The sequence below is a fragment of the Vulpes vulpes genome, unplaced genomic scaffold, assembly GCF_048418805.1.
Source record: "Vulpes vulpes isolate BD-2025 unplaced genomic scaffold, VulVul3 u000000693, whole genome shotgun sequence".
NCBI lineage: Eukaryota > Metazoa > Chordata > Mammalia > Carnivora > Canidae > Vulpes > Vulpes vulpes.
The window spans coordinates 163,416-235,504 of NW_027325823.1; the positions used below are offsets into that span (position 1 = coordinate 163,416).

Consider the following 72,089-nt stretch of genomic DNA (forward strand, 5'->3'; position numbering starts at 1 on the left):
CCACTACCTATGAGATTCATTTAAGGCATTCCCAGAAATGGTGTGCACCCAGTAATACAACCAAGATGCTAGTGATTGGTACAATCAAATTGAAAACACTCTAACCTCGAGCCAATACCAACCCTATGGGATTACAGAGATAAAATTATAGTTCTTACTAATTCCCAGATGATGATTAAATGTAAACCCTGCCAACAATATATGCCCTTACAACCATTGGCCTCCTTTCCCATTGGTGATAATGATCTCTCTCTCTCTCTCTCTCTCTCTCTCTCTCTCTCTCAGGCACACATCCCATTTATTAAGGCAAAAAGAAACTGCACTAACCAAGTGGCCAAGGGTACCTTACCACAAACCTCTTTCCTGGATGCTAATGAACATGTACAAGAAAGGCAATATATATTATATAATATTATCTAGGCCAAGTCATGTCTAAAAAACCAGGGACTACACCGGTTTGGGAATTCTCCTGAACCTAATCTTATCACAGTACCACTCAATGGGAACAGATTGTACAACAATTGTAATGCTGGCTCTTCACAGTGAACAATCATAGCTCTTGGGTGACAATTCTTATGAAAAATATATTTGATCCCATGGAGAAATCCAATTGCTCACTACATGGGACTTTCCCCACTCAAATTGACAACTACTGGCTTACAGCTATTACAAGATATCCTGGGTTTACCAAGGCCACCATTAATAAAGACACGGGAAATATTTAAAGGTAATTGCTACCCAGTGTTACTCTTCTGGATCCTAAAAATATATACCTCCACTTACAGGAGATAGAAGCCTGAAAGCAAAGCTAACCTGGTGGAAATGTATTGATGTAGCCACATCAGTGTCTCCCAAGGGGCCACCTATGAGGCTATCAAAGCTATATAAAAGGATGCCCCAGAAAAGTTTCCCCTAGAACTGAAGTGATGGAGCAGGTAGTCCCCCCACTGAAATACAACAAAGTCATGATAAACACAGAAATGGGCAAGTGTGTTTTGATGTCTGTATTTTAAAAATAACTTGGTCAATCTGTGAGGATCCCTTATGTGAATGCACCATAGTTCAGGATCTAATTTGCTGCACAGCTAAATAAACAACTTTTTTCAAGCCACTGAAAGCACCTGTGAAGCTTATCCTATGCCCATTGAAATACACAAATGTATTTAGCAAGCATCAGGAAACTGAGCCACAATACACACCCTTTGGAACAAGAAGGGAAATACAATTACCCACCAACCCAAACCTGCATGTAGCCTTAGCTACAACAATATATAAGATGACATATTTAACTGCATACTGGGCTTGCTTTAACCAACCTGATTTTAGTACACATAACATAATAACCTCTCCCTTGGCCAAGTTCCCCCATAAACCTCATTTAAGAAAATAAACCTATTCTCCTGTATATTAACATCCAACAACAATATCCAGAAGCTAATCTCACACTAATATGTATGACATGGTAGGCTGAGCCCATAACCAATTTAGTTGACCAAGGCACCAAATGCAAGGTAAATAACATGAAAGCTTGTTTAACTATAACATTGCATGCTTTTATTAATACCCCCTAGAATTGTACTAAGCCACACAAACTTATATTCATAAGAACACAGAGAATACAGGCAGCAGAAGGAGCCTGGTTAAGTCTGTAAGGGAATCAAGCTTCTAAGGGAATCTCACAAGCTGTTTTTCATTTGACCCTGAATAATATTTCCTTCACTTGAGGTTTCCTCAAAATTCCCATAGATTTTAACTCAACAGTAAATCCCTCAAGATTTTCCCTCACAAACTACACTAGCCACAACTCTCCAGTGCCACAAACAAGCTTTCCCAATAGTCTTCTGGTACTAACTATGTTAGGATCACTAATTTTGTGAGCAGTAGAAATAGCACATGTGTGAGACACCACACAACAATTAAGCATAGATAGTCATGTATAAGGACTTATCCACACAAATTAAATAAATGGTCTAAGGACTGGAACTCTTGGTCAAATTTTGCCATCCTTTGGGGACCTTGGTATTAGATAACCCCATAGACATAGGTTATTTATTGGCTGCCGAGTAAGGAATCTGTGGACTTCTCTTTTTTTTTTTTTTTTAAAGATTTTGTTTATTCATTCATGAAAGACAGAAGGAGGCAGAGACACAGGCAGAGGGGGAAGCAGGCTCCATGCAGGGAGCCCGATGCGGAACTCCATCCTGGGCCTCCAGGATCACGCCCTGGGCCAAAGGCAGCGCTAAACCGCTGAGCCACCGCGGCTGCCCAGAATCTGTGGACTTCTTAACACATCTTGTTGCATGTGCACAGATAATATGCACCAAGTTTTACAGATAACCAGAAAGATTCACCAAAGGGACCATAATATTCGTCTACTAACAGATCAATTGAACAAATAAAAAACTTCTTTTGTGATCTATTCTCTATGCCTTCCCCCCTAAATGGGAAGACTGGCTGTGAATGGGCTTTGAAATCCTAGTTTTTGCCCTATAGGATTCTGGGTCTTCAAAATGCTTTATCTCTGGCTCCAAACTCAGGCATTAGAAGATAACATACAACTTAGATTATAAAAGAACATATAAACAGGGAATGGATTGTTATACAAACAGGTTAAAGATGGCTCCTGTATATTCGCCTCTGGGTTGTTTACTTATTTGCCCATATTAATTCAAAAGCCGCTGGCTCTAAACTCAAAAATCAGTTACTTTAAGCATAGCCCAAATAAGCAGATATTTAGCCATTCAGAGCCTCTTTTGCATATCCTACAAAACTGTGCCTAACATTTGTTAGCCAGAGATTAGATAAACCCTGTAGCTATAAAGTACCCTAAGCTACTGCTAGCTTCAGAACCCTCTGATGCAGGATCCCTTTGTCAGGTTGCTAATTTTTGTGACGTAGATATGTAAGCTCCCTCTCACGGTTTTCTCTTCCCTAGGAGTTTCCTTGCTGTCAGGGAATCCCCTCCAAGCAAATTTCTTGCCGAAATGAAGTTTATTGCATGCTACTGCCGCCTCGTGGTCATGTCTATTTCCTGGCTCATTCCCCAAATCCCTAAAATTCACTACAATAAACACTTGAAGTAGATAGTAATAAAGATGTACTTCATAAAAAAAAAAAAAACTAAAAAAAAAAAAAACTAAACAACCACTGAAAAACAAAAACTTCTGGCTAATAAGCCAAGAAAAAAAAGGGATAAAACACAATGGTAAAAAAGAATTCAATTAATGCAAAAGTAGTTAGAAAAAGAGGAAAAGGAACAAAGTATGGGCCAAATAGAAATTAAATAACAAATTAATAGACTTAAACATACTTTAATAATTGAATTAATTTTTTTTTAGTTTCAAAGAGTTAAGTATATTGCACTTTCCATATGCTTTCACATATTAATTTGGAAACACGTCTTTTTTGTTAATGTTTCAAGTTTTTATTTAAATTTTAGTTAGTGGGGCACCTGGGTGGCTTAGTCAGTTAAGTGTCAGACACTTGATTTCAGCTCAGGTCATGATCTCAGCATCAATAATTTTCCCAATCAATGGTTTTAGGGAAGTGTTTTTCTATAGTGTATCCCCTATCAGTCTCTCTGTCTCTCTGTCTTTCTCCTCTTTCTGTAATCAGAGCCCCCTCCCATCCACAGCACCCATGATTCTTTTCTCCCCCAAACCACATTTCCACACCTTCTACCTTCCACAATATGGCCTCTTTTCTCCTTCTAGTTATGCAGTTTGTTCTCTCAGTCCTCAGATCCATTTCTTGGGTCTTCAAAACGATTTGCTATTTATCCAGCTGTGTTCAAGAGACAGGAAGCATAGGGTCCTTCCCCCTACAACTCTTCATCTTAACTCCTCCTCTGGACAATAAGTGAATTCAATTTAAATAGTCTGAAAATCTAAACTAAACTAAACTAAACTAAAGGCTAAGATTGTAAGATTGAATGTAAAAATCAAGACGCAACTATATACTGTTTACAATAAATACTCTTCAATTGTAAACACACAAAAAACTAAAGTATGGAAAAAGACGTATTATGAAAGCAATAAAAATAACAGAGCTTTAATGGCTACACTAATATCAGACAAAGTAGATTTCAGAACAAATAATATTACCAAAGGATAAAGAAAATCCATTATAATAATAAAGGGATAAATTAATCAAAAGACATAACAATACTAAATGTTCATGCTCTTTTTTTTTTCAGTTCATGCTCTTCATAACAGACTAAAAATGTATGAAACAAAAACTGATAGAACTACAAGGGGAAATACATAAATCCATGGTAGATTTCAATACCACCTCCTTAATAATTTATAGTTCTAGTACAAAAATTTCATAATGATGAGAATTATTAAGATCTACTCTCTAGACTCCTAACTCTGGGAAACAAACAAGGTGTGGTAGAAAGGGAGGTGGGCGGGGGATGGGGGTGACTGGGTGACGGGCACTGAGGGGGGCACTTGATGGGATGAGCGCTGGGTGTTATTCTATATGTTGGCAAATTGAACACCAATAAAAAATAAATTTAAAAAGATCTACTCTCTAAGCATTTTTCAAATACACATTACAGTATTGTCTGCTATAGTCATCATGTTGTACATTACATCCTCAGAATTTATTCCTCTTATAATTGGAGCATTGTATCTTTTGACCATCTTCATCCAATTCTCCTGCTTCCCCCTCTGCTGCCCCTGGCAACCAGAAATTTGATATCTGTTTTTTTTCTTTTTTTAAAGATTATTTATTTATTTATTCATGAGAAGCACAGAGAGAGAGGCAGAGACATAGGCAGAGGGAGAAGCAGGCTCCCTGTAGGGAGTCTGATACAGGACTCAATCCCAGGATCACAGGATCACGACCTGAACCAAAGGAAGAGGCTCAACCACTGAGCCACCCAAGCATCCCTGATCTCTGTTTCTATGACTTTGGATTTTTTTGATTCCCTGTATAAGTGAAATTATGCAGTATTTGTCCTTCTCTGACTTATTTCACTTAGCATAATGCCCTCAAGGTCCATCCATGTTGTTGCAAATGGCAGGATTTTCTTATTTTTTATGACAGAATAGTAATATATATTCTAAACTAAGATAATAAAAGCAAATTAAGAGATGCCTGGGTGGCTCAGCGGTTTAGCGCTGCCTTCAGCCCAGGGCGTGATCCTGGAGACCTGGGATTGAGTCCCATGTCAGGCTCCCTGCGTGGAGACTGCTTCTCCCTCTGCCTGTGTCTCTGCCTCCTCTCTCTCTCTCTCTCTCTCTCTCTCTCTCTGTATCTTTCATGAATAAATAAATAAAATCTTTTTTAAAAAAGAAAAGCAAATTAAATCAAAGTAAATAAAAGAAAAAATAAAGATCAAAGCAGAAATCAATGAAATGTTTCATCAAATGAAAACAATAAAAAAATCAATAAAACCAAAATCAGATTTAACTCAGTAAACTGATAAATCTCTAGGTAGACTGATCAGGAAAGAAGACAGAATATACAAGTTTCAATATCAGGAGTAAGAGAGGGATATCATTAATATATGTACAGATACCAGAAGAATAATACAGAAATATGATTACCAACCTTATGCCCATAATTTTGACCATTTAGATTAAGTTCTTAAAAAGTTGCTAGAAAAATAAAACTACTAAAGCCTACTCAAGAAGAAATAGATAACTTGCAATAGCTCACTATGTATGAAAGAAATTGAAATCATGTTAAAATATTTCCAAAAGAACACTTCAAGTTCAGATGTCTTTGTTATCTATGAAACATTTAAGGAAGAAGGAATACCAATTCTACATAAACTCTTCCAGAAGAATTAAAAAGCAGTGAATAGTTCCAAATTCATTTCATGAAGACAAAATTATTCTGAAATCAATACCAGAAAAAAAGACATTTCTTGTAAAAAGAGAGACCCATATCCCTCCTGGGCAGAGATGCGAAAATTACTAACAAAATTTTAGCAAATGCAATCCAAAAATATATAGAAAGGATAACATATCATGATCAAGGGGGATTTAACTCAGAAATGCACAGTGGTTACTTCACATTTTAAAATCAACCAGTATAATTTACACTATTGGGAAACATTTAAAAAAAACATATAATCATCTCAATAAATGCTGAAAAATTAGTTTAAAAAATCCAACATCCACCCCTAATTTTAAAAAATTCTCATCAAACATCCAATATAAGTAAATTTCTTCAATTTTATAAAGGTTACCTATGAAAAACAACAACTACATAATTCTTTTTTTAAAGATTTGTTTGTTTATTTATTTAATTGAGAGAAAGAAAGGGAATGCATGCATGTGTGTACATGAGTGGGAGGAGTTGCAGAGGGAAAGAATTTTCAAGCAGACCCCTGTTGAGTGCAGAGCCAGGTGCCCCACACTTGATTCCATGACCCATGAGATCCTGACATGAACCAAAACCAAGAGCTGGAGGTTCCGCCAAGTGAGCCATTCAGGCTCTCCAACTACATAATTCTTAAGGCAAAAAGGTTGAATGTTTCACTCTAAGATCAAATATAAAGGCAAGGTTGTTTTTTCTCCCCATGTCTCTTCAATATTTTAATAGAGTTTCTATCCAAAGCAGTAGGAAATAAAAAGAAATAAAAAGCACTCAGATATGAAAAGAAGTTAAACTGTAAAATTCACAGATGACATGGTCTTCTACATAAAAGATCATATTAAATTTGCAAAAAACCTCTAAAACGAATAAGTGAATTGCAGGGCACAAGATCCATATACAAAAATTAATTGTATTTCTATACACTAGCACTAAACAATGAATTGAATTTTTATTTTTATTATCTTTTAAATATTTATTTATTTTAGAGAAAGAAAGACAGAGAGCATGAGCAGGGGAAGGGGCAGTGGGAAAAGAAGAGAGAATCCTCGAGCAGATTCCCTGCTGTGCATGTAGCCCAACACAGGGCTTGATCCCAGGATCCTGAGATCATGACCTGAGCCAAAATCAAGAGCCAGCTGCTTTATTGACTGAGCCATCCAGGAGCCCCTATTTTTTTCTACTGAATTCTCTTATTCTATTTCTCAATGGAGGTTGTCAATATTAGATTGCAATATGTTGGCTATATCTATGTCTATATAATTTCATATTACCAGAAATAGATTTTATTGCACTTCATAGCTATTTTTTAGATGTGATGACTTGTTAATTTGGGGTGCCACTTTTTAAAAATAAAAATATCATAAAATTTACAATATAAGAAAGCAGAAAATATTTTGTTTTTTTCGATAATATTAACTCCAATATTTTCAAGAGACAAGCTAATAGTATAAAGTAAATATTTACTCATCACAATGAAAACAAAAAGCCAAAATGGCAATAGTAACAGCTAATATATAATGGGTTGGAAAATAAGCCCAGAGACACACATGCACATTTGAAAATAAAAGAAACCAAAAAATTTTAACATGAGTTTGATATTAAATACATTTTAGAATAATAGACAATAAGTATGATAAGATAGAGAAGAATTTTATTGTTGCAAGCCATATACTTAAAAAGCAATCATACTTTACTGGAAAGAGAAGTGCCAACTAAAGATGTGGCTAGAAATATAGTCTCTAAGATGCAACATCAAAAATTATAATCTTTCAGATTTGCATTCAATTTATCAAAATGATTTTAAGGAATAAATTGTTCCTTTCTTGTTATCTGGGCCCTAACATGGGAAAAAATCAGTTTCTGCAACTGCCTATTGTAAAAACAACCCAATACACATCTTCCATATATGTTTGTATGCTTTTATTCTGTGTTATATATATGACATGTCAAATTTTCATGGAATATCTTACTCCCTAGTGTTGACAAGAAATTATTAGGCAAAATAATTTCCCAAATTTGTCAGACTCTAAAAAGCAGAAATAAGGCAAAGATGGTTTCTAGTAGCTTAACAAACCACTCTAAAGTTTCCTTGCTTTGAGAGTTTTTGAAACCAATGTAAAGGGATGAGAATATTTGGGAATTTCTTTTATTCTATCTTTGTATTGACTACTAGTGTGTGTTATTTTTTTCTCCAAGGAGTTCAGAAGCCTAGCATGTTGTGGCAAACTGTAGTGAAATCACAGGAGCAATACCCCAAGGCTTAATGAGATTATGAACTCCGTGGTCTTAGTTAGGGAATTAGAGATAAGCCTGTTGAGAAAGCAGAATTTAAGGGAAGCTGAAATAACCTTTCATGTGCTCAAGGAATGTATTTCAGTACATGACTTTACCCCTAAGTGCTACCTTCTAATACTATTATGAACCCTAAATACAAATATCCGCATCTAAATATTTTTTGAGTTCCTTCTGTGATTATTTTTAGCTACACATATGAATAAAAATCTTAATGATAAGTAAGTATCTAATACTGTTTCAGCAGATTGTAGGAAGTGTTGGTATTATTGTAATGATTATTATTATCACTTAGAAATAGATACAAATAGAATTTGTATAAATTCTTCATTGCTCAAATTTATTTCATTTTGCATACATAGTTCTACAAAAGGCTTAAGTACTGTTTTCAGTATATGGTTGAAATGTTCAAAAATTTTTATGATTCAATTTTAACAAAAGAGAGTCTGAGAATACATTTCTAAAATATTTTCTAAACTCTATTTTATAAAATTTTAAATAATTTTAGGACAGGTAAATGATTAAAAGATCCCCTGTGTGGAGGGGATCCCTGGGTGACTCAGCGGTTTGGTGCCTGCCTTTGGTCCCAGGATCAAGTCCGTGTCGGGCTCCTGGCATGGAGCCTGCTTCTCCTTCCTCCTGTGTCTCTGCCTCTCTCTGCCTCTCTCTCTCTCTCTCTCTCTATGTCTATTATAAATAAATAAATCTTTAAAAAAAAGATACCTGTGTGGATATATAGATATAAATATGGTGATGTGAATTTTTTAATTCTCATCTACCAGTAGCAACAATGGCAAAGAATGTGAACTTCCCAAGGAAGGACCTGACAAAAGAAGTGTAAGATATACATACTGAAAACAACAAAACATCACTGAAAGGAATTGAAGAAGACCTAAATAAAATACAAAGGTTTACTATGTTCATGAGTCAGAAGATGCAATCTATTAAAGAGATAAATTCTTCCCAAATTCATCGATAAATTCAGTGAAATCTCTATTAAAATCTCTAAAAATTGGGACGCCTAGATGGATCAACATTTGAGAATCTACCTTTGGCTCAGAGTGAGATCCTGAAGTCCTGGGATGGAGTCTCTGGATTCAGTCCAACATCGGGCTCCCTGCAAGGAGTCTACTACTTCTACCTCTGCCTGTGTCTCAACCTCTATAAGTGACTCTCAGGAATAAATAAATAAAATCTTATAAAAAATCAAATCCCTGTAAATGTATCGTAAAAATGCACATGCTAATTCAAAAATCCATAAGGACTGCAAAGGACGTACAATAGGAAAACAATTTCAAAAAAGTAGAATAATATGGAGGACCAATCTTACTTGATTTCAAAACTCCACTAATCAAAACTTTGCTGTACTAGCATCATAATAGATAAATCAATAGAGACCAGAATAGACCCAAAGATATATGGTAAACTGATTTTTGACAAAGGTGCAAAGGCAAAGGAGTGGAGAAAGTAGTTTTTTGAACAAGTTGCTATACAATAGTTGGATATCCATACACCAAAAAAACCCCTTTGATTTATACCTTGCACTATATTTAAATAGATATACAGATGTAGATATAGATACACAGAACTCAAAGTGGATCACGAATCTAAGTGTAGAACACAAAACTATTAAAAGAAAAGAAAACATAGGAGAAAATCTTTGTAATATGTGCTACTGGTAACATGACAAAGTGAAAAGTTCCTGTTGTTTAAATCACCTGAGTCAATTTTTCTATTTTTAAGACAGGTTACTGGATTTCTTTTCTTTCCTTTTTGGACACTATAGGTAGTGTTTTCTGCCATAAATGACCCTGGCTTCACAAAATATGTAAGCTAAAAAATGAAAAGACCAACAATGACATTTACTAAGTCATTTCGTATGGCACATTACTTTGACAATTGTAATTAACAGTTAAATCCCCTACTGTGGCCTTTATCACATGATTTTCCATCCCTTATTGACCCCCCATAGCCTTCACATATGATATTATTCACAGATTTACATTTGGAACAAAGATGCAAAGTATGTAAAAACATTTTTTTAATAATGTTCAACAAATAAAAGTGAAACAAGGCAGAGGAAAGGTTTTAATTTCTTCCCTAATCAGTTTGTGATATATTTCAAAAGTTCTATTTTGTCCAAGGTAAGAGATCATGTCTAAAAATTCTCAATTCCCCTGCAGGGACAGGTTGCTAAATCCAACCCCTTCCCATATCTGGCTCAAGCACTCCTGAATCACAACACATGCTGTCAGATGCCAAATATCCACAGACATCTCCTTCTCCTGTGGGTCCACAGAATTACTTAAAATGCTCAATCCACAGAAACCCATGAAACTTAACTAACCACATGCGGCTTCCATATAAGCTGCTTTTTACAAGCCCAGCTTGCTTTAACAATTTTCTAAGACCTAATCCCGTGTGGCTCTATGTATCAGCCTTTTCTCTTTTAAGATTTAAGTAATAAAGAATTCTGTCTTTCCTTTATCTAGGTATCCTTTCATTGTGCATTGCCATCATCACAGCCTGAAGAATATTGGAACACTGTTGGAAAGGGGATAACAACAATTTTAATTAAATCGGTGGAAGAGAAAACAAAAATTAAATTTGAAGATTTGTGTGGAATTAGAAAAGACCCCGAATAGCCAGGGGAATTTTAAAAAAGAAAACCATATCTGGGGGCATAACAATGCCATATTTCAGGTTGTATTACAAAGCTGCGGTCATCCAGACAGTGTGCTACTGGCACAAAAACAGACACATAGATCAATGGAACAGAATAGAGAACCCAGAAGTGGACCCAGAACTGTATGGTCAACTAATATTCGATAAAGGAGGAAAGACTATCCATTGGAAGAAAGACAGTCTCTTCAATAAATGGTGCTGGGAAAATTGGACATCCACATGCAGAAGAATGAAACTAGACCACTCTCTTTCACCATACACAAAGATAAACTCAAAATGGATGAAAGATCTAAATGTGAGACAAGATTCCATCAAAATCCTAGAGGAGAACACAGGCAACACCCTTTTTGAACTCGGCCACAGTAACTTCTTGCAAGATACATCCACAAAGGCAAAAGAAACAAAAGCAAAAATGAACTATTGGGACTTCATCAAGATAAGAAGCTTTTGGACAGCAAAGGATATAGTCAACAAAACTAAAAGACAACCTACGGAATGGGAGAAGATATTTGCAGATGACATATCAGATAAAGGGCTAGTTTCCAAGATCTATAAAGAACTTCTTAAACTCAACAGCAAAGAAACAAACAATCCAATCATGAAATGGGCAAAAGACATGAAGAGAAATCTCACAGAGGAAGACATGGACATGGCCAACATGCAGATGAGAAAATGCTCTGCATCACTTGCCATCAGGGAAATACAAATCAAAACCACAATGAGATACCACCTCACACCACTGAGAATGGGGAAAATTAACAAGGCAGGAAACCACAAATGTCGGAGAGGATGCAGAGAAAAGGGAACCCTCTTACACTGTTGGTGGGAATGTGAACTGGTGCAGCCACTCTGGAAAACTGTGTGGAGGTTCCTCAAAGAGCTAAAAATAGACCTGCCCTACCACCCAGCAATTGCACTGTTGGGGATTTACCCCAAAGATTCAGATGCAATGAAACGCCGGGACACCTGCACCCCGATGTTTCTAGCAGCCATGTCCACAATAGCCAAACTGTGGAAGGAGCCTCGGTGTCCATGGAAAGATGAATGGATAAAGAAGATGTGGTTTATGTATACAATGGAATATTACTCAGCAATTAGAAACGACAAATACCCACCATTTGCTTCAAAGTGGATGGAACTGGAGGGTATTATGCTGAGTGAAGTAAGTCAATAGGAGAAGGACAAACAGTGTATGTTCTCATTCATTTGGGGAATATAAATAATAATGAAAGGGAATATAAGGGAAGGGAGAAGAAATGTGTGGGAAATATCAGAAAGGGAGACAGAACATAAAGACTCCTAACTCTGGGAAATGAACTAGGGGTGGGGGAAGGGGAGGAGGGCGGGGGTGGGGGTGAATGGGTGACGGGCACTGAGGGGGACACTTGACGGGATGAGCACTGGGTGTTGTTCTGTATGTTGGTAAATTGAACACCAATAAAAAATTAATTTATTAAAAAAAATCAGAGATGATAGTGTATTGAGGAGTATGACAGGCAGTGAAAGAAAAACCAAGTGCAGAATAAGTATTTGTACCAGGCGGGATATATCCCAAACTCTATGAAGATGTAAGGAGTCAAATATAATCAGCTGACTGACATACTATGTTAAATTTAGAACCTCTTTTAAAGACACTCATATTGATAATATTCTCCTGATTTCATTTATGTTTTCCCTCTTTGGTAAAAACTCTTCAGAGAGCCAGTCAGAATTACAAATCTTTTTTGAGTAAAAGGTAAATTTCTCAAGTTCTGCCTACCATCTCTGAAATCCAGGTGTCTTTCAGAATCCTTTGTTTAAAGTTGCCAGTACATGCACAATTTATGAATCAGGCTAGTTTCTGTTTTTCTCCAGCTACTTTCTACTTTTTATCATAATAAGATTTCCCCTACTGAGAGGACATTTGCAAAACCAAGTATTAGAACTAAGCTGGTTATTAACATGAGAAACAAAGCCAATCATAAGAAGCTTTAAATTTATATGATAGAAAGAAAAATGATAGTAAATGATTATTAGAAAATGTAAGATTTGCAATGAAAATTGTCTCTACATCCAGATGCCAGTTCTCTTTCCCTTAACATGGACATAAAAAAGCTAATGAGGCTGTGAATTCAACTCACCATTCTAAGTTGGGAACCTACCGTTAAAAACTTACAACTTGTTGTTCAACTACCTGAGTCCTATAACTGAAAGAGAAACTTTGAGCATGATTATGGAAGTTTCAAGGTGGATCTTTTTAAAAAAAAAAAAAGATTTTATTTATTTATTCATGAGTGACATAGAGAGGCAAAGACACAGGCAGAAAGAGAAACAGGCTGTCTGCGGGGACCCTGATATGGAACTCGATCCCAGGACCCCGGGATCACAATCTGAACCACTGAACGTTCAACTGAACCAGGACCCCGGGATCCCGGGATCACAATCTGAACCAGGACCCCGGGATCCCAGGACCCCGGGATCCCAGGACCCCGGGATCACAATCTGAACCACTGAACGTTCAACTGAACCAGGCGGACGTTCAACCACTGAGCCACCCAGGTGCCCCTCAAAGTGGATCTTGAGCTGATTGCTTACAGACTTAAAATGGTTATTTCTCATTACACTGTCTATACTTCAGTCCTTCAAATTTTCAGGCCCTTCCTACTACTGTTCCCCAGCAGCAACAACTTAGTCCCCCTTTCCCTACCTTCAAAGGGAACCTCATTCCAGGACTACTGACTTTTTTCTACAATTAGCTAACTTCTTGTCATTTTTGCTTAGAGTCTTTTTAGAAGAAATGGATCTTTTGGTTTAAAAGTCCCTATTAACTGCATCCCCAGGTGCATTACTTACCTCATCCCTTCTCTTCCCAGAGGTAATATGACTGTCATGAGTTTGGTATATTTTATAAGGTGATTATTTAATAAACTATTGAAACAGTGCCCTTGCAGGCTGAAAGATTCTCATCCCTGAATACTAACTGGAATTTTACTGTTTCAATCCCAATTAGGGCAGGTAATCAAGCCCAGATTCCCCACTGCACCTACCCCATATCTGTAGATGTCACTTACCTACTTCTCACACATATGCTAAAGCCCAGAGCAGTTCAGGTCCTTGGTTGCAACCAAGGTTAGCTTGCAGAAAACAAATTGATTGGAAGAAAAATTCAGTAGCTCCCAGAATCTACATAAAATTTAGAGAACCAGAGTCAGAAAATGGGTAGGAACCAAGGGAAGTCAGTCAGTCAGAACCCCATCTGGAATCACACCACAGGGACAGTCTTGGGTGGGTGCTGCTGGTGTCTCTACTCAACATTGAACAATATAAATGGCACCGTCACTGGATATCTAATGAAGTACATAATAGCATAATAAAGGGACAGGAAAAAAGAGAATGGATCCAGGCACCATCAGACAAGTACAGAAGCACACCCATGAACACATCCCACTGCTGTAGAAAGAGACAATAGGAAAGTGGGCTTTGACAGAGATAATGAATCAAATCCCCAACACTCATCACTCTTCTCAGAAGCTCAGGATTCCACAAGAGAGTTTGCTTAGGGTCAAATGCCTACAGTAAAGCTGCACATACTCAAACTACACTAACCATTTCCAGCATTATATCGAAAGCTACTGAAAACTGTGAACTTAGACTGAGCAGGTCCCAACCCATCATCCTCATGCAAGAAATGGCCTCTAGGTATTTGTCTGATACCCTCTAAAGTACTGACCTTTAAAATTTGTATCACAATGCATGAAAAATATGCATATTGACATAATTCACTAGCCATACAAATGTGTGGGGGGTGTCCATGGGTATATTGTACATGCAGGCCACTCTGGTATTTTCTGTTTTATTTTACCTCATTTCTTTAAAATGCTGCTTATGATCCACAACATTAAACTCATGCCCCACTATGAATTACAAATCACAGTATGGAAAACACTAATTTTTTTACCATAAAATTCCCGGTAACCAATAAATGCTGCTATAGAAGTACATGCCAATATATGTGAGAACCCTCATTTTGTCTTCACGAAATTCAGTGTTTTCAAGCACCAAAGACATCTTTGATATGAGCCACAGGGCTACAAAAATGTATAGTTGATGAAATATAAGTTCCATCTGCAAAGTTTCACATTAAAATTCAGACACACGAAAAAAATTCAGATACACAGTTTAAAGATTACACTTGTCATGAAGAGCAGCGGGTGATGTATGAAATTGTTGAATCACTATATTGTACACCTGAAACTAAAATAACACTGTGTGTTAACTAATTGGGATTGAAATAAAACTTTAAAACAATTCAGATAACAGTGTCTGTTTTACATAAGTCAGAAGTCACTTGGCACCGATGGGAACTCACCAGCGAAAGAGTAATCAGCTGCATATGACTTCTTGGATAGTTGGCATCTTGTGGAGAGCTGTGCTTGGGCTGGACTGCAGCTGAATGCCATACATTGTTGGATTGTAGCTAAGGGACCCCATTTCCCTACTGTATTCCCATTTTATGAGGCAAGTGTGAGGTTTGCATTGCACATGGTGGGGAATAAATTTGACCTTAAGCACCAAGCAGGTTAAACTTAGATGTCAGCATGTTAGGGGCCTCTGGGAAATGCCACTGCCCTGAATCTGCATATTGTCCCTCAGTCCCATAGGGATTTAAGTTTGTTCTTAGATTCTCTTGGTTGGATGAAAGGAAGCATCTGGTCTTGTGGGAAGTTGCAGCCCTGCTGCAGAAAGAGGGGCTGCTGTGAGTCCTAGCTGTAGCTCCTTGTTTAGCAGCCAGAGAGTTTCTGGGTCACCTATCGGGCAATTTTTCTGATCTATACAATGTCTTTTATACTTTCTGTGACATCAAGAGCTACCCCACAACCTGTTTCTATCCACATGCAAATACGGGCCTATGAATTCTTTCAGTGGGCCAGCCCTTAAAGTCCACAAGAGCAATTCAGAAAGTTAAATACTGGCATCAGGTTGAAGCCTGCCCCCTGAAGTTGGAGCAGAGCAATTCAGAAATCAACAAAGCCCAGGTTCTCATGACCTATAAACTATCCATGCATGGGATGACATGAATTTTGCCATCTGCTAGCTAGGTGTTAAGAGGAGAAGTCACAATCTCTCACTTTATTGTTTGTTACTTCCTGAGTGCACAGCACTAAAAATAGAGATAAGGAGGGTGGGAAAGTAAAATTTGGTAATGATAGTGTCTTTGTTTGAAAAAAAGTATGTGTGTGTGTCTGTTTGTGTGTGTGTGTGTGTGTGTGATAGACTAAATAAAAAATTAGGGATTAAGACTGCTCTCATTTTAAAAAGAAGAACCACAAGTGCTTTTCAAACAATTTTCAACAAACACACACCCACACACTCACAGACATGCACACGTACACACAAACACATACCTTTCCCAATACAAGGTATTTCTTTAAGTTAGGCCCAGTTGGATAAAATATATGAGTCAGCTTAAAAATATATTCTAATTTAATTTTCAAAAGCTACTTGCTTCTCAGGATCCTCTTCCTCTCTGTCATTTCCATATACTACTTCAAACACTCCACTGATAAGTTATATAGAAGCAAACAATAAGGAAATCACACACACAACTTCCTAGATACATTTAAGAGTGTATGATTCTATGGTCTTCATCAACATAATTTTGCTATCACAAGAATCTCTTGCCAAGAAAGAAAAAAGTTGAAAATAACTTTATTGCCTATTTCAGGAACTACCTTAAGGATCCATCAGCTCTACAATAAAAAGTACCAAATGACATTTTTCAACCACAGAATTTTGAAAATTTGTCTTAATGTTCTTGCATGGCTGTATCCACTAAACCTAAACCATTCTATCACTCTTATTTTTTTAGATCTTATCTATTTATTCATGAGAGACACAGACAAAGGCAGGGACATAGGCAGAGGCAGAAGCAGATGCACAGAAGGGAGCCCAACGTGAGACTCGATCACAGGACATGGGATCATGCCTGAGGAGAGGGCAGACCCTCAACCACAGAGCCACCGAGGCGGCCCTCTATAAGTAATATTACCCAATTTTAATCACACATTCCCTCAACACTGAATGACCTTCTCTACACCAACTTCTACATCAGCCCTGCCACTGTCAAGGCTACTACGGTTCTTGGCAGATAGGGCTTTCCCTGACACTTATTCAAAAAACTCAAGTATGCTTACGCAGTGTTTGCCTGATAAGTAGGAAGTACAATACATGGGGAGCATAATCACTATTACTAAACACCAAGGTGAGAGTAGCTTAATTCTGAAGGACAAATAGCTACAGAACATTCTAAACCATACACACACTGAAGGACTACAGAAGCAAACTGAGAAATTATATACCAATCCACAGATTTAAACGTGCAGGAACAAAGCAAAAACTTACATATTAATGTCCTAATCACGCAGACAGAGCAAATTCATTAAAGTACCATGGAAAACAGAACCATAGAAGGAAATGCATAATCACAGCACATGTAAAATGTGATTAAAATGGTTTTTATTTTTTTTGATGCTTCTATGTATTTATTCATGAGATACACAGACAAGAGAAGACACAGGAGGGGGGGCAAGGACAACAGAAACATGCCCTGAGCCTAAGGCAGACAGACACTGAGCCAGCCAGGCTTCCCGGGACTATAATGTTTAATACCCATTTCTGTCTCAGCGCTTTCTCTGAGACACACCGTCCACTAAGGGTATGTCGGGGATGCATAGGAGTGATTGGGTGCTTGGAAAAACAGACGCTTCAAGCGTCATTTCTTCACGTCAGCAGACACCGTGCGGCGAGGCTCTGCATCACAGGCGGGAATGCCTCACCCCGGCCTGCGCGCACGCTCACCGCTGGGAGCCACCAGTGCGCGTGCGCCTTGCTCTGAGCAACCGTTGCCGGGCATGCGCATTGCTGCCCGCCATTCCGGGAGCGGTACTGAGATCGACTGGACAGGGTCGCTTTCTCTCTGTCCTGAGCGTCCTCGCTACCTGACTTGAAGCGGTAGGTCCCCAAATCAGTCCTTCCGGGACCTTAAGTGTGAGCAAGTATGAGGGGAGAGCCGGTGGGCCTCGGGGTGGTCGGGGCAGTAGATCTGTGACGTGCTAACTACATACATGTAGGTTCTGAGGAGCTCTCGCCCTTCTCCTCACAGGCGTCATTTCACTCATCCTCGTGGTCGTGCGTGGGCAGGTGAGGACGGTGGGCTGAGGAGGGGAGACGGAGACGGGGTTCCTTAAGCCTGGGCGGGGGGCGGGGGGCGGGGCTTGGTCGAGCTATCGGAGTCTCGGAAACACCGGGAACTGCCGGCAGAGCACAGAGGCCGAGGTCCTCGGTGGGACCGTGGGTAGGGAACGGACCGGGCGGTGTAGAAGAGGCCAGGGAACAGGGAAGGCTGTGGGCTCGTAACTGGGTCCCCGACATTGGTAGTGCACTGGGCAGAGGGTCAAGGCTTGCGGGGGGGCGGGGGGTCTGTGTTGGGACTAGATAGACACCTGCCTTGACCGTGCCAAGACAACCATAGGCACTATGCAAAGGACGGTTTCTTTCTCTGTGTTCCAATAAAGCGTTATTGAAGGGTGGGAAATGAACCTCGTAAATGGGAATGTGATAAAAGCAGCAGTGACTGAGGTTTAAATTTCCGGCAGCGTTCTCTGCAGTGCCTTTAGTGTGGGGGAATCTAGCTGTGAGACTAAGCCTCGTGTTTTCTTTCGCCTGTCCTTAAGGTGATTTCTCGGCCAGCTTGGCTGATGTAGATGATCTTGCAGCCAGTACATTTGGTGTGACCACAGCGTGTACTGTATACTTACCCTTGGTTGGTTTTGAATGTATTTTCAAAGGAAAGATATCAAAACATTTGGCCTTGGAAGTGGTATACCTCTCCGTTAGAGTATGTTTCCCAAATACCAAGATTCTACTTTCAGGGTGAAACATGAGTGGCCGTGTGAGATCCAGATCCAGATCCAGATCCAAACAAGGAAGAGAGGATCGAGGATCTGCCCAGCCAGCTGCGGGTGTGGTTGTGAGTACTGCCATATTTGATGTTTCCCATTAACCACACATCGCATTCTCTGGAAATTTTGATGAGCTACAAACGTACCGATACAGCGATAAGAGCTCCTCGGCTGATAAAGGGAGGGAGACTCTGAACCCGAAGGATTCCATATTTGTGCTGCCCGTGGTGGAAATACACACTGTGACTTCTTGGTCATGCTTATTAACAACAGATTGCACCTGTCCGCCCCAGCAGAGTTTACAGTAGCCTCCCAAGTGGTTGGGGGTACCTCTTCTTGAGTACCCGCTGTGTGGGAAGAGAAACTTTTAAGAATAAGTCTAGAGAATCATGTCTGGGGACTGTCTTTATACTTACTCATTATCTGCCCTAAAAGTGTGTAATGTATATTTTATACTGTTGGCATGTGTTAACGACACAACTATTTATTTGTATGCAGACACCGCCCCCCACACAGGCCGAGCAGCTGAAACCAAAGGAGAAACCAACTAAGACTCAGGATATTATACCTGATCAAGGGAAGGAAGTTGAAGGAGCACCTGTTATTCAAGGTGAAGGGAAAGGGAAAAACAGTGCTTATGGGGGTGGGGCGTGTATGTGTGCATCATGCATTATGACATAACCAGACCAGGAGGAAGGAAAACATTCCAGGAGAACCTCGGTCATTTCCGAAAAATGGATTGAAATGGGAAGAGGAGAGAGAGGAGAGTACGGTTTACAGCTTCATGCAGTCCTTCCCGGTACTGAATTTCCCCTTCGTCCTCAAGATTTGATCAGTGTCCTTGAAAACAGTCTTCTAAATTACAGGACGCTGTTTAACTACAAAGCCATACATCGATTCACTGGTCTAATTTGTTCCTAGAACATTCTAAGGTGCCCTTTTCATTCATTTCATCGAAAGCATAAGCAGCTTTTAACAGTATGTGCGGAGTGCCAAATCAACATACCTTCTAACATGTGGAGCTAAACCGATTTGCTTCAGGGATGGTAGCCCCATTTGAAAAAGGAGAAAACGGAGGCTCGGGGACTGTGCTTTGCTTGGCACACGGAGACATAATTCAGATTTCATTACAGGGTTTGTGTTCTTGGGGGACCCGGCTAGCTCAGTCGGTAGAGCATGTGACTCTTGAACTCGGGGTCGAGAGCTGAAGCCCCACATTAGGTGTAGACATTATTTAAAATAAGAATTTAGATTTTTGGGTTTTTTTCTAAAACCTTTTTTAAAGAATTGTGTTATTCCTTCCATCTGTACTGTTGTACAAACAAGTGAGCTGTTTTGTATAAAATGCTGAATAGTGAAATGTGTCTGCGATGTAAAGTAACTTAATACTGGCACAGGCATAAATCCAGTTCAGTGGCCAGGAGTGAGACTCCAGAAAAGTACTCAATGAATCATGGCCCCTGTTCGATTCATCATTTGGTATGGTATGTTTGGTAAGGGGTGGATCATCAGGAAACTGGTATCAGGGTCACCATATTATTATGATTTTTATGTGCCTTCAAAATGTAGTTAAATAATTTTGTGACTAGGAAAATCAAAAATATCTTAAAATGATTATGAAAGAAGAAATGAATGCCTTCCAAATATAGCATTTTTATCAATTACTTGTAGTGAATTATTGATATTATTTGTCCGTGGGTTGTTTTCAGAATTCCCCATTAAGTGGTTTCTACAATATGACTGGCATTAAAGCCCATTAATTTCTTTCTACCCTACTTCCTTTATTCTCATTGTAAGAAGTTTATTAGTCAGTAATGTTTTGCTGTTATTTTTTTCTTTGTTCTATACATGAGTCATTTATCATTAGTTAGAGGGACTTTATACTGAAATCTAACTAGTTAATTTTGTCTAATAAAATTTTGAGGCGAGGGATCTCACTAATTAGGATTTGTCATATTGGCCCACAAATAGAATCAGGTAATCGTTCTGTATATTACACGTTTTTACAATATTTTTTTTAATTTAAGAGAGTTAGGGAGAGCACACAAGTGGGGGGAGGGGTAGACAGAGAGGGAGACGCAGACTCCGAGCTGAGCACAGAGCCCCATGTGGGTTTCAGATTTCAGGACCCTGCCTGACCTGAGTGGCAGGCAGAAGCTTAACCACTTGAACCACCCAGGTGTCCCAGGAAATTACATTTTAATTACCATCCTATCTGTGGTGTAGGCTTCAGATTTCTTAGATAGCTGATGCTTTCTACTCTCACTATGGTAATATAAAGGAAATACAGATTTAGTGTGGTTTATCTTTAAAGTGTCATTTGGAATACAGTATCATAATACCGAAAAACAAAGATGTGTAGTCCATCTTTCCATCACTTTTTTTTCACACTAGCCTACATGCTTCTGTTTCATATAACCGAAAGAATATTATCAGTTCTTTGGATATATTTTATGTTGGACACCTGGGTGGCTCAGCAGTTGATCGCCTGCCTTCAGCCCAAGGCATGATCCTGGAGTCCCAGGATCGATTCCCACATCAGGCTCTCTACATGGAGCCTGCTTCTCCCTCTGCTTATGTCTCTACCCCTCTCTGCATCTCTCATGAATAAATAAATAAATAAATTTTTAAAAAGATATATTTTATGTTTACTGCTTAAACCTGTAACCTTTCTCTTTTTTTAGTAGGGCCTGAAATGAAATCTGAACTACAGGAAGTGGCTCAGCCAATGACTGGGGATAAAGCGAAGATGGTCCTGATGTGAAAGGGCTGAAAACTCCAAACCTAGAGCCCATTAAAATGCCAGAAGCAGGTATGTGATCCATTATGAACGTTAAAAGTATGTGGTTTCTGTTTTCTTCAGTATTACATCTTTCATAATATAAGTGTAATATTACTATTACTTTCATAATAGAATTCACCTATAAGGATACTTTGACAGGTAGTTTAGAACCTAAATGCCTGACTCCCTGACTTATTAGACAGTCAGGTATAGAAACAAATTGGGTCAAATCGTGTTGAATTATAAAGACAAAGACAGTTGTATCTGAGTGGTTCTGTTGGCTAAATATCCCACTCTTTATTTTGGCCCATTTCATGATTTCAGGGTAATGAGATAGAGTCCCACGTCAGACTCTGTGCTCAGTGCAGAGACTGCTTGGGATTCTCTCTCTCCCTTGGCTCCACCCTTCCTAGTGTGCTCACTCATTCTATCTATAAATAAATTTAAAAAATCTTTTTGAAAAAAGGTGAAAACGTTTTATTTTATAGTATTAGTACTTTAACCGATAGCTAATAATTTTACAGTTTAATACTTTCTGCCTTTTAACAAATACAAAATGATTTGGAATAAATACCAGTTTGTATAAAATATGCTGAGGCAGTGAAGTAAGTTCTAGTAGCAGCTGAACATAATTTGTGTGACTCTTAGAGAACCCCTTAATTCAAAATCTCACCCTTAATCACCCATAATTAGTGAATTACGGGAGGTGATGGATTCATTAATTACTTATATTTATCTGGTAGTCACTCCACCGTGTAAATATTGAACAAATCATTGTGTTGTACACTTTACACATACACAATTATATTTGTGAATTATTCTTAATAAAGATTTTTCAAAAGCGCTTACTTTTAGGGGCACCTGGCTGGCTCAGTTAAGCATCTTCCTTTCTCTCTGGTGGTGATCCTGGAATACTGGGATGGAGCCCTGTGTCACACTCCCTGCTCAGTGGGGAGTTTGCTTCTCCTCTGCCCCTCCCTCTGCTTCTTTTCTCTGGCTCACACTCTCTCGAATAAACAAAATCTCTTTTTAAAAAAAAAATAATAAAGCTCTGTTTTTTTTAAGATTTTATTTATTTTTTTTAAGATTTTATTTATTCATGAAAGACCCAGAGAAAGGTAGAGACAAAGGCAGAGGGAGAAGCAGGCTCTTTGCAGGGAACCCAATTCTGGACTCGATCCCCAGATCAGGATCACGCCCTGAGCCAAAGGCAGATGCTCAACCACTGAATGACCCAGCCATCCCCACCAAAAAGCACCTATTTTTAGAAATAAATATCTGACTTTTCGAGGTATCTTTTTATTCCTATTTCCCATTTCTTCTCCCTCCCTGTCTCTATTCATTTCTTCCTCTTTTTTTTACCATGCTCTAAGTCACAATATATATGAGCTTCACATTTTCATGTCAGAAATGAAGGCAGAGGAGATCCCTGGGTAGCTCAGCGGTTTTAGCACCTGCCTTCCGGCCCAGGGCATGATCCTGGAGTTCCGGGATCGAGTCCCACATCAGGCTTTCTGCATGGAGCCTGCTTCTCCCTCTGCTGTGTCTCTGCCCCTCTCTCTCTCTCTCTCTCTCTCTCTCTCTCTCTCTCTCTGTCTCTCATGAATAAATTAAAAATATATATATAAAAAATTATATAGTCTCACTAGCTTTGAGTCTCTGCCTTCATTTCTTTCTTTTATAAAAAATTATGTAGTCTCACTAGCTTTGAGCTAGTCTCAAAGCTTCTTTCTTTCTTTCTTTTTTTAAGATTTTATTTATTTATTCACGAGAGACACAGAGAGAGAGGCAGAGACATAGGCAAAGGGAGAGGCAGGCTCCATGCAGGGAGCCCAGTGTGGGACTCAATCCTGGGACTCCAGGATCACACCCTGAGCCAAAGGCAGATGCTCAACCGCTGAGCCACCCGGGCTTCCCTATATAATTTATTATACAAACTCAACACTGTCAAGTGTGAAAAAAGACATTATTCGTAATCACACTAGGACTACAGGTTAAAATGGGGATAAATGGTTATCCTACTTAACCAATCACATTAGAACTAAAGTAAACCAAGGAAACATTTTTGGACTTCTGCATAATAGAGAAAAAAGAGTTGTAGTACTGGAATTTCTATTTACTCAAGCAGTAACAAATGTGACATTACTGTTTTAATATCCTATGTTCAGAATATTTTTTCATGTTCTTTTATTGAAATAATACTGATTTAGAAACTTTATTTGGTTCAAGGTGCTTTTATGTGTTACTTGGATTTTTAGTAAAAAGCACACAGAATTTTTGCTTTCATTTGTAGCTACTTTTTAATAGGTTCATTTCATTTAATATGTTCTGAACATGAACAGCCTTTTTGTTTCCTTATACCAATAGAAAGAGTGGTGTGGGGGATCCCTGGGTGGTGCAGCGGTTTAGCGCCTGCCTTCAGCCCAGGGCGCGATCCTGGAGACCCGGGATCGAATCCCACATCGGGCTCTCCGTGCATGGAGCCTGCTTCTCCCTCTGCCTATGTCTCTGCCTCTCTCTCTCTCTGTGACTATCATAAATAAATAAATAAAAATCTTTAAAAAAAAAAAAGAGTGGTGTGTTTAAAATACATTAGTAAAAAAAAATAAAAAATAAAAAATAAAATACATTAGTAAAATATGTTTGGAAGTGTATCTTATAAAACAAAAAGTGTGGCCCCTTGTGTACCGTTAATGTCATCTAAATAAAATTCTACTAAGTAATGTTCCCAACTGTTATTTTGTCTTACAGGTGAAGGGCAATCACAGGTGTAAACAAAAACAAGCTGGAACTATCAAACTGTTCTGATGGCAGATATTTGACTCTTAAAATTCTCTTAATAAAGTTTTGAACTATCTGCAAAGAATCTTATAAATCTTTTATTAAAGTTATTATCAATACTTAATGATATTGAAAATTATATCACTTTGAAATTTTATATTCTGATTGAGCTAGTATACACAAATATATGTGTACATTGATATTCCTTCTAGCAACCTTGCTAAATATGACAATTCCACAAGTTTATATCTAGATCCTTTGTGATTTCAAAAATGTAGCTATTAATAGGCTACTTCTGACCAGAATCCTAACCAATGACATAAAATGTTAACACAGGGCACCTGGATGACTCAATGGTTGATCTCCTGCCTTCAGCTCAGGTCATGTTTCCGGGGTCCTGGGATGAGTCTCACATTAGGCTCCCCGCGGGGAGGCTGCTTCTCCAACTCTGCCTCTCTTTCTGTGTCTCTCATGAATACATAAATAAAATCTTAAAAAATTAAAAGTCAACACATAGTTTATATACTGTATTCTTAGGATAAAGTAATCTACAGAAAAGAAAATGTTAATCGGAGGACAAACATTATTATATGGTCTCATTCATTTGGGGAATATAAAAAATAGTGAAGGGGAATAAAGGGTAAAGGAGAGAAAATGAGTGGGAAATATCAGTGACGGTGACAGAACATGAGAGACTCCTAACTCTAGGAAACGAACAAGGGGTGGTGGAAAAGGAGGTGGGCGGGGGGATGGGGTGACTGGGTAATGGGCACTGAGGGGGGCACTTGACGGGATGAACTCTGGGTAGTTATGCTATATGTTGGCAAATCGAACTCCAATAAAAATTTTTAAAAAATGAATAAAAAATAAAAGGTTTATAATATAAAACAAAAAAAGAAAATGTTATTAAATCATAAGAGAAAGTACATTTACAGTACTTTATTATAAAAAAATCTGTATAAGTAGGCCCACATAGTTCTTTTTTTTTTTAAGACTATGCATCCATTCATGAGAGAAACAGAGAGAGAGAGAGGCAAAGACACAGGCAGAGGGAGAAGCAGGCTCTATGTGGGGAACCCGACGTGGGACTCGATCCCGAGTCTCCAGGATCACGCCCTGGGCCAAAGGCAGGTGCTAAACTGCTGAGCCACCCAGGCTGCCCGCCCCGCCCGCCCCCCCACCGCCCCTGCCTGTTTCAAGGACTTGTCAGTGTGCTGCCCTGGGCTTCTGCTTTGTCCTCAGCTAGTCTTCTGTTACCCCATCATTAATCATAACAGCTGCCTTCCTTAATTCCCATCACACACATTTGGCCCATACCCCACCTACCTCCTTGCATCAACCCTGTTGTTCTCAATAGTTAAGAGACTTTTATGCTTTCTTTCCCTCTCTTTTTGCTCCCTTCCCATATGTTCATTTGTTTTGTTTCTAAAATTACAATATGAGTGAAATCATATGGTATTTGTGATTCTCAGACTAACTTGTTTCATTTAGCATAATATACTCTAGTTCCATCCACATCATGGCATAGGGGAAGATCTCATTCATTTTGGTGGCTGAGTAATATTCCATTGTATATATTACCACCTTTTTTATCCATTCCTCAGTCGGTGGACATTTGGGCTCTTTCCATAATAGTTTGGCTATGGTTGGCAATGCTGCTATAAACGTGAATTCAAGTACCTCTTCAAAACTGTATTGTTGTATCCTTTCAGTAAATACCTAGTAGTGTAATTGCTATATCCCAACTTTTTAACTTTTTGAGGAACCTCCATACTGTTTTCCTGATTGTCTGCAACAGTTTGCATTCTCACCAATAGTGCACAAGTGTTCCCCTTTCTCCACATCCTCACCAACACTTCTTGTTTCTTGTGTTGTTAATTTTACCCATTCTGAGAGGTGTGAGGTGATATCTTGTCATGGTTTTACTTTTTTTTTTTTAATTTTTTTTTTCTTGTCATGGTTTTAATTTGTATCTCTTGACGGAGTGGCCAACGGCCTGCAGAGCAACATGTCTAAGTTTTATTGTGACTACTGCGATACATACCTCACCCATGACTCTCCATCTGTGAGAAAAACACACTGCAGTGGTAGGAAACACAAAGAGAATGTGAAAGACTACTATCAGAAATGGATGGAAGAGTAGGCTCAGAGCCTGATCGGCAAAACAACAGCTGCATTTCAACAAGGAAAGATACCTCCTACTCCATTCTCTGCTCCTCCTCCTGCAGGGGGAATGATCCCACCCCCCCTCCAGTCTCCCGGGTCCTCCTCGCCCTGGTATGATGCCAGTGCCCCATATGGGGGGGCCCTCCCATGATGCCAATGATGGGCTTTCCTCCTCCTGGGATGATGCCAGTGGGACCTGCTCCTGGAATGAGGCCACCTATGGGAGGCCACATGCCAGTGATGCCTGGGCCCCCAGTGATGAGACCTCCTGCCCGTCCCATGATGGTGCCCACTCAGCCAGGAATGACTCGACCAGACAGATAAGGAGAGACAGGAACCTCTTTATATTCATTTTGTATTACTTGTTCTACTTCACCAGGAGATCATGGTGCAGTGACTCTGGGTGTTTTCTAAAAGCATAACAAGGAAGACTTGCTCCCCCTTCCTATCAAAGAAAGAATAGTTTTTACAGGAGAGTAGTGGGACCAAAAAAAGGCAATTTTCATTTGTATTGTGAAATGTGAAAATAAAATTGTCAACTGTTTTATTATTTTTTAAAGATTTTGTTTATTTATTCATGACAGAGACAGAGAGAGAGAGGCAGAGACACAGGCAGAGGGAGAAGCAGGCTCTATGCAGGGAGCCCTACGTGGGACTCCATCCTAGGTCTCCTGGATCACACCCCAGGCTGAAGGTGGCGCTAAACCACTGGAGCACCGGGCCTGCCCTGTCAACTGTTTTAGTTAAAAAAAAAAAAAAATTGTATTTCCCTGATGATGAGTGATGTTAAGCATTTTTTGTATCTGTTAGCTGTCTGGATGTCTTCTTTGGAAAATGTCTATTCATGTCTTCTGCCCATTTCTTAACTGGATTATTTAATTTTGGGGTTTTGAGTTTCATAAATTCTTTATAAATTTTGGATACCATCCCATTCTCAGATATGTCATTTGCAAATATCCTCTCCCATTTTGTACACTGCCTTGTAGTTTTGTTGTTTTCTTTGCTGTGCAGCAGTTTTTTATCTTGATGAAGTCCCAATAGTTCATTTTTGTTTTTTTTCCGTTGCATCCAGAGACATGTCTAGTAAGAAGGTGCTACAGTTAGAGCCAAAGAGTTTGTTACCTGTGTTCTCCTCTAGAATTTTGATGGTTTCTTGTTTCACATTCAGGTATTTCATCCATTTTTTAAAAATATTTTATTTATTTATTCATGACAGACACACAGAGAGGGAGAGAGAGAGGCAGAGACACAGGCAGAGGGAGAATCAGGCTCCATGAAGGGAGCCTGACGTGGGACTCAATCCTGGGTCTCCAGGATCCGGCCCTGGGCTGAAGGCAGTGCTAAACTACTGAGCCACCCGGGCTGCCCTCTTTCATCCATTTCTGAGATTATTTTTGCGTATGGTGTAAGAAAGTGGCCTGATTTTACCAACATCATTTGTTGAAGAGACTGTCTTTTTTCCATTGTATATTATTTCCTGCTTTCTTAGTTGACCCTATAGCTGTGGATCCATTTCTGGGTTTTGTATTCTGTTCCGTTGATCTGTGTGTCTGTTTTTGTGCCACTACCATACAGTTGAGTTAGGGACAAACATGGCAAGGTAGGGGGCCATGGAATCAGGCTCACAGAAATCCCAAAAATGCTGAGGTGTAAGGAAACCAGAGACAAGGGAGCAAGCCAGACCACCCTGCCCTAGGTGTGTGTGGGGGGGTCTTTTTTATGACAGTTATCTGTGATCAACAAAGAATAACCTGACCCCAAAGAAGAAGTAGGCCATTAAAGATGTTATCACCAGTCCTAACTCAAACCAAGATAGCACAAAAATCTCAAGGCCACAAGATTCCCAGTCAGTTCTCAATAAAAGACTGCCACTACAAGCCCTCTGTGGAAACCCTGTTGGGACCTCTTTCACTTCTGAGAGCTTTCTCTATATCTTTGCTTAATAAACTTCTATTGCTTTACTCACACTCCGTTGTCCACGAGATTCATTCTTTGACTCCATGAGACAAGAATCAAGATCTCCCAAATCACAGTGTTTTTTTAAATTGTTTTATTTGGGAAAAGTGCTTCTTACAAAAGGACAGCTGCAAAATACAGAGACCTCTGCAACAATTACTCGTTTTTTTCTTAAAGTGAAAGAATGAGTGGGATCCAAGGAATCAAAGCAGAAGATGAACAAACGAGGAGCATCTTCCAAGTTATTTTAGGAAATAAAGTGATAAAACTCAAAGCTAAAATTTCCAATCAAGAAATTCTTCTAACAACTTAATTTTAGCTCATCTCGTGGATAACGACCCCCACCCCACCCCCCTTACTGGAAAAGCATGACTTAACTCCTACCAACCAATGACTCCACTACAAGAAACACCTTACACTTAAGTTAGGAATCACATCTGTCTACCTGCAAAGCTCAGGAATGTAATGAGGCAAATACCCACAAAAACAAACACAAAAACCCAACAACAAAACCTCAAACAAGGACAAACATTTGTCCAAAAGTGCCTGGGCTGGAAAGGCTGGGAGACCATAAAACATTAAATACAACTGTGTATCCGAGCCCTGCTTTTTGTTAATATATGAGACAACCAGACAATTTAAACCTCTGTGGCTAAGCCCATTTCTCTCTATATATAGACAGACAGAACTAGTACTGCTCTATTTACAGCTACCAATATACTGTTTTGTCCTTTACAATCTATTCGCCACACTAGGCTGAAACCACTAACCTGAGTTTTTCCACTAAGGCTAAGAACACAGCATCTATGCAGGGACAAGAAGCTTATCACACACTTACATTCACACTCACACACACCAAGTCTATCAGCCCTTGGAAGTCCACTTCCAGATCAGCATTTCATTTATGCCACTGTATCTTCTTTATATGTGTTTTTTCACCAATTTTCCTATTGTGCTAAACACAGTAAAACTCAACACATTCGCACCTGGTTCTGGTTACCCAGTAGTATTACTTGTGTGCAATTAAACAGACCAAAACCACAGAACAAGTGCACAGGTGGGAGTTAAGGGGTAGAGAAGAGATAAAAACACAGATGTGCAGATTTCACCAGAAACCTCGAGTATCCACCTTGTGAGTCTGTAGTAGGTTCTGATCCGTCACCCGTCACCTCTATTCTTGGACCCCAAAGCAGGACCGCCGCTGTTACTTTTGAACCTGGGGACCTCAAAGTTGAGTGTGGAGTCCATAAACTACCCTAGAACTGTGTGAATCTGGTTGAAAACAGATGACACAACAAAACTACGCTAACAGTTAAATTCATGTTACAAAAACAACTAGCTTTAAGGTTTATTTTTGTAACTTTTTTTAAACAGAGAAAAACAACACACTCCATTGGAGAAGGGGAGGGATTGAGAAGACAGGTCCTGGGTAAAAATAATCACGACACAGGAACCCCGGGGTGGCTCAGCGGTTTAGCGCCGCCTGCAGGCCAGGGTGTGATCCTGGAAACCGGGCATCCAGTCCCACGGCAGGCTCCCTGCATGGAGCCTGCTTCTCCCTCTGCCTGTGTCTCTGCCTCAATCTCTCTCTGTGTCTCTCATGAATAAATAAATAAAATCTTTTAAAAAAAATAATCACGACAGCACCTGGAGTTGATAGGCCTGCCTAGGAGAGACACGGGCACTGCCACACCAGCACAGGGGACAGCTACTCTCTGAGGCTCAGCAGACCAGGTCATACGCCACACAAAGCTGCTCTAGATCCAAGTCATAAAAATCTTCCAGCTCATCGTGAAACAAGTTCCACTCATCTTCAGAGTCTGTCAGGTCGTCGTCCCTACCTGCAGCCAAAAGCATGAGCAACATCTCGCCCAGCTCAAAGGTGACAGCCTCCTATTCTTCATTGTCAAAGGGGTTGCTGTTCTCTCTTTCCTCAATGAGCTCCCAGAAGTGGTTCCTTCTTTGGGCCCGGTATCTGCTTGATGTTCCCACTTTCTGTCTCTGTGGCTCCTCTCTACAGTCATCAGGGTAAGCATGCTTGTAAAAACAGTTCCCTCCAAATGGGCAGCTCCCAAGTCCTTCATCAAAATACCTGCACGCCTTAATGCTTATTGCCTCCTTGTATTTCTGAATGAGTTTCTGCTTCTCTTCTTTCTCCTCCACCTAGTACTCACTTGAAATGACAAAGTTAGATGTGATCTGGCATTCAGGGCAGGACTTTATAATCTTGCTCTCAAATTGCTTAGCACTCCTCCACTTGCTAATACACTTGAGATAGTAAGTGTGGTTGCAGTTAGAGAGAATCCCAAAGCAAGGCTCACTGGGGTTGGCTTTCTCATAGGCGATCTCCATGCAGATCCCACACACCATGTCCTTACTGCTCTGGACAGCAAATGAGAGCTCCATGTCCTTCTCATGGGCCTCAATGCAAGATTTCATATGTTGTGATCTCTGGGCAGCATCCATCGGATGGAGGACCTGCAGCCCACACGTGTCACATGAGTCTCCCTGGAGATACACACAGTTCTCCCCATACCAGCACTCTCCCACTGCAGCACAGGGGCAAAGCTGCTTCTTTGTTTCCACTGCTGTCTGTTCTTTCTCTGATTCTTCCTCCGTCACTGACCCCTGCGGGGGTGCTTCAGTGAAGGAAGAGGCAGTACCGCCACAGTAGGGCTGCCTGGGCATAAACTCAATGGCATTCACCCAGTCTTCTGAACCTGTGCTGACAGTAGCAAAGTTTGAACTTCTGGACTCAGCTTTGCCCGTATTCATTTCAACAACTGGTCCAACTCCCGATGAGAGAATTGAAGAAGCAGCAAGGGATGATTTTGCGGTTAGATCTGCAGCAGTCACTTCTTCCTGTTTCAATGACTTGCTATGTAATATCTGCAGTGGTCTCCGTAAATACAGTATCCTCACTGAAAATACTTGCATACTACACCATAAGGACTGTCAGAGAGGTCATGAGAGTAGCGACAGTTATCTCCTTCCTTACAAACCCGTGCATGAAATACCTTAGCTTGTAGTTTTTCTTCCTGCTTTTGATATGGGTTGAAGTGGGGGACTCAGAACTGATGGCCAAGAAAGAATTCTTGAGATGTCTTCAATTCAAAACGGTGGTTTTATCCAAACAAAGGGACTGGGTTCCTGGGCTGAAAGAGCTGCCCGGAATCACAGTCCGGATGACTACAGCTTTGAAATATAGCTTAAAGTCCAGAATCCTGATGCCTCCTACTTTCCTTTTTCGGGATTACTTTGGCAATCCCAGGGTTTGGGTCTTACTTAGGGTCTTTTGTGGTTCCATACAAATTTCAGGATTGTTTGTACTAGGTCTCTGAAAAGTGTTGGTGGTATTTTGATATGGATAGCATTAAATGTGGAAATTGCTCCAAGAGGTACACACATTTTAACAAGGTGTGTTTTTTTAATCCATGTGTATGGAATTTTTTCCATTTATTTGTGTCTTTTCCAATTTTCTTCATAAGTGTTCCATAGTTTTGAGTACAGATCTTTTACCTCTTTGGTTAGGTTTATTCCTAGGTATCTTGTTTTTGGTGCAATTATAAATGGATCGATTCCTGGAATTTTTGTCTGCTACTTCATTGTTAAAACATTGTATTTATTTATTCATGAGAGGCACAAAGAGAGAGAGAGAGACAGAGAGAGAGAGAGAGAGAGGCAGAGACACAGGCAGAGGAAGAAGCAGGCTCCATGCATGGAGCCTGATGTGGGACTTGATCCAGGGACTCCAGGATTACTCCCTGGGCCAAAGGCAGGTGCTAAACTGCTGAGCCACCCAGGCGTCCCTCCTACTTCATTATTAGTGTACAGAAATGCAAGAGATTTCTGTACATTGATTTTACATCCTGCAACTTTGCTGAATTCATTTATTCTAGCAATTTTTTGGTGGAGTCTTTGAGGGTTTCTGTATTGATTCTCATGTCATCTGCAAATAGTGAAAGTTCAACTATTTCTCAGCCAATCTGGACAACTTTCATTTCTTATTGTTGTCTCATTGCTAAGGCTAAGACTTCCAACAATATGTTAAAGAGTAACGATGACAATGGACATCCCTGTCTTCTTCCTGACAGCAGAGGAAAAGCTCTCAGTTTTCCCCATTCAGCAAAATACTACCTGTTGGGCTTTTGCATATGCCTTTTGTGATGTTGATTTATTTTCCCTCAATGCCTGCTTTCTAGGCATTCAAAGGGATTCTATCAAGAATTGATGCTGCTTACTTCTGCTCATTTATGTCACTTAGTTCATTCATTAAATTTGGGTTTTATTGTTTTTCTAATTCCTCCAGATATAAAATTACATTGATAATATTTGAGATATTACTTCTATACTCTGATTCATGGATGAGAAGATTTATATAGCTATTTCCTTTACAAATACATCCTGAGAATGTATATACTATTTTTCTAATAAATTAATTTTTTATCGGTGTTCAATTTACCAACATACAGAATAACACCCAATGCTCATCCCAGCAAGTGTCCCCCTCAGTGCCCATCACCCATTCACCCCCACCCCGCAACCTCCTCCCCTTCCACCACCCCTAGTTCATTTCCCAGAGTTAGGAGTCTTTATGTTCTGTCTACCTTTCTGATACTTCCCACACATTTCTTCTCCCTTCCCTTATATTTCCTTTCACTATTATTTATATTCCCAAAATGAATGAGAACATACAATGCTTGTCCTTCTCCTATTGACTTACTTCACTCAGCATAATACCCTACAGTTCCATCCACGTTGAAGCAAATGGTGGGTATTTGTCGTTTCTAATGGCTGAGTAATATTCCATTGTATACATAGACCACATCTTCTTTATCCATTCATCTTTCCATGGACACCGAGGCTCCTTCCACAGTTTGGCTATTGTGGCCATTGCTGATAGAAACATCAGGGTGCAGGTGTCCCGGCGTTTCATTGCATCTGAATCTTCGGGGTAAATCCCCAGCAGTGCAATTGCTGGGTGGTAGGGCAGGTCTATTTTTAACTCTTTGAGGAACCTCCACACAGTTTTCCAGAGTGGCTGCACCAGTTCACATTCCCACCAAAAGTGGGAGGCTTCCCTTTTCTCCGCATCCTCTCCAACATTTGTTGTTTCCTGCCTTGTGAATTTTCCCCATTCTCACTGGTGTGAGGTGGTATCTCATTGTGGTTTTGATTTGTATTTCCCTGATGGCAAGTGATGCAGAGCATTTTCTCGTGTGCATGTTGGGCATGTCTATGTCTTCCTCTGTGAGATTTCTCTTCATGTCTTTTGCCCATTTCATGATTGGATTGTTTGTTTCTTTGGTGTTGAGTTTAATAAGTTCTTTATAGATTTTGGAAACTAGCCCTTTATCTGATATGTCATTTGCAAATATCTTCTCCCATTCTGTAGGTTGTCTTTTAGTTTTGTTGACTGTATCCTTTGCTGTGCAAAAGCTTCTTATCTTGATGAAGTCCCAATAGTTCATTTTTGCTTTTGTTTCTTTTGCCTTTGTGGATGTATCTTGCAAGAAGTTACTGTGGCCGAGTTCAAAAAGGGTGTTGCCTGTGTTCTCCTCTAGGATTTTGATGGAATCTTGTCTCACATTTAGATCTCTCATCCATTTTGAGTTTATCTTTGTGTATGGTGAAAGAGAGTGGTCCAGTTTCATTCTTCTGCATGTGGATGTCCAATTTTCCCAGCACCATTTATTGAAGAGACTGTCTTTCTTCCAATGGATAGTCTTTCCTCCTTTATCGAATATTAGTTGACCATACAGTTCAGGGTCCACTTCTGGGTTCTCTATTCTGTTCCATTGATCTATGTGTCTGTTTTTGTGCCAGTACCACACTGTCTTGATGACCACAGCTTTGTCCTACAACATGAAATCTGGCATTGTGATGCCCCCAGATATGATTTTCTTTTTTAAAATTCCCCTGGCTATTCGGGGTCTTTTCTGATTCCACACAAATCTTAAAATAATTTGTTCTAACTCTCTGAAGAAAGTCCATGGTATTTTGATAGGGAATGCATTAAATGTGTAAATTGCCCTGGGTAACATTGACATTTTTACAATATTAATTCTGCCAATCCATGAGCATGGAATATTTTTCCATCTCTTTGTGTCTTCCTCAATTTCTTTCAGAGGTGTTCTATAGTTTTTAGGGTATAGATCCTTGACCTCTTTGGTTAGGTTTATTCCAAGGTATCTTATGCTTTGGGGTGCAATTGTAAATGGGATTGACTCCTTAATTTCTCTTTCTTCAGTCTCATTGTTAGTGTATAGAAATGCCATTGATTTCTGGGCATTGATTTTGTATCCTGCCACGCGACCATATTGCTGTATGAATTCTAGCAATCTTGGGGTGGAGGCCTTTGGGTTATCTATGTAGAGTATCATGTCATCGGCGAAGAGGGAGAGTTTGACTTCTTCTTTGCCAATTTGAATGCCTTTAATGTCTTTTTGTTGTCTGACTGCTGAGATGAGATCTTCCAGTACTATGTTGAATAGCAGTGGTGAGAGTGGACATCCCTGTCTTGTTCCTGTTCTTAGGGGAAAGGCTCCCAGTGCTTCCCCATTGAGAATGATATTTGCTGTGGGCTTTTCGTAGATGGCTTTTAAGATGTCAAGGCAAGTTCCCTCTATCCCAACACTCTGAAGAGTTTTGATCAGGAATGGATGCTGTATTTTGTCAAATGCTTTCTCTGCATCTAATGAGAGGATCATATCGTTCTTGGTTTTTCTCTTGCTGATATGATGAATCACATTGATTGTTTTATGAGTGTTGAACCAGCCTTGTGTCCTGGGGATAAATCCTACTTGGTCATGGTGAATTATTTTCTTAATGTGTTGTTGGATCCTATTGGCTAGTATCTTGTTGAGAATTTTTGCATCCATGTTCATCAGGGATATTGGTCTGTAATTCTCCTTTTTGGTGGGGTCTTTGGTTTTGGAATGAAGGTGATGCTGGCCTCATAGAACGAATTTGGAAGTACTCCATCTCTTTCTATCTTTCCAAACAGCTTTAGTAGAATAGGTATGATTTCTTCTTTAAACGTTTGATAGAATTCCCCTGGGAAGCCATCTGGCCCTGGAGTTTTGTGTCTTGGGAGGTTTTTGAGGACTGCTTTAATTTCCTACCTGGTTATTGGCCTGTTCAGGTTTTCTATTGCTTCCTGCTCCAGTTTTGGTAGTTTGTGGCTTTCCAGGAATGCGTCCATTTCTTCTAGATTGCCTAATTTATTGGCGTAGAGCTGTTCAGAATATGTTTTTAAAATCGTTTGTATTTCCTTGGTGTTGGTAGTGACCTCTCCTTTCTCATTCATGATTTTATTAATTTGAGTCTTCTCTCTCTTCTTTTTAATAAGGTTGGCTAATGGTTTATCTATCTTATTAATTCTTTCAAAGAACCACCTCCTGGTTTTGTTGATCTCTTCCACAGTTCTTCTGGTCTCAATTTCGTTGAGTTCTGCTTGAATTTTAATTAACTCTCTTCTTCTGCTGGGTGTAGGGTCCATTTGTTGTTTTTTCTCTAGCTCCTTTATGTGTAAGGTGAGCTTTTGTATTTGAGTTCTTTCCAGTTTTTGAATGGATGCTTGTATTGCGATGTATTTCCCCCTCAGGACTGCTTTTGCTATATCCCAAAGATTTTGAATGGTTGTATCTTCATTCTCATTAGTTTCCATGAATCTTTTTAATTCTTCCTTAATTTCCTGGTTGACCCTTTCATCTTTTAGCAGGATGGTCCTTAACCTCCACGTGTTTGAGGTCCTTCCAAATTTCTTGTTGTGATTTAGATCTAATTTCAAGGCATTATGGTCTGAGAATATGCAGGGGACGATCCCAGTCTTTGTGTATCGGTTCAGACCCAATTTGTGACCCAGTATGTGGTCTATTCTGGGGAAAGTTCCATGTGCACTTGAGAAGAATGTGTATTCAGCTGAGTTTGGATGTAAAGTTCTGTAGATATCTGTGAAATCCATCTGGTCCAGTGTATCATTTAAAGCTCTCGTTTCTTTGGAGATGTTGTGCTTAGAAGACCTATCAAGAGTAGAAACAGCTAGATTGAAGTCACCAAGTATAAGTGTATTATTATCTAAGTATTTCTTCACTTTGGTTATTAATTGGCACATTCGGGGCATATATATTGAGGACTGTTAAGTCCTCTTGTTGGATAGATCCTTTGAGTATGAGATAGTGTCCCTCTTCATCTCTCACTGTAGTCTTTGGGGTAAATTTTAGTTTACCCAATATAAGGATGGCTACACCTGCTTTCTTTTGAGGACCATTTGAATGGTAAATGGTTCTCCAACCTTTTATTTTCAGGTTGTAGGTGTCCTGCTGTCTAAAATGAGTCTCTTGTAGACAGCAAATAGATGGATCCTGCTTTTTTTATCCAGTCTGAAACCCTGTGCCTTTTCATGGGGTCTTTAATCCCGTTCACATTCAGAGTTACTATTGACAGATATGAGTTTAGTGTCATCATCATATCTATTCAGTCCTTGTTTTTGTGGATTGTTCCACTGAACTTCTTCTTAAAGGGGAATTTTAAGAGTCCCCCTTAAAATTTCTTGCAGAGCTGGTTTGGAGGTCACATATTCTTTCAGTTCCTGCCTGTCTTGGAAGCTCTTTATCTCTCCTTCCATTTTGAATGAAAGCCTTGCTGGATAAAGTATTCTTGGTTGCATGTTCTTCTCATTTAGGACCCTGAATATATCCTGCCAGCCCTTTCTGGCCTGCCAGGTCTCTGTGGAGAGGTCTGCTGTTACCCTAATACTCCTCCCCATAAAAGTCAGGGACTTCTTGTCTCTTGCTGCTTTAAGGATCTTCTCTTTATCTTTGGAATTTGCAAGCTTCACAATTAAATGTGAGGTGTTGAACGGTTTTTATTGATTTTAGGGGGGGATCTCTCTATTTCCTGGATCTGAATGCCTGTTTCCCTTCCCAGATTAGGAAAGTTTTCAGCTAGGATTTGTTCAAATACATATTCTGGCCCTCTGTCCCTTTCGGCACCCTCGGGAACCACAATTAAACGTAGGTTTTTCTTCCTCAGGCTGTCGTTTATTTCCCTTAATCTGTCTTCATGGTCTCTTAATTGTCTGTCTCTTTTTTCCTCAGTTTCCCTCTTTGCCATCAACTTGTCTTCTATGTCACTCACTCGTTCTTCCACCTCGTTAACCCTCGTCGTTAGGGTTAACTATCCAAATAAGGACTGCTAATTTGGATTGCATCTCATTCAAATGATTTTTAATTTCTGCCTGATTAGATCTAAATTCTGCAGTCATGAAGTCTCTTGAGTCCTTTATGCTTTTTCTAGAGCCACCAGTAGCTGTATAATAGTGCTTCTGAATTGGCTTACTGACATTGAATTGTAATCCAGATTTTGTAACTCTGTGGGAGAGAGGAGTGTTTCTGATTCTTTCTTTTGAGGTGAGGTTTTCCTTCTAGTCATTTTGCTCAGTGCAGAGTGGCCAAAAACAAGTTGTATTGGGAAAAGGAGAAAAAGAGAGAGAAAGAAGGAAAGAAAAGAGAAAAAGAAAAAAGAAAAAGAAGAAAAAAAGGGAAAAAGAGAAGAAAAAGAGAAAGAAAAAGGTGAAAAAAAGGGGGTGGGGGAAGCATTCAGAAATCTAAAAGAAAAAAACACAAAAAGAAAAAACACAGGGGAGTATCTTCTTATTCTGTATACTTTAAGTCCTTTGACTTCCCCTGGAACTGGTCCCTCTAGCTTGTCTTCTGGGGGAGGGGCCTGCTGTGCTGATTTTCAGGTGTTAGCACTTGGGGGAGCTGCTCTGCCCCCTGCCTGGTGCAGGGCGCAGTGGGGGTTGTTTACCCCGTGAGGCCCCAGGAGGAACAGCCACAGTGGCTATGGCAGATCTGGAAACCTGGATTCAGCTCCAACAGTAACTACAGAGCTCTCTGTCTGCAGGGCCTGGAGGCTCCGGGGCAGGAGTGTCCTTGCTGTCCTGGGCCCTCCCGGCCTCTGCCTGTCCCGGGGGAGGCCGGATTCTGGGCTGTGTCCCGGCGCCCTGTGCTCCAGGGCCTGCGCTGTTGGATTCGCGCTCCCGGCCGCACAGCCCCCTCTGTGCAGAGCCGCGCCCGAGCCCCTCCAAGCTGCTCCCGGGTCAATGCGTGCCTGCTGCAGACCTTCGGGAGCTCGGCGCACTCTCCTGCGGGTGCCGCAGGTGCCTGTTAGTGTCCCAGGGAGCCTGAGGCCATCCCCGCCCTCCTGCGGTCCTGCTCCAAATCCCTGCGAGGCCTTTCCGCTCAGGAAGATTGGTGCAGCTCCTGCTTCTCCAGGTCGGGGCTCTCCTGTCCTGGGGACACTCGCCCAGGCCTCAGCCCGGCTCCTCGCGGGGCCCCTTCCCCTTGGATGCATTTTGTTTCTTTTTTTCTTTTTCTCCGTCTTCCTACCTTGATAGAAACGCGAACACTTCTCACTGTAGTGTTTCAGCTGTTCTCTCTTTAAATCTCAGTCTGGGGGATCCCTGGGTGGCGCAGCGGTTTGGCACCTGCCTTTGACCCAGGGCACGATCCTGGAGACCCCGGATCGAGTCCCACGTTGCGCTCCCGGTGCATGGAGCCTGCTTCTCCCTCTGCCTGTGTCTCTGTACCCCCCCCCTCTCTCTGTGACTAATATAAATAAATTAAAAAATTTTAAATCTCAGTCCAAATTCATAGATTTTCAGGATGATAGGAAGGTTATCTCGGTAATTTGGTGGGGACAGGTGACTTTGGGACCCTACTCTTCCGCCATCTTGCCCTCCTCCGAGAATGTATATACTTATAAAAACACTTTAGTGGTAAAATATAATACAGAAAAGTACATAAAACATACATTCATTTTTAAAGACTAATTTTTTTTAAATTTTTTTTTAAATTTATTTATGATAGTCATAGAGAGAGAGAGAGGCAGAGACACAGGCAGAGGGAGAAGCAGGCTCCATGCACCGGGAGCCTGATGTGGGATTCGATCCCGGGTCTCCAGGATCGCGCCCTGGGCCAAAGGCAGGCGCCAAACCGCTGCGCCACCCAGGGATCCCAAAGACTAATTATATAACCACCATGCAGTTTAAGAAATAGACATTGTCAGCACCCTAGAAGTCCTCTGGGTGACTTCTGTCAGTCATGGTTCCCTCTCTTCTCATCCTGAATGTTATGGTATTTATTTCCTTGCTTTTCTTTTTTCTTTCTTTTTTTCTTTCTTATCTTTCTTTCTTTCTTTCTTTCTTTCTTTCTTTCTTTCTTTCTTTCTTTCTTTCTTTTTGTTGCTGTTGTTGTTGAAGTACAACTGGCAATTTCTTTGCTTGTCTTTATGGTTAACCACCTTAGTTTAGTTTTGCCTTTATTCAAGGGTAACACGCACAAAAGCACACAAAAATTATGGACAACTTGATAAGTTTTCACAAAGTGAACATATCCAAGTCAAGAAACAGATCATGACCAGTACTCAAGAAGCCCGAACTGTGTTCAACACCCCACCCCCCGCAACCGGTCACTCTCTACTTTAGGGTAGCCAGTAGTCTGACTTCTAAGAGCATGGTTTATTTTTGCTCTTTATATAAGTGTAAAGCTAATGGAGTATGTGTTTCTTTTACTTATGTTTGTGAGATTTATCCACTCTGCTGTCTGAAGAATGAAGAAGGTCTCAACATTCTTATTGTTGAATAGCATCCCATTGTATAAATATACCACAATTTAAAAAACTGGTTCCACTGGCATTGTTGGGAACTTGAGTTGTATATATATAGCCTGTAAATGAAAGAAAAATAACCTGAAGATCACAGCCTCATAGGTGAGACAGACAAATGAGGCAGAGTTGCAGAACAAGCTCTCCATGAGGGCTATACATGTGGAGTTATGGATAAATGGACTTTGAGATGTTGAAGGTAAGTTTTGAAGGATGAGAATATAGGATCTCTCTAAGAAGATATATAGAGAGAGACAGACAGAAAGAGACAGGGAGCTTCCCGGCAGAGGGAGGGCATGGTGAAGATCGGGGAACTGCTAGCATTTTGGGAAGGCTGAGTCAGAGGGAGCTGCATTTAGAGGTGGAGGGGAAAGCTGAGGTTGCAGGGTCGGTTGGTAAGGCAAAGGATGTGTCACAAAAGTCCTCGGGTGCCAGAATAAAAAATGAGACATTATCCCTTAGGGAATTGGAATGCTACTGAAAGATTGTTTTCTCTCCTCATTTGTTTTTGTCCACTTATTTTTTTAAGATTTTATTTACTTATTCATGAAAGAATACAGACAGAGAGAGAAGCAGGCTCCACGCAGGGAGCCCAATGTAGGACTCGATCCCGGATCCCGGGATCACACCCTGAGCTAAAGGCAGATGCTCAGCCACTGAGCCACCCAAGCGTCCCTGTCCCCTTATTTTTACAACGGGGGCATCATATGGACGGTTTTGCAGTTTAGAAAGGTCCCTCCGGCTGTGGCAGGAATGATGGACTGGAGGGGAAGAGCAGGAGGCTAGGAGACATATTTGTGGTTAAGAGTGAAAGTCTTGGAATCAGTCTTCCAAATTTTATCCAGCCCAGTTCTCTTTTGATCTCTAGACTCTCATATCCAACTTTCCACTCAACATCTCCACTTGAATGTCTAATAGGCATTCTCAAACTCAACACAACCAACAATGAACTCCTGACCTTGCCCCTAAAACTGGCTCCTCTTCCAGACTTTCTCTTATTGTGTTGGCAACTTCATCCTTCTGGTTGTTCAGGCCACATTTTTAGAGTTCTTCTTCACTCCTCTTTCTTTCATACCCCACATCCAATCCATCTTAAAGTTTACTAACCTATCCATTTGCATTTCCTAGATTCCATATAAATGGAATCACATAATATGTTTTCTTCTTTTTTGCCTGCCTTCTTTCACTCAGCATAGTTTGAGATTCATCCTTGAGGTTGCGTGTGTCAATAATTCATTCCTTTTAGTGCTGAGTAGTATTTCATTGTATTTATACACCACAATTTCTTCATCCATGCACCTGTTGATGGACATTCGGGTTGTTTCTAGTTTTTGTCTATTACAAATAAAGTTGCTATGAGGGCACCTGGGTGGCTCAGTTAGTTACGTGGCTGCCTTTGGCTCAGGTCATTATCCCAGGGTCCTGAGATGGAGTCCTGTGTTGGTCTCCCTGCTCAGTGGGGAGCCTGTTTCTCCCTCTCCTGCTGCAGCTCCCCCTGCTTGTGCTAGTTTTCTCTCTCTCTGTCAAATAAATAAATAAAATCTTTTTTTAAAAAGCTGCTGTGAAGATTGGTGCACACAGCTTTGAATGGACATATGCTTTCATTTCTCCTGGGTAAATACATAAGAATGAGTAGGCTGAATTGCATAGTAGATGTAGGTTTAATTTTTAAAATATTTTATTTATTTATTCATGAGAGACACACAGAGAGAGGCAGAGACATAAGCAGAGGGGGAAGCAGGCTCCTTGCGGGAAGCCCAATGCAGGACTTGATCCCAGGACCCCGGGATCATGTCCTGAGTGGAAGGCAGATGCTCAACCGCTGAGCCACCCAGGCATCCCATTTTTGTAAGAAACAATTAAACTGTTTTCCAAAATGGTTGTACTATTTCATTCCCATCGGCAGTGTATGAGACTTCCAGTTCCTTCATATCCTTGCCAAAACTTGCTATCGTCAGTCTTTCACATTTTAGTCATTTTAATAAGTGCGTAGTAGTACTTAATCGTGGTCTTGATTGGCATTTCCCTAATGACTAATGATGATGAGCATTTTTTTCACATGCAGGTTTGTCATCTGTATATTTTCTTTAATGAAGCGTCTATTCAGATCTTTTGCCCATTTAAAAAAATCGAGTTAACTTCCTATTATTGAGTTTTCAGAATTCTTTACATATTTTGGATACAAGTTCTTTATTACATATATACAGCATTATTCACAATAGACAAAACATGGAAACAACCTGTGTCCGTCAACAGATGAATGAGTAAAGAAAATGTGGCTTGTGTGTGCATTATATATGTATATATATATATTACATATATACATGTATGCACATACATATACACAAAAGTTATATATATTTTTATATGTGCATATAAATCATACACACACACACACACAGAAGAATATAATTTAACTTGAAAAGAGAAGGAAATCTTGGGGCACCTGGGTGGTATGAGCAGTCAGTTGAATGTCCCACTCTTGGTTTTGGCCCAGATCATGATCTCCCAGTCGTGGGATGGAGTCCCATGTCAGGCTCCATGCTCAGCCCAGAGTCTGCTTGAGACTCTCTTCCTCTCCCTCTGCCCCTCCCCCTTCTCTAAAAATGGATGCACAAATCTTTAAAAATAAAAGAAACCTACTTTAAAAAGAAGGAAATCTTGCCATCTGCAACAACATGGATGAACTTGAAGAGCATTATGCATGATGTCGCTTATATGTGGAATTTATTTTTTGAAAAGTTGAAGTTATGGAAATAGAAAGTAGAATGGTGGTCGCCAGGGGCTGAGAGGTGGGGAAAATAAGGAGAAGCTGGTAAAAGGGTACAAACTTTCAGTTATAGGATGAATAAGGTCTGAGGATATAATGTATAACATGGGGACTACTATAGTCACTAATACTGTGCTATATAGTTGAAATTTGCTAAGAGAGTGAAACTTAAATGTTCTAAAAAAAAAAAGAAAGAAAGAAAGAAAAAAAGAAACCACCAAAAATCAAACAGGTTAATATGTGTGGCAATGGACATGATGGTGGGAATATCTTCACAATGCAAACATATCAAATCATCATGTTGTACACTATTTTTTTTAAATTTTACTTACTTTTAATTCAAGTACAATTAACAGTGTTATAATAGTTTCAGGTGTACAATATAATGATTCAATGATTCTATACATTATTCAGTGCTCATCACAATGAGTGCGCTCTTAATCCCTTTCACCTATTTCACCCATCCTCCCACCCATCTCCCTACAATTCCATTTGTCAATCATATCTCAATCAAGCCGAAGAATTTTTTTCTGTCACCCCTTTTTATTTCTTCCTTGACACAATATTTAGAAGTGTTATTTTGCTTCAAAATATTTACATATTTCCCAAATATCTTTCAAAAATTTATCTCCAATTTAATTCTATTGTGTTGAGAGAAAATATTTTGTATGATTTCAATCTTTTAAGCTTATGGAACTTTGTTTTGTGGTCCGCAATATGGTTGTATTCATTCCCTAAGGCTGCCATAATAAATCACCACAAATTCTATAGCTTAAAACAATAGAAATTTATTCTGTCAAATTCTGGAGGGCAGAAGTCTGAAATCAAGGTATAGGCAGGGTTGGTTCCTTGTAGAGACTCTGAAGGATAATCTGTTCCATGCCTCTTTTCACCAGCTTCTGGTGGCTTCAGTTATAGGATGTAATACTTGCCATTCCTTGGCTACTAGATGCATTACTTCAATCTCTGCCTCTGTATTCACACTGCCTTCATCTCCTTGTCTCAAATCTCCCTCCACCTTTATTTTGTAAGGACAACTGTCATTGGATTTAGAGCCCACTCTAACTGCCCTGACTAGAGCCTCTAGTTGCTTTAGCTTGTTGCTCTCAGAGAGCTACCAGCTTTTTCTTAAATGCTTATCAGCAGGATGTCCATTGTTTTTGAGAGTATACTTAAGTTTGAACTTCTACAAATTCTGTTTCAAATAAAATCAGTTTCTTTGAGGATAAGCTGGAGTTCTCCCTTACGAACTGCCTCTCTTCTTGGGCAAAATCTATGAGCCATGGCTCCAGGCACTGAGTGAGGATCATAACTTCTGCTTTTCCCAGCTAAAACCTCTTCTCACGAGTGAGCTGGGGCAAAGGCTATAGAGGCTCTAGTATTTTTGGCCTGCTGTGCCTGGGGTAAGGTTTCTACCCTAGGAGTGGAGGCTAGATGGAGGAAGGGAATACCAGACCTTTCAGACACTTTCACTAGGAATTTGGCCTCTGCAACAGAATGGCAGTGGATGAGAAATGTTGGTATCAGGCCCTTTCCAGTGAGATATTATATCCCTTGCATGGCTCAAGTGCCACAGACTCTCACTGTGAGATTTAATAGATTTTCTTAAATAAATATTTCCTTATTTGTTGTATTCCCTTAGGACAATTTCTGGAGACTTTAAATGTTTTGATTGTAAAACAATAATTTTTACTAGTCCGCAGAACTTATGTTGCCTTTCTGGAAGTGGAATCCCCTGAGTGGCCTGTCCTTTTACTTTTAACTTATTTGTATCTTTACATTCAAATTGGGTTTCTTTCAGGCAGCATACAATTGAATATTGCTCTTTTATGTAATCCTACAATCATTGTTTTTTTGAAGACTTTATTTATTTATTCATGAGAGACACACAGAGAGAGGAAGAGACATAGGCAGAGGGATAAGCAGGCTCCCTACAGGGAGCCCAATGCGGGGCTCGATTCCCAGACCCCAGGATCACAACCTGACTGAAGGCAGACGCTCAACCACTGAGTCACCCAGGTGTCCCATCATTGTTTTTTAATAGAGTCATTTAAACTCTTCACATTTAATATGATTATTGGTATGTCTGGGTTTAGACATTCCATATTGTTATTTGTTTTCTATTTGTCCCATCTGTTCTTCATTCCCAGTATCCTCTTTTTTTTTAAAGATTTTATTTATTTATTTATTTGACGGGGGGGGGGGGGGGGGGAAGAGGCAGACAGGGAGGGGGAGAAGCAGGCTCCCCACTGAGCAGGAAACCTGATGTAGGGCTTCATTCCACGACTCTGGGATCATGATCTGAGCAGAAGGCTGACACTGAACCACCCAGGCTCCCAGTATCCTCTTTTTATGCTTTGTTTTAGATTAATGTAGTGGTTTTTTTACTCCATTTTACCTCTTTGTTGATTTGTTGGGTTATTTGCTATACTCTTACTTTTTAGTAGTCAATTCAGGGTTTATAATATATATCTACAATTTATCATAATATACTCTAAAGTAATATTATACCACTTTGAATAGAGTATAAGAATTTTACAACTATATAATTCTATTTTATTTCTTCTAGGCTTTTTTTGCTTTTGTTGGCATATATTTTGCTTTTACTTATAACTCCCGAATATATTATTTTTGCCCTAACCTGTCAATTTTTAAAGTTATTTTTAAAATTAAGAAATGGGTGGTTTATATTTATCATTTCTGATGCTATTTCTTTGTGCAAGTCCTAATTTCCATCTGGTATAATTTTCATTCTATCTGAAGGATTTTTAAAACCTTTTTTTTTTTTTTTTGAGAGGGAGAGCATGAGTGGGATGGGGGAGAGGCAGAGGGAGAGAAAGAATCTTAATCAGGCTCCCCGCCTAATGTGGAGTCCGATGTGAGGTTCCATATCACAACTCCGAGATCATGACCTGAGCTGAAATCAAGAGTCAGACACTTAACCAACTGAGCCATCCAGGCATCCCTAGGACCTTTTTTTTAACCCTGCATATTTGCTGATGAATTGAGTCTGTATCTCTAAAAAAGTCATTATTTGGTCTTCATTATTGAAAATTATTTTGTCTGTTTTCAATTTTATTTTGACAATTTTTTTCTTTCCCTACATTAATGATGTTGCTCCACTGTTTTCTGGTTCCCATTGTTTCTGAAGAGAAATATGCTGTTATATTTTACCTTTGAAACATAATGAATCTCTTTTTCCCCACTGTCATCTTTTAAGATTTTTTCTTCTTTACAACTTTTAATCATTTTGATTATAATGTAATTTGGTGTCGTTTTCTGTATATTTCTTGCACTCCAGATTCATTGAGCTTTTTGGGTGTAGGTTTCTGGTTTGCATTAAATTTGGAAATTTTTCAGCTAGTATTTCTAAAAGCATTTTTTCTGTCCACCTCCCTTTGGCAACTCCAATAATATGTATATTAAGCAATTGGAAGCTGTCCTATAGCTCATTATTGCTCCATTCATTTTTAACAAAGCTTTTTTTTTCCTATGTGTGCTTCATTATGGAAGTTTGTTTTTTTTTTTTAAATCCCATTATGTCTTCAAGTTCACTAATCTTTTCTTCTGAAATGTCTAATCTGCTGTTAACCTCATACAATGTAATTTTCATCTCAGGCCATATATTTTTTATCTCTAGCAGTTCAATTTGAATCCCTTAAAAATAACTTTATGTCTCCTATTAACATGCTCACTCTTTCCTTTATCTTTTCCAACACAAAGAATACATTTATAATAGCTGTATTAGTGTCCATGTCTATTCACTTTATCACCTGTGTTATTTCTGGATCTACTTCTATTGATTGATTTGTATCCTCATTATTGGTTGCATTTTCTTCTTCTGTGCATGCCTGATAGTTTTTTTTAAAGGATTTGCTTATTTATTTTAGAGAGGAGGGGAGGGGCAGAGGGAGAGGGAGGAAATCTCAAGTAGATTCCTTGCTGAGTGCGGAGCCTGAGGTGGGGCTCCTCATGAGATCATGACCTGAGCTGAAATCAAGAGTGGGATGCTTAAGCAACTGAGCCACCCAGGTGCCCCTGCCTAATAGTTTTTATTGGATGCCAGACATTGTGAATTTTACCTGTTGGGTTCTGGTTTTTATAATAGTAATAATTCCTTTAAGCAATTTCGAATGTGCTGGGATGCAGTTAAGTTACATGGAAACATGTAACTTTTATCCTTTTGAGGCTTGCTTTCTAGCATTATTAGATGTAATCAGAACAGTCTTTAGTCCAGGATAAAATTTATTGAGTACTGAGAAAATAACTAACTGAAAGATCTACCCTATACCCTGCATATTTGGGGATTTTCTTACTCTGGTTGGTGAGAAGGTGAACTATTTCCATCCCTCTGTGAACTCTGGGGTTATTCCACTCATTCTTTTTTGGTGGTACTTTTCCCTGGCTTGGGTAATTTCTTCATACATATGCACTGATCAGAATTCAGCTGGAGATTCCAGGGGAATTCTATGCAGATCTCCAGAGTACAGGCTCTCTCTCTCTCTCTCTCTCTCTCTCTCTCTCTCTCTCCAGTTCTCTGCCCTCCAAGCAGCTCTCTTTTTGCTGGTCCTCTACTCAAGGAATTTTACTTGCCTTGGCCTCCCTGAATTCTCAACTGTTTCCTCAACTCTGGGAGGCCATGGGCCTCTGTTTGGGTTTCCTCTCCCTGGGCTGAGGCCTGAAAACCCTCTTCAGGCAGTAAGATGGGGGATATTATACTACTTACTTCATTTCCCCCCTTCTCCAGGGTATTTCCCCCCTTCTCTCAGGTATCAGTGTCCTGAACTGCCTGTTTTACCATGTCTAAGAATCATCTGTTCCAATTTTTAAAAATTATTTATAGTGGGAGGATAAGTCCATACCTGTTTCTCCATCATGGCCAGACACAAATCCTAAGTCAGTCTTGAATTAATCCTTGAATTCTACGTTAAGAGGATCAGCTATCAGGGCACCTGGGTGGCTCAGTAATTGAGCGTCTGCCTTTGGTTCAGGTCGTGATCCCGGGGTCCTGGGATCAAGTCCTGCACCAGGCTCCCCTCAGGGAGTCTGCTTCTCCCTCTGCCTCTCTCTGTGTGTCTCTCATGAATAAATAAATGTAGTCTTAAAAAGACCTAACCCTGGGAAAAGAATAAGGGGTAGTGGAACGGGGTGGGCGGGGCGATGGGGTGACTGGGTGACCAGCACTGAGGGGGGCACTTGACGGGATGAGCACTGGGTGTTATACTATATGTTGGCAAATCGAACTCCAATAAAGAAATATACAAAAAAATCTTAAAAAGTAAAAGAGGGTGGGGGATGGGGTAAATGGGTGACAGGCACTAAGGAGAGCACTTGACAGGATGAGCACTGGGTGTTATACTTACTATATGTTGGCAAATTGAATTTAAATAAAACTTTTTAAAATAAAATATTTTTTAAAAAGATCAATTGTCTTTCTCAAATGACATGTACACACGTGTCCTGTGATGAAGAGGTTCAAGGAAACTCCCAAAGTTCCATCAATGTAAAGGTGTTGCTATCCTAACAATTACCACTATTTATGATAATGAGGATGTTAGACAATTTTGTGTAATAAAGCATGTGGCATGTATGCACCATTAAAGAGCATCTGCTACTAGAGACAGAAGGGAGTGCTGTTTAGGTCTGTATACCTAGAGTCACAAAGTACAGTGTGTGAATCCAGGCTTTGCTGTGGACTAGCAGGGGGACCCTGGGCAAGTTGTCTAACCCTTCGGTACATAAGTCTCCTCATTCACTGCTCTATCAACAGAATCAGGAGTGAATATGGGCTTTGCACCCACTCAGAGGGGAAGAGTGCCAGGAAGGAGGTTGTAAAGTTTCAACTGGATCCAGGAGCAGGGTCTCTAGAACATGGGACCTCAGCATGTCCCACGTGGCATTGCAGGGAGAGGTGGGTGTTGCTTAGATCAGCCTTGGACATGATTCTGCAAGTAGCTAAGAGGCTTCTGGACAACAAGACCCACAGGATGAATTCTACAGCCCATGGGGCATGTACAGGGAGGAGTGACTGACTGAGGTTGAGAGTACTCTGGATATCTAGTCTTTCCACATTATATTGTGGGGACCATATTTGTTTCAGGGTCTTTGCTTGGCTTTGGCTATCTTTATGATGACAGCAGCTACTGCTGTCACAGACACTGCTATTAAAAAAGGCACAACCAGGGGTTGGGAGCAGGAGCTCCGGGGTCAGACATACCTGGGAGTGAGTGTTGGCATCTCTTCTCCTGTCTCTGGTGAGCTTGAGTGAGACAGTTAGCTGATACATAGTATATCAGTTACTCACCTGTACAACAGTTTTTAATAATAATAACCATCTCTCAAGTATGTTATGACTATTAACGGAGTTAAATCTGGAAACGATAATAATGACAAAAACAATAATAATACGGGCTAGTGTTTATCTTATGTTATTCTGTGTTGGGCCCTGTGAAAACCCTTGCTGGGACCATCTCATGTGATTTTCACTACAACCTATGAGGACTGGCACTATTTCATGGTGGAGAAGACTGAAGCACAGTGAGAGTGAGGGAAGATCCCCAGTCACACAGCTGATATGAAGAGAACAAGCTGGGGCTGACACTCAGAACACCAGAAACCAAGTTCCAGGCCACTGCCAGGGATAAGGGTAGGGCATGGAGTGGTCCATTCCAGAAGGGGCTCTGCTGGGGCTCAAAACTCAGAGAAGCAATCAGAATGGGCTGCTGGGGGCAGTGACTACTGGGAAAACACATCAAGAAGATGAAGGGGTTACAGAGCAAGCGATGATGCCCTCCAGACAGTGGGGATCAGAGTACAGATCCAGGACTTAAGAACAAAGGAGAAAAAGAATTGGGATGCATTGGTTCATACATTTATCATTTTAATAGCATTTCCCAACCTCTTGCTGTGTTCTGAAAGGGATCCAGAAGGGTTTCAGGAAAATCTGTCTTGGAACAGAGGCTTCAGAACCAATCTCACTCCCAGACACATTGTTCTGTATGACTTATACAGAGCTAGCTGAACTACGATTTTGTGAATTTAATTTATTTCTATCATTTACAACAACAGGAGATGACAAGTACTCAGATTTCTGGCTACACTGGGAAAATCACAACCGTTGGCCCTGCAGGGATCTCATTCCTGCAAGGATAGTGGGTGGTAGCTGCACTGTGGATGCACCCTCAGATGGGGGCACGATTAGTACCCACTCCAGAGGCTGATCCACAGGGAATGTATCATACCCAAGCGCTGCTCTTCCACACCTTGAGATGAGCTGGGTTCTCTTATGTACATTTGCTACATCGTCCCGGTACATGTAAGTCTGAGAACTCTGTTCCTGGACACCCTTCAGACGCCATCACAAACAAATGCTCTGTGGAGCGGGTATTGATTTCATCACATGACTTTGCTTTATAAAAAGTTCCTCAGGGCACCTGAGTGGCTTAGTGGTTCAGCGTCTGCTTTTGGCTCAGGTCCTGATCTTGGGGTCCTGGGATAAATTCCTGCATCTGGCTCCCCATGGAGACCCTGCTTTTCCCTCTGCCTCTGCCTCTGCCTCTGTGTCTCTCATGAATAAATAAATAAAATCTTAAGAGAAAAGAGTCCCTCAAAAAAAAAAAGAAAAGAAAAGAAAAGAGACCCTCAAATAACATATGAATATGGGCCAAGTGTAAAAGATTCCATCAATACATCAGTGCCTGCCTGGGCCTACCCCTAGAGTTACTTCAGGGTGTTTCTTTCAAATATATTTCTCTATATTTAAACCATATGTGTGGGCGTGCGCACGTGTGTGTGCGTGCACACACACACACACACACACACACTCACCCCAGGTCCCATTATGAGCATCTCCCATTTGTTCTCTCCCCCATTATTGGCATACCCTGAAAAGATCCCTCTGATCAGTGTAAACTGGTCCCTTCATTCAGTTCCATAGCCAGTGGGCCCTCCATGGTAACACATGAACCCACCCTTCATCTCTTAGCTACCATCCAACAATCACTGACTATGAATGGACACTTAGAGGTTTCTCCTGATTGAAACCTACTACCTTCCTTGAATATACAGCTCTGATCATGTGGGTGATGATTATACATTCTTTTAAGGGGAATTGCTGGGTCAAAGATCAGTCATTCACTAATCCCAGTCAGTGTCCATTATACTATGTAGTGCTAGGCACTACAGAGACTAAGGATATTGAAAAGAAAAAGTCCCTGTCCTCATGAGCCTAGCATCGCAAGGTTTTTTTCAGGTCGATACACGCTGCCACGATGCCATCCCTAACTGGTCCAGGGGAAGAAAAGTGTATTGACTAGCATCCTCACATCTTTCTGGGGCAGGAACTCTGAGGCAGGGTACTAGACACTTAGAAATGTGACCCCATCAAGATCTTTAGGGCCTAGGGATAAGACTGTTATCTAGGGGTGTGGTGGGGTGAGGAGGGTGAGAGACAGGAAAGGACTGGTTCACTAGTAATGAGGTGGAGAGAGATGGGAATCAGAGTTCACTCCGTCATTTGGGAGGGAGGGTGCGCCTGCTTAGAAATGAAAATTCCTGGGCCCCACCCCAGATATACTGGATCAGAAACTCTGGGGGTGGGGCATAGCAATCATGCCTGAATAAGACCACCAGGTGATCTTGAAGTTTCACATGGGCATCAGAGCCACCAGAATGATCCACAGGACTTAAGTGAGGAATAGCCCCTCTGAGGTGTCACCTCCTAGGGGTGGACCAGGGATGAGGTGTGAAGATGAAACTGTGGCCTGTGAGACCTAGCAGGCTGGTGCAGAGATGGACCACAAACACTACAGGGTGTACCACAGGGGAGGGTGTGTTTATTATGTAACAATACAAATACTGTGTATGGAGGGGCAATAAGTCCACCCTGCCCCAGGGTGATTAGCCCCAACCACTGACAGAGGTGAGGATGATGCCGTCTCACACCCCAGGCCCCAAGCCCAGCATGGGCAGACACCCATTCTAGGACATCCCCACGGGGCCACTCCAGTCCGATTTTTGCCACACCATCTCCTGCACATTTGAATAACACGGGAGGTGGCAGAGGGGGAGGTGGCAGAGGGGAAGGGGGCTGGGGGCGGGATGAAGCAGGCAAGAATGCAGGGTGGCTCTGGTGGTCCATCTGAAGACTGCCAGCTCTGGCTCTTGCAGGGCACAGAGGAAAGGAGCCCCAAGCCCAGGCTCTGCGCTCACATGATCAAGCGCTGTGCTCCACGGGCAGGCATTTGTAGTGAGGGACTGGAGGACCAGCTCAAGCCATTCTGCAGTAGTGGTCCCCTGTCCAGGCAACAGGGCTGAAAATGCTTGCCCACCAGTACAGGGTTTAGTGAGATCACTCTAGGAGTCAGAAGCACCCTGTGCACCTGGTTCTGAGTGTTAGGGGATCACTGATCTGTTTTACAGGGTCCTGAGAACTTCCTAGGTGCCAGCTCACTTAATCCTCATTCGACCCCCTTAGAAGAAAACCATGTCACACCGATGAAGACACTCAGGCCCAGACAAAGCAGGTAACAGACTCGGGTTGTCCTGCTACCTTAGGGCACAGCTGGCCAGAGGCTAAAGCCCATAAGGACAGCCACTGGAACACTAATGTGATCATGCTGCCCCAGGGCCTCCCAGGGTCCCTTCTCTGTGCTCACAGACCCAGCCCTGCACAGCGTCATCCCATATCCTGATGGGACACTTACTGCAGCTCCTTCTCTCAGAATACCTTCCCTTTACCCTCAGCCCAGGGGAATTGCCCCGGACTCCCAACGTGGGGCTAGCATTTCACCTGCATCCTGGAGAATGTCCAGTTCCTCCTTAACAGGGACCTTATGACAGACCCCTGCATCGTAGCAGGAAAGACTTCTATCCTGCCAATGTTGTGCACTTGCAGGGAACAGAAAAGGCCCTGAGTGGCTGCTCTGAGCCAGAGCTGGGGTGCTGGTTGACAGGACAAAAGGGGGAGAGACAGGGTGCACTTGAAGCCCTGTGATTAGGGCCGGGGAAGGGAGCTAAAGAGGCCCCTGGGGTGGAAGGGGATGCCTGGTGGCTGACAAGGGGAACAGGGAGATTTCTGCAGAGAGAAGGGGTGTAGCAGCTGCCACCAGAAAAGGTGGTTTGGGTGAAAAGACAGGGATGTTCAGAGGGATTTAAGGGGGTTGCCAGGGGCAGTGAGAAGGGAAGGCCTCTCCACTCTCCAGGATTATGTATCCTACAGTGGGTGCTAAGAGATGGCAGAGATGACAGGATCCATGGGTCTCCTTTTGTGGATATAGGATTCACCCTAACCCCGAGGGGCAGGATGCAGAAGTTACTATGAACACAGGTGACCCGGGTGGGTCAGATAACAGTCATCCCCAGGATCTAGACTTGAGAGGTCACTCTCAGAACTCTTCAGTCCCAGAGAAATCCCCATCCCTGCGGCAAACCTGATTTCCCAATGACAATGACATGCTGCTGACTTCAGACAGCTGGAGGGCTGCAAGACACCAGGCCTCTCCCCAACAGGGTGGACGGAACAGAGATTCACTGTCACTGCCCACATGGCAGCCTTGAGCTGAAGAGCTGTGGCTCTAGGTCACAGAGTGCAGCCGGCAGCTCTGTGAGTGGGTGTGTGAGGCCCCTGAGCTGAAGGGGAGCTATTTCCTAAAGGAAATCTCTTAGCCAGTTGGGTCTATGTTGTCAGGTGTGACATTTTTGAGCTGTTTGTGGTTAGTGTCTAGGACGAGAGGTCTCTGAATGACTTGTGGGTCTCTATCCCAGGATATGAGGTCTCTGAACTACTTGAGGGAAGGGGGTCTTTGTCCAGAGGGTTGGGTGTCTGAGGTAGTTCATGTATCTGCATCCGAGAATGTTTTTGAGAGGAAGGCAGGATGGACCTCACTCTCACAGGGCTTAGCACTAGGTCAGGGACTTCACATTTGCTGTGCTTTCTCCCATGCCCGCCCTGCTACCACAGGGATGCTTTTCAAGCATGAAAGCTTAGGCTCCCCATCCTCAGGGAGGGCCTTTCCTCAGTCATATAAAAGGAATACCTGCTAACATTACCCCCATCCCTCCTAGGGGCGAAACCCTGTGACAAACCTACGTATATATGTATTAACTCAGTTAATCTGCCCAGTCCCCAAGTAGAAGATCATCATTTGCAGGTGAAGAGGCTGAGGCCCAGGGAGGAAGGGCAATCTCAGCTCGTGAGGAGGAAGAAACTGGATGACTGAAGCTCTCTGAAGGAGGCAGGCAGAACTCAGCACAGCAAGGCCAGGTAGCGGGTGACCAGGAAGGGGGAACGGCTAGGGTTGCCCTGGGCCACAGGATCCTGTAACCAACTCACTTTCAGGAGGTCTCTTTCTCTCCCACTCACACAGCCTGTTCCCCAGCTCAGTACTTGATGTATGAAATGTGGAGGAGGTGGTGGAAGGTAGAGAGCTGAGGGAAGTACCTCGGTGCATCAATTCGCCTAAAGCCTCAAGCAAACCTAAGGATTCCTGCCTTCATTTCCCTCCTTGCAGCATTTTGGGGCTCTGAGATCAGCAGGAGGGCAGGCAAGGGCATGAGGGGGTGTGAGGAACCATGTGTACAACGTAAGCCTCTCCATAACAAAAACAGGTCCTTGTCCTGTGGGCAGAGGGTCCTGATGTAGGTCAAGGCAATGCAACTGAGGCCAGGCCACAGGCAGCTGAGTTATTACCTCAGGGGCATCTTCTGCTCTGGAGAGACAGGCACATTATCCAACAGCAGAGCTGAGGGCCCATAGGTGGGTACAAATTCAGTGGGGCCAGTGTGCTGCCAGAGAGTCTCTCTGTCCTGGTCTCACTAATGTTCTTCCTTTCTGTCATCTCTGTGCCTGTAACTTTGTCTCCGTTGCTACCCACCTGGGTAGGGTCTCACTCATGCCAGGGGGCCCTTGCCTGGCCTCTCCTGAGGTTATTATCCTTTGACATGGATGCTCATGGGGAACTGTTGCGGAGATGCTCACGAGTCTATGGAATTGTCCAAGGAAGGCATGTTCAGCTGCATAGGAGTAGAAGAAAGTTCTCCACTGGGACAAGCAAGGAGCTGCTCCCCATACACTGGGTGGCCTGGGCCTCTGAAAGAACCCTAGGGGGTTCTCTACCAAAAACAACAACAAAAAACCCTCAAACCAAACCAACATACAAAAAAAAACCAAAACCCAAACCTCCATGACTCAAACAGTTAAAGTCAAAGCCCTCACCATGGCCCTGAAGGTGCTACAGGATCTGGCCCCATCACCTCTCTCCCTCAACCGTGCTCAGCCAGCCACACCGGCCTCCTCACTGTACTTCATACAGCCTGGACTAATGTCTACTCCTGCACTTTTCCACTGGTTCCTACCTCTGTCTGGGATACTTTTCTTGCAGATCTCCTCTAGGTGTCCGCTCAGGGATCACATGCTTTGAAAGACCTTCCTTGACCTGTTTCTAGAAATTGACCCCTCTATTTCATTATTCCGATTTAAATTTAACCGCAGCAATTGCCTGACAACTTCCTTATATTTTTGTGCTGTATGATCCCAACAGAACGTAAGCTCTGTGAGACCAAGGTTTTCTTGTGTTTTTTTTTTTTTTCCTATTTCCAGGGGATTGTATTCCTAATATCCATACTATTACCTGACACCTAACTTGGAGGGAATTAATGAATGAATAAGAGAATGAATAAATAAATGCAAGGCTGTGGTGAGACCCATAGCTGCACACGCCAAAGTATTTTCCTAGGGAACATATTCAGGGGCGACAGGATGGTGATGAACTCGGTGGACATGATCTCACTCTCTCAGTGTCCTCGGGCCTCCTGGGAGATGGCCCCTTCCCTAAGAGAACCAAAGCTCCTGCTCTCCTTCTGATCTATTACCGATAGCCAACCACAGAGACCTGTCCCACACCAGGCCCCTACCACAGTCCAGTGCTCTAGTCCGTCCTGCCCGGTTCCCCCACTAGACCCATTCTGCATTCCCTGGGGAGACAAAAGCCAGCACAACGCCCAGCACATGAAAATCGCTTGTAATGCTCCCTGTTGCAATGGCGGCCATTGGAGGGAGTTAAATTTCAGCTTTGGAAGATTTTCTCCCGAGTCCAAGACTGCAGGGAGCTGTGGGGTGTGCACCCTGGCTTTGCCCTCCCTCCCCTTGGGGCCAGTTTAGAATGGCCCATAGCGGGCTGTCTCCATCAGCCAGCCGTTCCAGGTTCGCACCACCAAGGGGCGCGCGAGATGGAACAGGAAGAGTCACTGGACGAACCTCTCAGCGGCACAGAGGTAGGACCTTCCACACCTAGAGGGAGGTACCACTAGGGCAGGGGCGTCCGACTTTAGAATAATCCATTGGGTATGGGACAACACCGAGGGTCGGCATACACCGCGTGTGGCATCAGCCACGGTTTCCAGCGCAGGCGCCAGGAGCCCCGCCGGGTACTTCCCCATCCGCTCCATTCCACTCCATTCTCCTGACGCATTTGAGCCCGAGTGGACACCCAGTCTGAGGTGGGAACCTCCATTTTAACATCGCCGACTCCACCCCTCCGTTTCTACTTGGTCTCGTCCAGCTGGGCAGCAACAGGGTGTGAGATTGGCTCTCCGACGTATGGGGCGGGGTCAGAGACTTTCTAAGCGTTGATTGGTCCCGGCGATATAGCCGGAGAAGGCCCTTCCCGGGCGCACCTTGCCTCGGGATAAACCCACTAGTCCCCGCCCCCGTCTTCGCCTCCCCAGTTCCCACTGGCCCTCTGGCTGGGACAGGCAAGACCATGGCAGAGCGGGAGCTCAGGGTGAGGGGTGTGTGTGGTTTTTGTGCATGCGTGCCTCCGTGTGTGTGTTTGTGTGTGTGTGTGTGTGTGTGTGTGTGCGCGCGCGTCTGTGTCTGTGTCTGTCTGTGCGAGCGTGTACCTGTGTGTGGCCTTTCAGAATTTCTCTCCCGAGTCGAACTACTCACCGACCGACTGCCCCGAGGGGCTGAAGATGCTGTCCCAGTCGGTGGCGAGGTTCCGCGCAACATCTGGCTTGTAGCCAGTGTCTGGCGCTGGACGCGCGCGGTGACCGTGCCGTCTTCACGTGAGCTCTTTCAGCCTTGGTTCAGCCCTAACTCAGTCACAAGCCTAGGCGGGTGCGTTTGGCACGGCACTGTCAATCGTACAGATGCAATCAATTAATGTCCAGGGCGAGGTCTGTGCGCTTGTTTGGCGTCCCTGTCTAGGAAGGAAAGTGTCAGGCAGTTTGGGGATGTGTATCGCTATAGATAGGACAGTACTGATGCAGTTTGAGTACATTAGATGTTTCTGAGCCTTTGGGGGGATTGTGAGTGAGTGGGATATGCCGTCTGAGTGGATTGTGTACGCTATGGGATAAGGTCTTTTAGGCTGATGTGCCTGTTCATCTGGGGGTGCACTTTCTGAGCTTTTTGTGCATTGGTGTCCCTGGGTCTGAGATCTCTATGTTGGTGTCTGGACCCTAGGGTGTGAGGTCTCTGAGCTGTTTGTGATTCTGGGTTTCAAGTTGTGATATCTCTGAGCTGCCTGGGGTGGGGGCATTGTCTTAAGGTATAAAGCATCGGAACTGTTTGGGAGTCTGTATCCAAGGTATAGGTTCTCTGATTTGTCTGGGGGCTTTATCTGAAGGTTCTGTGATGTTTCTGAGTTACTTGAACTTCTTTCTGTTTTTTGAGGTCTTTCCATTAGCTTGGGAGGTGTCTGCATGGTTTGGGAGTCTCTCTAGGATGTGACCTATCTGAGCAGATGTCTGTTGTGTTCTAGATGAAGACGTTGGTCTGTTGGGGTGCAAGAGTAGACTCCGTGTGTATGGCTTCTGTTGCTTTGGGGAGCCTGTGGCTCGAGTTGTGAACTCTCTGTGCAGAGATTTTTGGAATCTTTTTTAGGTTGTGTTCAGTGATCTCTCTTTGTTGTCTCTGGGTATCTCAGCTGTTTGGCGTCTGTGTCTCAGAAGTAAAATCTTTTACCTTTGTGATTGTGAGGTCTTTGTCCAGGAACTGAGGGTTTGGGAACGTGGCAGATAGGATGCCAAAGCCCAGAGCCCCAAATTCTGGTTCTGTGTCATCAGGCAAGTCACCTGTCTCCTGAAGCCTAAGTATGTATCCTCTTCAATAAAGTGGGGCCAGGGACTGTCTTGGAAGGTACCTGTACAACTTAGAAGTGTGTGTAAAGGTCTTGACTCCCAGCCATCCTTCCCCATGAATTTTCTGATCACCTGCCATGTGCCTGAGTACTTTTCTAGGAGTTAGGAATGCAACACAAGACAAAATTGACAACATCTCGCATTTCGTAGACTTAGCCAGTACGTCTATATTGACTACCAGAGGGGCAAGTGCTACATAGAAAGATAAGGCCGGTTAGAGGACAGAGCATGTAGGGAGCATGTTGTTATCTATTCAGGGTGATGAAGGGGAGGACTCTCTCAGACGGTAGTGACTGAGCAGAGAGCGAAGGAAGTGAAGGAGCAGGGCTGTGGAACTACCTGCATTGTTAGATCACTGCAGGCAGAAGGTACAGCAAGCGCATCGGCGCTCAGGGGAAATCCACTGGTTGTGTTCCCGGATATCAAGGAGTCCTGTGATGCTGGTAAAAACCCTCATCACTAGGGTTGAAATCAAAAGGTGTCTGGTATTGCTGTCTCTGTTTCTCCCACAACCTGGGAGGGAGGTGGTCTTCATCCCCATTTTACAGACAGAGGACCCAAGGATCCAAGAAGTATGTAGAATCTGCTCTCCTGCTTACCCTGAAATTGCTAAAAGAGGGGGAAACCTTGTGCTCTGTCACAAGAGACAGAGGGCTTAAGTGTCAGAGCTCCAGGGTGGACACCATCCACGCTGGCTGTTAGCCAGCCAGCTGCTATAAGCGATAATACAGGCGTCATGACCCTCATTACGTTTCTACACTTGATGGAGGTCAGGACTGGGAAAGAAGTGGGGGTAGAGAAGAGAGGCAGGAAGGGAAAGCTGAAGAGCAGTGAGGAAAAAAAAAAAACCCCACTGGCTTCATGATATTGCCCAGATTTGGCCCAATTCACCTTAATTAACTGATCAAATTGAGATATATTTACCTCTTCCCTCTCCTCTTTCTTTCCCTTCCCTTCCCCTCCCCATTCATCCCTAAAGCCATTCGGTGCTACAGAGCAAGGCAAGTGTACGTGTGTAGGGGCATCTTGTACTTGAGGAGTCAGAGCCCAGGCACGGTGAGAAGGGCATCCGTACAGAAGAGCAGGCTGCCCTGGGGACAGAGCCCAAGGTGGTGAGGAGGATGTCCCTGGGGGTTGGGTGGGAAGAAGGCTGACTGGCTCAAAGGATCCCAACTTGAGGGCTGTATGGAAGTCAAGGTCAGAGAATGGTTCATCAGAGCATGTGGGGGTGGGTGTCTGTTGTGCAAGAGGGCTGGCTTATATGCATTGGGGTTCATCAACTCAGTAAATGTGTAAGGATATTGGGAGACGCAACTCTCACTTTTGGAAAAGGGAATTTCAAATACAGAAAGGAAGGAAACAACAAATGCTGAGGTGTTACATTGGGATTGGAGGTCTCCGCATGAACTCACGCTTTTCAGTGTGTATGTGTGCGTATATGCATAGATTGAGAGATAGAGATGTATGAATGTGTGTGTGTTGGAATGGGAGAGGGAAAGGACCAATGAGCCTGGCTCAGCTTATGGTACCAGGAATAAGGGACAGTTCAAGGAAGGATTGGGTGATGTCAGAAGGACACAGAAAATTGCCTGAAGGGTTCCCAATGGAACATTCTGGGGATAATTTTATTTTTTCAGCTTTATTGAGATACTACTGATATACAACTTAAGTAAACGTAAGATGTACAAGGTGATGATGTGATACATGTCTATACTGTGAAATATTCACTATGTGAGGTTAGTTAACACTCTGTCCCTTCACATAATTATCATTTCTTGTGGTGATAACATTTAAGATGTCCTCTCTTAACTTTCCCTATATAATACAGGGTTATTAATGATAGTCATGCTATCTATATTACAATAGATCCCCATAACTTAATTATCTTCTGGCTGGAATTTTGTACCCAAGACCAACGTGTCCCCCCCAACCTCTGGCAGACACGATTCTAATCTCTTTCTGTGAGTTTGGCTTTTTTGTTGTCCACATATGTGAGAACATACAGTATTTCTCTTTGTCTGTCTGACATATCTCAGCATTAAAGCCTTCAAGGTCCATCCAAGTAGTTGCAAAAGGCAGAATGTTCTTCCTTTTTTAACGGCCAAATAATATTTCATCCTGAATCTATGGCACATTTTCTTGATCCGTTGATCCTTCCATGGACCCAAATGTCATTTCCATATCTTGGCTGTTGCTGCATAGTAAATCATAAAATTGGTGTTACTCCTCCAATTTTCTTTTTCTTTTGCAAAATTATTTGACCGTTCTAGTTCCTTTGCCTTTCCACATAAACTTCGTTATCAGTGTATATTACCAAAAAGTCCTACTGGGAGTTTTGATTGGAATTGTATTAAAATGATGGATCCCTTTGGGACTTGTCGACATCTAAATGATACTGACTTTATCGACCCATGAACGCAGTATGTGTTTCCATTTATTTAGGTCTTCTTAGACTTCTTTCCTCAGCTTTTTGTCGTTTAGGGCATACGGATCCTGTGTGTGCTTTGCTAGGCTTGAGGGGAGGAGGCTGTTGTAAATATGGTATGGTACGTGTAGTTTCGGCTTTTTGTTTTGTTATATAATCGCTCATTGCTAGCATGTAGAAATTTGCTTGACATTTTGTGTTGACCTTGTATGCTGTTACAACGTTGAATTCATTATTAGTTCTAGGAGGTTCTTTTTTAATTTCATGGGATTATTTCTGTACATAATCATGTCACCTCTGAATTGGAATAATTTTATTTCCTCCTTCTTGACTTTTCTTTTTTCTTTCCTTTCTGCAATGGCTAGGCCTTCCAGCAAATATTGAATAACAGAGGGGAGAGTGGATATGTTAGCCTCATTCCTGGTCTTTGGGAGAAAGCACACTGTCCTTCTCCATTAAGTAGGATGGAGGGTGTAGGTATTTTTGTAAGATGCTTTATATCCAGGTTAAGAAAGCTCCCTTCTGTTCCCGGTTTGCTAAGTGAGTTTTTCGTGAATGGCTGTGATCATGTTCTTTTTTGATATGTATTTCTCTTTGTCTGTCTGACATATCTCAGCATTAAAGCCTTCAAGGTCCATCCAAGTAGTTGCAAAAGGCAGAATGTTCTTCCTTTTTTAACGGCCAAATAATATTTCATCCTGAATCTATGGCACATTTTCTTGATCCGTTGATCCCTCCATGGACCCAAATGTCATTTCCATATCTTGGCTGTTGCTGCATAGTAAATCATAAAATTGGTGTTACTCCTCCAATTTTCTTTTTCTTTTGCAAAATTATTTGACCGTTCTAGTTCCTTTGCCTTTCCACATAAACTTCGTTATCAGTGTATATTACCAAAAAGAAGATTACCAAAGAACATGTGATCATGTTCTTTTTTGATATGATTTACTAATTATTTACTAATAATTACTACTATGATTTACTAATTATTTTTTAAAAGATTTACTTATACTTAAGAGAAAGAGTGTGTGTGTGTGTGTGTGTGTGTGTGTGTGTGAGTGTGAGCTGAGGGTTGGGGGAAGGAAGCAGAGGGAGAGGGACAAGCATATTCCCCGCTGAGCACGGAGCCCGACATGGGGCTCCATCCCAGGACCCTGAGATCATCATGACCTGAGCCAAAACCAACAGTTGGACGCTTAACCGACTGAGCCACCCAGGCAGCCCTACTAACTGATTTTTGAAAACTACACTGCCTTTGCATTTCCAGGATAAGCCCAGTTGGGTCAAATTGTATGATTTTTTATATATATATTATTATTGAATGTGATTTTTGTACTGTCTTTGATTTTGATATCAGAGTAATTCTAATCTGATAAAATGATTTGAGAAATGTTCCCTCTCTTCTGTTTCCTTGAGAGGGTCATGTAGAATTGCTGTCAGTTCTTCTTAAATGTCTGGTAGGATTTTCCAAAGAAAATCACGGCCTGGAATTTCTTTCTTGAATGTTTTTAAATGAAAAAAAAAAAAAGTAAATAATGTGTTATTCAGATTATCTGGGTGATTTTTTTGTTTTTTTGGTTTTTGGTTGAGCTTTACTTTTTTTAATTTGTAAATTGTCTTTTTTTAAATAATAAATTTATTTTTTATTGGTGTTCAATTTGCCAACATACAGAATAACACCCAGTGCTCATCCCGTCAGGTGCCCCCCTCAGTGCCCGTCACCCATTCACCCCCACCCCCCGCCCTCCTCCCCTTCCACCACCCCTAGTTCGTTTCCCAGAGTTAGGAGTCTTTTTTTTTTATTTCTAAATTAATTTTTATTGGTGTTCAATTTACCAATATACAGAAAAACACCCAGTGCTCATCCCATCAAGTGTCCCCCTCAGTGCCCGTCACACTTTCCCCCCACCCCCCGCCCTCCTCCTCTTCCACCACCCCTAGTTCGTTTCCCAGAATTAGGAGTCTTTATGTTCTGTCTCCCTTTCTGATATTTCCTACCCATTTCTTCTCCCTTCCCTCTATTCCCTTTCACTATTATTTATATTCCCCAAATGAATGAGACCATATATTGTTTCTCCTTCTCCAGTTGACTCATTTCACTCAGTGTAATACCCTCCAGTTCCATCCACGTTGATGCAAATGGGGGGTATTTGTCATTTCTAATGGCTGAGTAATATTCCATTGTAAACATAGACTACATCTTCCTTATCCATTCATCTTTCGATGGACACCGAGGCTCCTTCCACAGTTTGGCTATTGTGGACATTGCTGCTAGAAACATCGGGGTGCAGGTGTCCCGGCGTTTCAAGGCATCTGTATCTTTGGGGTAAATCCCCAACAGTGCAATTGCTGGGTCTTAGGGCAGGTCTATTTTTAACTCTTTGAGGAACCTCCACACAGTTTTCCAGAGTGGCTGAACCAGTTCACATTCCCACCAACAGTGTAAGAGGGTTCCCTTTTCTCCACATCCACTCCAACATTTGTGGTTTCCTGCCTTGTTAATTTTCCCCATTCTCACTGGTGTGAGGTGGTATCTCATTGTGGTTTTGATTTGTATTTCCCTGATGGCCAGTGATGCAGAGCATTTTCTCATGTGTGTGTTGGCCATGTCTCTGTCTTCCTCTGTGAGATTTCTGTTCATGTCCTTTGCCCATTTCATGACTGGATTGTTTGTTTCCTTGGTGTTGAGTTTAATAAGTTCTTTATAGATCTTGGAAAATAGCCCTTTATCTGATACGTCATTTGCAAATATCTTCTCTGAAACTGTAGGTTGTCTTTTAGTTTTGTTGACTGTATCCTTTGCTGTGCAAAAGCTTCTTATCTTTTTTTTTTTAAAGCTTCTTATCTTGATGAAGTCCCAATAGTTCATTTTTGCTTTTGTTTCTTTTGCCTTCATGGATGTATCTTGTAAGAAGTTACTGTGGCCGAGTTCAAAAAAGGTGTTGCCTGTGTTCTCCTCTAGGATTTTGATAGACTCTTGTCTCACATTTAGATCTTTCATCCATTTTGAGTTTATCTTTGTGTATGGTGAAAGAGAGCGTTCTACTTTCATTCTTCTGCATGTGGATGTCCAATTTTCCCAGCACCGTTTATTGAAGAGACTGTCTTTCTTCCAGTGGATAGTCTTTCCTCCTTTATCGAATATTAGTTGACCATAAAGTTGAGGATCCACTTCTGGGTTCTCTATTCTGTTCCATTGACGTATGTGTCTGTTTTTGTGCCAGTACCACAAGTGTCTTTTTTTTTTTTCTTTTTTTTAGTACCACAGTGTCTTGATGACCACAGCTTTGTAGTACAGCCTGAAATCTGGCATTGTGATACACCCAGCTATGGTTTTCCTTTTTAAAATTCCCCTGGCTATTCGGGGTCTTTTCTGATTCCACACAAATCTTAAAGTAATTTGTTCCAACTCTCTGAAGAAAGTCCATGGTATTTTGAGAAGGATTGCATTAAATGTGTAAATTGCCCTGAGTAGCATTGACATTTTGACAATATTAATTCTGCCAATCCATGAGCATGGAATATTTTTCCATCTCTTTGTGTCTTCCTCAATTTCTTTCAGAAGTGTTCTATAGTTTTTAGGGTATAGATCCTTTCCCGCTTTGGTTAGGTTTATTCCTAGGTATCTTATGCTTTTGGGTGCAGTTGTAAATGGGATTGACTCCTTAATTTCTCTTTCTTCAGTCTCATTGTTAGTGTATAGAAAAGCCACTGACTTCTGGGCATTGATTTTGTATCCTGCCACACTGCCAAATTGCTGTATGACTTCTAGCAATGTTGGAGTGGAATCTTTTGGGTTTTCTATGTAGAGTATCATGTCATCGGCGAAGAGGGAGAGTTTGACTTCTTCTTTGCCAATTCGAATGCCTTTAATGTCTTTTTGTTGTCTGATTGCTGAGGCGAGGACTTCCAGTACTATGGTGAATAGCAGTGGTGAGAGTGGACATCCCTGTCTTGTTCCTGATCTTAGGGGAAAGGCTCCCAGTGCTTCCCCATTGAGAATGATATTTGCTGTGGGCTTTTCGTAGATGGCTTTTAAGATGTTGAGGAATGGTCCCTCTATCCCTACACTGTGAAGAGTTTTTCTGGAATGGATGCTGTATTTTGTCAAACGCTTTCTCTGCATCTAATGAGAGGATCATGTGGTTCTTGGTTTTTCTCTTGCTGATATGATGAATCACATTGATTGTTTTACGAGTGTTGAACCAGCCTTGTGTCCCAAGAATAAATCCTACTTGGTCATGGTGAATAATTTTCTTAATGTGTTGTTGGATCCTATTGGCTAGTATCTTGTTGAGAATTTTTGCATCCATGTTCATCAGGGATATTGGTCTATAATTCTCCTTTTTGGTGGGGTCTTTGGTTTTGGAATGAAGGTGATGCTGGCCTCATAGAACGAATTTGGAAGTACTCCATCTCTTTCTATTTTCCAAACAGCTTTAGTAGAATAGGTATGGTTTCTTCTTTAAACGTTTGATAGAATTCCCCTGGGAAGCCATCTGGCCCTGGACTTTTGTGTCTTGGGAGGTTTTTGATAACTGCTTCAATTTCCTCCCTGGTTATTGGCCTGTTCAGGTTTTCTGTTGCTTCCTGCTCCAGTTTTGGTAGTTTGTGGCTTTCCAGGAATGCGTCCATTTCTTCTAGATTGCCTAATTTATTGGCGTAGAGCTGTTCAGAATATGTTTTTAAAATCGTTTGTATTTCCTTGGTGTTGGTAGTGATCTCTCCTTTCTCATTCATGATTTTATTAATTTGAGTCTTCTCTCTCTTCTTTTTAATAAGGCTGGCTAATGGTTTATCTCTCTTATTAATTCTTTCAAGGAACCAACTCCTGGTTTTGTTGATCTGTTCCACAGTTCTTCTGGTCTCGATTTCGTTGAGTTCTGCTCGAATCTTTATTAACTCTCTTCTTCTGCTGGGTGTAGGATCTATTTGTTGTTTCTTCTCTAGCTCCTTTATGTGTAAGGTTAGCTTTTGTATTTGAGTTCTTTCCAGTTTTTGAATGGATGCTTGTATTGCGATGTATTTCCCCCTCAGGACTGCTTTTGATGCATCTCAAAGATTTTGAATGGTTGTATCTTCATTCTCATTAGTTTCCATGAATCTTTTTAATTCTTCCTTAATATCCTGGTTGACCCTTTCATCTTTTAGCAGGATGGTCCTTAAGCTCTACGTGTTTGAGGTCCTTCCAAACTTCTTGTTGTGATTTAGTTCTAATTTCAAGGCATTATGGTCTGAGAATACGCAGGGGACGATCCCAATCTTTGGGTATCGGTTCAGCCCGGATTTGTGACCCAGTATGTGGTCTGTTCTGGAGAAAGTTCCATGCGCACTTGAGAAGAATGTGTATTCAGATGAGTTTGGATGTAAAGTTCTGTAGATATCTGTGAAATCCATCTGGTCCAGTGTATCATTTAAAGCTCTCGTTTCGGGATCCCTGAGTGGCGCAGCGGTTTGGCGCCTGCCTTTGGCCCAGGGCGCGATCCTGGGGACCCGGGATCGAGTCCCACGTCGGGCTCCGGGTGCATGGAGCCTGCTTCTCCCTCTGCCTGTGTCTCTGCCTCTATCTCTCTGTGTGTGACTATCATAAATAAATAAAAATTAAAAAAAAATAAAGCTCTCATTTCTTTGGAGATGTTGTGTTTAGAAGACCTATCGAGTATAGAAAGTGCTAGATTGAAGTCACCAAGTATAAGTGTATTATTATCTAAGCATGTCTTAACTTTGGTTATTAACTGATTGATATATTTGGCAGCTCCCACATTCGGGACATATATATTGAGGATTGCTAAGTCCTCTTGTTGGATAGATCCTTTATGTATGATATAGTGTCCCTCTTCATCTCTCACTACAGTCTTCGGGGTAAATTTTAGTTTATCTGATATAAGGATGGCTACCCCTGCTTTCTTTTGAGGACCATTTGAATGGTAAATGGTTCTCCAGCCTTTTATTTTCAGGCTGTAGGTGTCCTTCTGTCTAAAATGAGTCTCTTGTAGACAGCAAATAGATGGATCCTGCTTTTTTATCCCGTCTGACACCCTGCGACTTTTGATGGGGTCGTTAATGGGCTTAAGCCCATTCACGTTCAGAGTTATTATTGAAAGATATTAGTTTAGTGTCATCATGATATCTATTCAGTCCTTGTTTTTGTGGATTGTTCCCCTGGACTTGTTCGTAAAGGGGAATTTTAAGAGTCCCCCTTAAAATTTCTTGCAGAGCTGGTTTGGAGGTCACATATTCTTTCAGTTCCTGCCTGTCTTGGAAGCTCTTTATCTCTCCTTCCATTCTGAATGAGAGCTTTGCTGGATAAAGTATTCTTGGTTGCATGTTTTTCTCATTTAGGACCCTGAATATATCCTGCCAGCCCTTTCTGGCCTGCCAGGTCTCTGTGGAGAGGTCTGCTGTTACCCTAATACTCCTCCCCATAAAAGTCAGGGATTTCTTGTCTCTTGCTGCTTTAAGGATCTTCTCTTTATCTTTGGAATTTGTAAGCTTCACTATTAAATGTCGAGGTGTTCAACGGTTTTTATTGATTTTGGGGGGGGGGATCTCTCTATTTCCTGGATCGGAATGCATGTTTCCCTTCCCAGATTAGGAAATTTTTCAGCTAGGATTTGTTCAAATACGTATTCTGGCCCTCTGGCCCTTTCGGCGCCCTCGGGAACCCCAATTAAACGTAGGTTTTTCTTCCTCAGTCTGTCGTTTATTTCCCTTAATCTATCCTCATGGTCTTTTAATTGTCTGTCTCTTTTTTCCTCAGTTTCCCTCTTTGCCATCAACTTGTCTTCTATGTCACTCACTCGTTCTTCCACCTCGTTAACCCTCGTCGTTAGGACTCCTAATTTGGATTGCATCTCATTCAATTGATTTTTAATTTCTGCCTGATTAGATCTAAATTCTGCAGTCATGAAGTCTCTTGGGTCCTTTATCCTTTTATTCTAGAGCCACCAGTAGCTGTATAATAGCGCTTCTGAATTGGCTTTCTGACATTGAATTGTAATCCAGATTTTGTAACTCTGTGGGAGAGAGGACTGTTTCTGATTCTTTCTTTTGAGGTGAGGTTTTCCTTCTAGTCATTTTGCTCAGTGCAGAGTGGCCAAAAACAAGTTGTATTGGGAAAAGGAGAAAAAGAGAGGAGAGAAAGAAGGAAAGAAAAGAGAAAAAGAAAAAAGAAAAAAGGAGGAAAAAAGAGAAGAAAAAGAGAAAGAAAAAGAAAGGAAAAGAATGGGTGGGGGAAGCCAACAGAAATCCAAAAGCAAAAAAAAAAAACCAAAAACCAAAAACAAAAAACAAAAAACAAAACTAAACGAAAAAAACACGGGGGAGTATCTTCTGATTCTGCATACTTCATAAGTCCCTTGACTTCCCCTGGAACTGGTCCGTCTAGCTGGTCTTCTGGGGGAGGGGCCTGTTGTGCTGATTTTCAGGTGTTCGCAGTTCGGGGAGCTGCTCAGCCCCCTGCCTGGTTCAGGGCTCAGTGAGTTGTTTATTTGGTGAGGCCACCATGAGGCCCAGTGGGGGTTGTTTACCTTGTGAGGCCCCCGGAGGAACAACAGCAGGGGCGGAGGCCAGCTCTGGAGCCCTGGATTCAGCTCCCACAGTAACTACGGAGCTCTCCCTCTGCAGGGGCCTGGAGGCTCCGGGGGCGGGGCCGCTGATCTGCTCACCTTGGGGCAGGAGTGTCCTTGCTGTCCTGGGCCCTCCTGGCCTCTGCCTGTCCTGGGGGGCGGTCGGATCCTGGGCTGTGTCCCGGGTGCCCTGTGCTCCCAAGCGAGCCTGCGCTGTTGGATTCGCGCTCCCGGCAGGGCAGGCCCCCCTCCGCGGAGCCGCCGCCAGAGCCCCTCCGGGCTGCTCCCGGGTCCAGCCCTGTGCGCGCTGCAGCCCTTAGGGAGCTCGGGGCACTCTCCTGCGCGCACCGCAGGTGTCTGTTAGTGTCCCAGGGAGCCCGAGGGCATCCCTGCCCTCCTGGGGTCCTGCTCTAACTCCCTGCTGGCGCCTTTCCTCCCGGGAAGGTTGGTGCAGCTCCTGCTTCTCCAGGGAAGGTTGGTGCAGCTCCTGCTTCTCCAGGACGGGGCTCTCCTGTCCTGGGGACACTCGCCCCAGCCTCAGCCCGGCTCCTCGCGGGGCCCCTCCCCCTTGGATCCCTTTTGTTTCTGTATTTCTCCCCTCCCCCCCCACCCCTTCTTCCTACCTTGATAGAAGTGTGAACTCTTCTCACTGTAGCATTCCAGCTGTTCTCTCTTTAAATCTCAGGCCGAATTCGTAGATTTTCAGGATGATTTGAAGGTTATCTAGGTAATTTGGTGGGGACAGGTGACTTGGGGACCCTACTCTTCCGCCATCTTGCCCCTCCTCCTGGTTGAGCTTTGTTTGTGCCTTTCAAGCAATTCTCTGTTTCATCTAAGTTGCCAAATGTAGGTCCATAGAGTTATTTTGTTAGAATCCTGTTAACTTTTTTGTATATTTTTATTGGAGTTCGATTTGGCAATATATGATATAACAGCCAGTGCTCATCCTGTCAGTGCCCCCCTCATTACCCCACCCACCTCCCGTTCCACTACCCCTTTTTCGTTTCCCAGGGTTAGGAGGTTCTCGTGTTCTGTCACCCTCTCTGATATTTCCCTCTTCTTTCCCCTATAATCCCTTTCACGATATTTTATATTCCCCGAATGAAGGAAACCATATAATGACTGTCCTTCTCCAATTGACTTACTTCACTCAGCATAATACCCTCCAGTTCGATCCACGTTGAGCAAATGGTGGGTATTCGTCGTTTCCTATGGCTGAGTAATATTCCATTGTATACATAAACCACATCTTCTTTATCCATTCATCTTTCCATGGACAACGAGGCTCCTTCCACAGTTTGGCTATTGTGGACATTGCTGCTATAAACATCGGGGTGCAGGTGTCCCGGCGTTTCATTGCATCTGTATCTTTGGGGTAAATCCCCAGCAGTGCAATTGCTGGGTCATAGGGCAGATCTATTTTTAACTCTTTGAGGAACCTCCACACAGTTTTCCAGAGTGGCTGCACCAGTTCACATTCCCACCAGCAGTGCAAGAGGGTTCCCCTTTGTCCGCATCCTCTCCAACATTTGTTGTTTCCTGCCTTGTGAATTTTCCCCATTCTCACTGGTGTGAGGTGGTATCTCATTGTGGTTTTGATTTGTATTTCACTGATGGCCAGGGATGCGGAGCATTTTCTCATGTGCTTGTTGGCCATTTCTGCTTCCTCTGTGAGACCTCTGTTCAGGTCTTTTGCCCATTTCATGATTGGATTGTTTGTTTCTTTGCTGTTGAGTTTAATAAGTTCTTTATAGGTCTTGGATACTAGCCCTTTATCTGATCGGTCATTTGCAAATATCTTCTCCCATTCTGTAGGTTGCCTTTTAGTTTTGTTGACTGTTTCTTTTGCTGTGCAGAAGCTTTTTATCTGGATTAAGTCCCGATAATTCATTTTTGCTTTTGTTTCCCTTCCTGGATGTATCTTGCAAGAAGTTGCTGTGGCCGAGTTCATAAAGGGTGTTGCCTGTGTTGTCCTCTAGGATTTTTTTTTTGTTTTTTAAAATATTTTATTTATTTATTCATGAGAGAACAGAGAGAGAGAGAGAGAGAGGCAGAGACACAGGCAGAGGGAGAAGCAGGCTCCATGCATGGAGCCCGATGTGGGACTCGATCCCAGGACTCCAGGATCATGCCCTGGGCTGAAGGCAGGCACTTTAACTGCTGAGCCACCCAGGTATCCCATGTCTTCTAGGATTTTGATGAAATCTTGTCTCACATTTAGATCTTTCATCCATTTTGAGTTTATCTTTGTGTATGGTATAAGAGAATGGTCTGGTTTCATTCTTCTGCATGTGGCTGTCCAATTGTCCCAGCACGATTTATTGAAGAGACTGTCCTTTTTTAAAAAAAAAATTTTTTTTAAAGATTTTATTTATTTATTCTTGAGAGACAGACAGAGGCAGGCAGAGACACAGGCAGGGAGAGAAGCAGGCCCCATGCAGGGAGCCCGATGTCGGACTTGATCCCGGGTCTCCAGGATCATGCCCCAGGCCGAAGGCAGACACTAAACCACTGAGCCACCCAGGGATCCCCAAGAGACTGTCCTTTATCTAGTGGATAGCCTTTCCTGTTTTGTCGAATATTACTTGACCAAAGAGTTGAGGGGCCATTTCTGGGTTCTCTATCCTGTTCCATTGATCTATGTGTCTGTTTTTGTGCCAATACCACACTGTCTTGATGACCACAGCTGTGTAGTACAACTTGAAATCCGGCATTGTGATGCCCCCAGCTCTGGTTTTCTTTTTCAATATTTCCCTGGCTTTCCGGGGTCCTTTCTGATTCCACACAAATCTTAAGATGATTTGTTCCAACGTTCTGAAGAAAAGTCCATGATATTTTGATAGGAATTGCATTGAATGTGTAAATTGCCCTGGGTAGCATAGACATTTTCACAATATTAATTCTCCCAATCCATGAGAATGGAATATTTTTCCATCTCTTTGTGTCCTCCTCAATTTCTTTCAGAACTGTTCTGTAGTTTTTAGGGTATGGATCCTTCCCGTCTTTGGTTAGGTTTATTCCTAGGTATCTTATGCTTTTGGGTGCAATTGTAAATGGGATTGATTCCTTAAATTCTCTTCCTTCAGTCTCATTGTTAGTGTATAGAAATGCCACTGACTTCTGGGCATTGATTTTGTATCCTGCCGCACTGCCGAATTGCTGTATGAGTTCTAGCAATCTTGGAGTGGAATCCTTTGGGTTTTCTCTGTATAGTGTCATGTCATCTGCGAAGAGGGAGAGTTTGACTTCTTCTTTGCCAATTTGAATGCCTTTTATTTATTTTTGTTGTCTGATTGCTGAGGCTAGGACTTGTAGTACTACGTTGAATAGCATTGGGGAGAGTGGACATCCCTGTCGTGTTCCTGATCTTAGGGGAAGGCCCCAGTGTTTCCCCATTGAGAATGATATTTGCTGTTGGCTTTTCGTAGGTGGCTTTTAAGATGCTGAGAACTGTTCCCTCTATCCCTACAGTCTGAAGAGGTTTTTTTTATACATTTTTTTATTGATGTTCAATTTGGCAACATATAGAATAACACCCGGTGCTCATCCCATCAAGTGCTCCCCTCAGTGCCCGTCACCCAGTTACCCCCACCCCCTCACCCACGTCGCCTTCCACCACCCCTAGTTCGTTTCCCAGAGTTAGGAGTCTCTCATGTTCTGTCTTCCTTTCTGATGTTTCCCACTCACTTTTCTCCTTTCCCCTTTATTCCCTTTCACTACTTTTTATATTCCCCAAATGAATGAGACCATATAATGTTGAACTCAAGGGTATTATGCTGAGTGAAATCAGTCAATCGGAGAAGCACACACACTCTGAAGCGTTTTGATCAGGAATGGATGCTGTATTTTGTCAAATGCTTTCTCTGCATCTATTGAAAGGGTCATGTGGTTCTTGTTTTTTCTCTTGTTGATATGATCTGTCACGTTGATTGTTTTACAAGTGTTGAACCAGCCTTGCATTCCAGGGATAAATCCCGCTTGGTCATGGTGAATAATCTTCTTAATGTACAGTTGGATCCTATTGGCTAGTATCTTGTTGAGAATGTTTGCGTCTATGTTCATCAGGGATATTGCTCTATAA

General features: G+C 41.9%; 1 protein-coding gene and 2 pseudogenes across 8 annotated transcripts; 2 read left to right on the forward strand and 1 right to left on the reverse strand.

Moving 5' to 3' along the window:
* The first annotated feature begins 17,681 nt into the window (after window positions 1-17,681).
* LOC112912557 (putative G antigen family E member 3) lies at window positions 17,682-28,445 on the forward strand. 8 transcript variants are annotated; one of them, XM_072746403.1, is made up of 6 exons: window positions 17,698-17,799; window positions 17,951-17,988; window positions 18,720-18,817; window positions 19,248-19,359; window positions 21,434-21,561; window positions 27,063-28,445. In XM_072746403.1, exons 3-5 carry the CDS (start codon window positions 18,728-18,730, stop codon window positions 21,511-21,513), a joined length of 282 nt encoding a protein of 93 aa, XP_072602504.1. In that variant the 5' UTR covers window positions 17,698-17,799; window positions 17,951-17,988; window positions 18,720-18,727; the 3' UTR covers window positions 21,514-21,561; window positions 27,063-28,445. The 8 variants fall into 8 exon arrangements, with proteins under 8 accessions (XP_072602507.1, XP_072602503.1, XP_072602504.1 ...); XM_072746407.1 differs by having other exon boundaries at window positions 21,437-21,561; XM_072746400.1 differs by lacking the exon at window positions 27,063-28,445 and adding an exon at window positions 24,283-24,397.
* Window positions 25,952-26,931, forward strand: LOC112912556 (U1 small nuclear ribonucleoprotein C-like; annotated as a pseudogene).
* Window positions 28,446-30,156: 1,711 nt separating the features above from the next.
* Window positions 30,157-39,171, reverse strand: LOC112912555 (E3 ubiquitin-protein ligase makorin-1 pseudogene; annotated as a pseudogene).
* Between the last annotated feature and the right edge of the window lie 32,918 nt (window positions 39,172-72,089).

What these genes read in the sequence shown, in the direction of transcription:
- LOC112912557 (XM_072746402.1), top strand. Translation starts at nt 18,728, where the DNA reads ATGAGTGGCCGTGTGAGATCCAGATCCAGATCCAGATCCAAACAAGGA. An exon ending in AGCCAGCTGCGGGTGTGGTT is followed by an intron (nt 18,818 to 19,247) that starts GTGAGTACTGCC and finishes ATTTGTATGCAG; the next exon opens with ACACCGCCCCCCACACAGGC. An exon ending in AGGAGCACCTGTTATTCAAG is followed by an intron (nt 19,360 to 21,433) that starts GTGAAGGGAAAG and finishes CTCTTTTTTTAG; the next exon opens with TAGGGCCTGAAATGAAATCT.